A 72,089-nucleotide genomic window follows, 5' to 3' on the forward strand; every position below is an offset into this window, starting at 1 on the left:
TTATAGAATAGACAATGCTTCTAGCAGCTGATCATTACCTTGAAGACAGAATCACACATTTCCTGTGACCAGTGATACAAAAGAGACCTCAAAGTCAAACCTTTGACCTCAAAGGTGCAAACATCCACAGACAAAAGAACAACATCATGTCTGTGGCAAGGTCCACAATAAAGATAAGGTCAAAGTAGAGTTTCCTAAAACAAGTATTGGAAGATCAATCCTATAATACAGTAAATCCTCTTTGTGTGGAAAATGATAAAGAAATGAGGTATTTGGGGTAAAACAAGCTTCAGGACATTATATGTGGTCTGATTTATGCAGATACAGCAGGCATATCACTCCCTTTAGTCTGGACACTGCCGTCTTGTTAATTCAGCCCCAGATCAAATTATCCTTTTGGCAAGCCTCAACATACTGATGACTCATGCTGAGCAGGCAGTCTATTGAAATCGCTAATTCCTCTCACGCATGCAGCTGTTTAGCTACATCTTCCCCCATCCTGGAGTGGCACAGTGCTTCCTAGAGACTGAATGTTGTGTTTTCATAGTTCCTAAAATCATTTCACTTACAAGTATGGGAAATTTCTCATACTGCATAATTATCATGACATAGGGACAAAACAGGCTTCAACTGTTATTAATTTGTCTTAGGGCTAAAGGACTACATAAGCCAGAAAGGGATGCAAAAATTAGGCATAATGTCAGATTTCCCCAATTCTCATATCTAATAAACCATCAGTTTTCTCCTGTCCTCCTCCTGAAGGAAGAGATCATACAAATTCCCAGCATCCCTATTTTCCCTGTAAAGGTCCCAGCTGAGGAACTTGGAGGAATTCTTACACATAAGGCAGAGAGTGATTCCTGGCCCTCTAGGCTGGTCACCTACTCCACCTCAAACTTAATCCCATATATCTCTGTAGTCTACAAGATGACTGGGCCACACCAAGGGGCAGCTAATTCTGAACATCTGTTATATTTATTTGTTAGGCACCTTATGCATGCATGTTTTTTCATTTCAGCATTATGACAACCTTGTAAATTATATGATTCTGTTTTGTAGCAACAGAACAGAGGTAAGACAAAATAAGAATATTATTGCAGTTACACATAAATCAGTGAAAGAGTTAGGATTTTATCCTCAAATTGCCTGGATTTAAAGCTTGCTCTATTCAATAAAGCTGTGCATATCATTTGCCAATGCATAGAAAGCAGCCAACTCTCAGAGAAAAGCTCTAAGGTGCAAAAAGTGAACTGTCCTACACTGAAGGGAAGATAATAAGGCAGTGGATTTACTTTGCTCATATCTTCTAGAAACAATGCCAAACACAAAATAAGTTTTCAGTTAATCATTGCAATTAACACAAAGGAAATGGTCAGATATTTTTGTATATTACCTGCTAAATCTCCAAATTTCAATTCTTACTTTATGCACAATACCACATGGGGTATCATGGGATATGAGAGAAATTAATGCAAACTGACTTGGATAAAACCCAACATACATGACCGATATTCTCCAATTTAATCAAGCACCAAAATGTAGAATACTGATTGCTGATGCTATATATTTAGTGATAAGATGCTCTAAGGATTTTGGAGGGAAAGATATCATGGACAGCATAGTACTCATATGATGTCATCCTTGAAGGATTGATAAATAGTTAGTGTCTTTCTTGGGAGAAAAACATTGTGAGGCAGAAAGGCATAGGTATAAGATGTTTTGAGGAAAATGAGAAACAGAATTGGTAGGAAATGATTATAAGGGTTAAGATAATCTTTGCTGCTCTAACAAACTAACCGAGATGTTTTAACACATGAAAGATCTCAATGGGAAACTCTTTAGAATCAGATCCAAACATGCTATCCCAGACATGTCCATTTACTTTCCATTGGGCAGAACTTGAACAGTGATCACACCTGGTGCAAAGGAAGATGAGAACTGCAGTTCATCTGAGTTCATGGAAATAGAGGAAGTGGATCGGGTAGATATCTAGCCAGTCTCTTGTTCAGAAAGAAATTAATTGTGGCAGGAAAAAACCACATAGAGCTGAAGATTAAGACACTTGCCTTCTTTATATTTCAGTTGTCTTACCTTCTGAATTGTACAATAGAGCTAATAATGAAATTGATAATGTACACATAGGATTGCTCTTAGGAGGATCAAATGAGATCATGAATGTAAAACTGCTTTGAAAACCTAAGTAATTCCTAATCATTTTTTAGATTTTGGGATGACTTTTTAGATGCTAGGAAAATGCAGTATCATAGCATATAGGAAGGATAAAGAATATATAAATCAATTAAAGAATAAATTTTAGTAAGGAGTTGGAATTTGGAAAAATAGGATACTATTCTTATAAGAATACTTCCCATCCCAAAGTTTTTCCAGGCATATGTTAAATGCTGGATGAGTTGATAAAGAGTATAGTATTCTATTAGTGTGCAGAAAGTATACTTTTTTACAGACCATATATAAAAGAGAGAGAGTTATGAAAGCAAATACATAGGAAAAAAAGAAAAAAGAAAGATGGAGCAAAATAAGAAGTGATACAGAAGCAACAGAAAATCTACTTTACCTTAAACTAGTAACCTTGTATATTATGGTATTTAATAACAGTAATAAAATATGAGGTATCATTATATCCATTTTATAGAGAGAACAAAAGTTCGTAGCAAGTACGTCAGTTGGTAAGGATTACATTGCTGGTAATTGGCAGAACCAGAGTTTGAGCCCGAGTCAGTTTCCAAATCCATTCTTTTCCCCTTGCTCCTCATTGCTGCTATTAATTAGCAAAGAAGGAGAAAGTTTGAGGAATTGACCTTTTTATAAGTCTCCTTGGTAAAATCAGATTCAGAATCCAAGAGTTAGCAGGGCCACTGGAAACCAGCTAGTCAAGTGTCTTATTCTGACAGATGAGAAAATTGAGGACCAGAGAGCTGAAGTGCCTTGCCCAGGGTCAGGGGGACTTCTAATGGCAGAACCTGACCCAGAAAAGCCCAGATCTCCAGATTTATGAGCCATTGTAAGAGTGTAGACTAGGGCATTATTTTTTAAAACAGCATGTGGAACTCTAATGTCACATATTGTACACAGAAATGTATGTCCAGAAATTCTTCCATATTCTTGTCTCCCTGTGGGTTGAGTCATGATTATACCCCAAAGTTGAGCTGACTTAGTGAGTGGCTATTGAAATAGGGCTCAGTGAGTGGTGTCATAGGAGCACTGAGTTTGCTAAGATTATAAGTAATCTCAGTTGTATAGCATAGCAAGGATTCTTAAGTGAGTGTTAGAAGTGATCACCTGATGTGTTGAAAGAGATCAACATTGAGAGTTAGAAGACCTCATTTTAGGTTTAAGTCTCATGGACTGCATCTATGCCCTTAGCCCTCACCTCAGTTTTCTGTGCCACAGTTCTCTCTGTCAGTCTTCATTTTGGAAATGAAATAATCCCACACAGTAACTGCATTTTCCTCTAGGCTGTGTTAACTAGAAAATTCATTAGTTCACTTAAGAAAAGAATCTTTCTCTTATAATCACCTAAAATATGTGCACATACACCAAAAATGAAAGATTATTTATCTGCCTCAGGCAGGTACTATTACAATGCAAATCTTGGGTATGAATGTACTAATATTTTTATTAATAGGGACACACTGGCAGTTCTTATATGTGCTAAAAAATTAACAATAACAATAATAGTGTTAAGCTACAAAGTAGTGTGTGTTCTAGGTGCTTATTTCAATTGCAAGCATTATCTCATTTCTTTCACAATAAAACAACAAATTTATAGTTCAGGAAAACAGGGCTCAGAGAATCACATGGCTTGATGAAAATCAGAGTGGTGACATGCTATTTCTTGACTATCAGCCTCATACTTAAAATATGGTTCCAGTGAAACTAAGAGCAGTCTCCATCAGCATCACTCAAGAGCTTGTTAGAAATATACGTCATTAACATGATTGCAACCTTATCCATCGCCTAAAGAGTGATGATGCAGGTATGCTGGTCGGTGATACAGGACAGCAGCACTAGCAAATCAAACTTCCACATTTGGAAGCAGTTGAGATTGAATGCAGCCCAGAGACTCAGATTACTGATAAGAAATGTTCTCAACAGCAAGTACAGTTGAAAGCAGAATGTAACAAGGGGTATGTCAAGGTAAAGGAAGTAGGGGTCAATCCCACCAGCATTGACTCAGTCATCATTGGGAAGAATGAAAGGATGCAGCTGCCAGGTTATCCACATGGTAAATGAGGACAAGGCAAACAGCTCATAAACACAGAGGAAAGAGAGATCAAGCAACAGAGATTCCATTGAAAGGCATGCTGCCCAGAAAGCTGAGCCTGGGACAGGACTTAGACCTGGGGAGCAGTCCTAGCCAAAGCTCTGTGTTCCAAAAGAGTGGACAAGATGCATCTACCAATAAGGAATCACTTGGTCCCAAGAATCAAAGCTGTAAGATTTCGATGCAGGATGCCAAAATACAGGTTTATAAAGATGAACAAGTAGTAGTGATTTAGGATAAATACCCTAAGGCTCATCACCACTGACTAGTCTTACCATGGGATACATGACTAGGGAACACCTTGAATTATTCAAACATTCATGCACCTGGAGGGAAAGGTATTGCAGATTTTGCTGGGTCCAGCAAACTCTGCTTCAAACTGGGCTCCAATGCCATTCCCAGTGACCTTTTGAGATGGGGCATCTGAGCTCTTGAAGATGCTTCTTTGTTGTTATGAGTGCCTGCAGCTGCTGCTTCCCAGTCCCAAGCTGAAACAGCATCTCAGGAAGCACTGGACGAAGTTATTCTGTAGAACCTGAAAGTGTGTCGCAAGTATGGCCAACTGTGTGCAGTGAACTAATGGCACCTGTTCTGGGCTGTTTGTGAGCTTCTATTCGTTTTCATTTCTTGGTTTAAAGAGCTCAAGGAACTCAACAACCACAAAATCAACCATCAAGTTAAGAAATGAGCAAAGGACATGAACAGGCATTTTTCAAAAGATGAAATTCAAGTGGCCAACAGACATATGAAAAAATGTTCAGTATCACTGGCCACCAGGGAAATGAAAATAAAAACCACAATGAGGGGCTGGTGCCGTGGCATAGTAGGTTAATACTCTGCCTGTGGCACCAGTATCCAGTATGGGTGCCGGTTCTAGTCCCGGCTGCCCCTTTTGCAATCCAGCCCTCTGCTGTGACCTGGGAAAGCAGTAGAAGATGGCCCAAGTGCTTGGGCCCCTGAACCCACATGGGAGACCGGGAAGAAGCACCAGGCTCCTGGCTTCAGATGGGCGCAGCTCCGGCAGTTGTGGCCACCTAAGGAGTAAACCAACAGAAGGAAGACCTTTCTCTGTCTCTCCCTCTCGCTGTCTGTAATTCTACCTCTCAAATAAATAAATAAAATCTTTAAAAAAAACATAATGAGGTTTTACCTTAATCCAGTTAGAATGCCTATCAGCTGGGGTGGCATTGTGACAAAGTGGGTAAAGCCACCACCATATGGGCACCAGTTCGAGAACCAGTAGCACCATTTCAGATCCAGCTCTCTTCTATGGCTTGAGAAAGTATTAAAAAGTGGTCCAAGTACTTAAGCCCCTCCGCATGTGTGGGAGACCCAGAAGAAGCTCCTGGCTCCTGGCTTTGGATTGGCTCAGCTATGGCCATTGCAGTCCTTTGGGGGAGGGAACCAATGCATGGAAGATCTCTCTGTGTGTGTGTGTGTGTGTGTGTGTGTGTGTCTTCCTCTGCTTCTGCATGTGCCTCTGCCTCTCTATTGCTCTGCCTTTCAAATAAATAAAAAGCTCTTAAAAAAAAAAAGAATGGCTATCAGCCAAAAATCAAAAAACAATAATGGTGAAGATATAATGGAAAAGGTACACTAATGCAGTGTTGATAACTTGTAAACTAGTACAACCACTATGGAAGAAAGTATGGAGATTCCTCAGAGATCTGAAAATAGATCTACCATATGACCCAGCCATCCCACTCTCGGGAATTTATCCAAAGGAAATTAAATCAGCATATGATGGGGCCAGTCCTGTGGCGCAGTGGGTTAAAGTCCTGGCCTGGGATGCCAGCAACCCATGTGGGCTCCAGTTCTAATCCCGGCTGCTCCTCTTCCAATCCAGCTCTCTGCTATGGCCTGGGAAAGCAGTAGAAGATGGCCCAAGTGCTTGGGCCCCTGCACCCTTGTGGGAGACCAGGAAGAAGTTCCCGGCTCCTGGCTTCGGATTGGCACAGCTCCAGCCATTGCGGCAATCTGAGGAGTGAACTAGTGGATGGAAGACCTCTCTCTCTCTGCCTCCGCCTCTGCCTCTCCTTATCTCTCTGTGTAACTCAGACTTTCAAAATAATAAATTAATAAAGGAATCTTTAAAAAATAAATCATCATATGAGTCATCTGTACCCCCATATTTATTGCAGCTCAATTCATAATAGCTGAGAAATGGAATCAACCCAGATGTCCATTAACTGAGACTGGATAAAGAAAATGTGATATATATATACTCATTATGGAATACAACTCAGCCATAAAGAATGAAATTCTTTCTTTTGCAACAAAATGGTTGCAACTGGAAACCATTAAGCTTAGTGAAATAAACCAGTCCCAAGAAGACAAATATCATGTTTTCCTTGATTTGTAGTGATTAATAGAGTACCAAAATGCATATTTGCAGTGAAATTGACATTTTGAGATTTGATTATTTACAGCGTTGTCTATACTCTTGAGGAACATTGGTTTTTCTGCGTCCAACTTGTTGAACTCTGTATTTATTGAAGGGTCAAGCTTGTGATTATAAAATAAACTAACTGCATGTCATTGTGAAAATGAAAAGGGAAAAAAGGAAAGAGAGAAAGAAGGGAGGAAGGAAGGAAGGAAGGAAGGAAGGAAGGAAGGAAGGAAGGAAGGAAGGAAGGAAGGAGAAAGAAAGGAAGGAAAAAGAAAGGAAGGAGAAAGAAAGAAAGAAAGAAGGAAAGAAAGAAAGAAAGCGAGAGAGAAAGAAAGAGAGAGAGAAACAGGGAGAATGGGAGTAAAGAAGGGAGAGAGAATAGGGTGGAAAGTACAATAATGCTCTTAAGTCTGTAAATATGAAATACCCAAAATTTGTTCACCTTATAAAATTTTAAAAACTTAAAAAAAAGAAATGCACATTATTGGCTTCTCCAACCAGGATCCCTAGAATTGTGACCCAAATTCCGTGTTTTAATGTGTCCTTTAGTGACTCGTAGGAATTCATTATTTAGGAATTTTTTGAGAAAAGCTGTGCCACTGTGATTGTGGCATGAAGATCACCCCTTGTTAAATGCTGTACAGAATATTCCTGAATAAAAACGTAACACTGTAAGAGAATGCTGAGGAACAAAATGTGCTGAATTGAGGAAAACTGTGATTTTGAGAAATGGGATGAGGATACAAGGGGTCCAGAAAATGGCTAGATGCAACTCATTTTCCACAAGATGTATTTATTTGTTTGAAAGACAGTGCTACAGAAAGAGATGGTGGGGCGGGGGGAGAGATATAAATGGTTTACTCTTCAAATGGCTGCAATGACTGAGGCAGGGCCAGATTGAAGACAGGAGTCAAGATCCAGGAGCTTGATCTTGGTCTCCCATGTGAGTCTGGGAACCCAGTACTTTGGCCATCTTCTGCTGCCCTCCCAGGCTTGTAAGCAAGGAGCTAAATCAGAAGCACTGCAGCCATGACTCCAGCCAGCTCTCATATTGGGATACCAGCATCACAGGCAGCCCTTAACCCTCTGAGCCACCAAGCTGGCTCCCACAACCTATTATTTTTGGATTGATTTTAAACTTTTGATTTTGAAAGATGTATGTATTTTTGTAGGAAGTTGCAAAAAGAAGACAAGTTCCATGTATGCTCACCCAGCTTTCTCCACGGTTACATCTTTACATAACTAAGGTGAAATTATAAAATCAGGAAATTGGCACTAGTACAATATGCACAAGTAGTTCTGTGTCACATTTATCACATTTGTATATACACTTAACCATCACTACAATTAGATACTGAACTATTCCCATCCCTGCAAAGATCTCAAGTTACTCTGAGAATTATAAGCATTCCCATTCCCCCAACAGAAAGCATCTCTAACTCCTGGTAACCACTACTCTTTCATCTCTATAAATTTGTAATTTAAAGTATGCTATATAAATGGAATCATATGGTATATGAACTTTTAATAATTAACTTTTTTCTATTCAGAAATTCTCTTGATATTTCTTCCAAGTTGTGTATATTCTTTGTTTATTCATTTTTATTACCGAGAGGTATTCCAGGCTATGGAAGTGCCACACTGTATATTGTCATCTGCACATGTTCTCCCACATCTCTTTTTCGTATAAGAACACTAGTTTTAGGAGAGCAAAAGCCCCATCTGCTTTAGAATAGCTTCATCTTGATTATATCTTCAAAGATCCTATTCTAAATAAGGTACGCATTCTGAGTTCCTGAGGTCTACAATTTCAGCACTTCAATATTTCTTTTTGGAGTTCATGAATCAATCCACAAAGACCTGTGATTCTAAAATTATTTATGCATATATGAAAAATGTGTGCCTTGGGTTTGGATCACTTAGAAATATTGGCAGCTCTACTTCAAAGTGTTTTGTAAACCTCTGTAGAATTACAAAGTTCCTGGGGAATTGTAGAATGCTATGATTTTGAGATGAAATTGATTAGAAATTATGTTTAGTTTCTAAGCTTTGTGATCCATATATTCTTTTAATTCTTCTTATTATTTAAATATAAAAACATACTTTATGACATTACAATGGGCCCATCTTATACTGTGCAAACATAATTTGAAGCTTTGAAGAACAATCTTTTGGTAACAAACTTTTGCATCTGTTTTGTGAGAGAGAACTTATCAATACTAAAAGGTTTCTTGGCAACTGAGCTATTTTTACCTACGGAGAACTGAAGAGTGGCTGAAGGGTATTTAAAACAGAGTTCCAACTGTTTGGAATTAGGAGTCCATGTCCTTTTTTAATGTCTTCCTTGACACCTGCCTCGTACTGGATCAGCTCTGAGTCCTGCTTTCCATTAAGCAGTCACCGCATGGCTTCTCTGCAGGCCTGTGGAAGCTGTCAGCAGCTCCTGCCACTCAGTCTGTGAGATGCTCAACAAGTGCTTGTCGAATGAGATGGTATTGTGAAGAGGCAGCAGAGACTCCCACCTTGGAGACTCTCTGCAGTTTACTTCCATTATTTTCCACAAACAAATCCTTAACAGCAACATACCATAGTGGCATGGTAGCATGCATCTGTAATAAACCCTGGCTCAGTTAACAACTTTGGTGGTGGTACTGCAGTAGTTATCTTAGTCTCTTTAGTGTTCAGTTTCTTAGTTGGCAAAATTATAAAATAATACCCACCCAGCTAGATTTGTGGAAATCCCTTGCTTACAAGACTTGCAGTGTAGGTCAGATTTGGGGAATAAGAGTAGAGGAATTCTCCCTTTGATCTTGCTTTTTTTTTTTCTTTCTTCCCTTCCCTTTCACACCATCACCCAGGAACCACTGATTGTTTTTATAAAGATGTAAGCACCTTGTTCTATTTCTATTTCTCAAAACCATGAAATATCCCAGTGATCTGAATTTCTACCCTCAAGAGGGTGGCACATAATTAAGAAAGATGGATGGAATTTTCTCATACTTCATCATTATTGCCATCATTACGTCATTATGTTCCAACATTATATCGTTACCTAAAAACATGACATCTTCGTAACTGTCACATGGTCATCACTCTAATCAACAATAATTATAGCTTCAATTTGTTAAACATTTTCCATGATCCGGGCACTGTGCTAAAAAATGGTATGGGTTGGAGAACTCGTTTAAGCATTACCATAAACCTTGGATTTATGTACTCTTCTTTCCTGTCAAAGTAGAAGCAAAAATGCAATATTCATGTTGTAGCTAAACCTAAACCATAGAAGTCCATTACAGAAATGAAATTACTGACTCTCAATCCTTATTCTACACTATAATAGTTGTGTCACTGGGGACACGTTATTTCATTGCTGTATTTTATTATTCTCAATGACTATGATAAGATTACATCTTCATAGGAATATTGCAGAGATTAAATGACTTAAAGGAATATAGCACTAGGAATACATTTCATAGAATAAAGATTCCACAAATGTTTGCTGTCTATTCTCCATCTTTTAGATTAGGAAACACATTCAGTGGAGTTAATTGACAAGATTGAGGTTATACAATTTTTAATCAGTGAAGCTGAGATTTAAGCATGAGTAATTTGATCCTACAGCTGCATTCAAAACCTCTACACTACACACGTAAGTAGAATTTAATCACTAAACCCGTCAGCCATCAGAAAGCTGGCACAGTGCCATCTAAATCTAAGAGCTGGAGAGTGACACAAATGGTAGGGTCTCACAGGACATCCCTATGGGCTGGCGTGAAAGTGAAATACAACTCTGTTTGGAGATTTCCATGACACTCTCCAAACAGGGTGGAGACACACTGATTTAAAACCCTTCAAATCCTGGGGATTGAATTGCAAAGAAGGTCAAGAGCAGGGATATATGAATCTCTGGTTTGCCTTTTGAAACCTGGGCTCAGATGAAGTTTTAAAGGACAGAAAAAAATTCTACTTCGCCTTCTCTGTCCTCTTGGGTTTGCTAGACTGGACCTGAGGACAGCCTGTTCTGAGTGCGGGTTGAGAGTGGACACTCGGGATGATATCATTTGCTAAACTGAATGTGGAATCCCATTTCTCTGTTGGATCCAGTCAGTGGTTGAACTGCACAGCCTGGGAACTAACTTGAAAAGCTATATTCAGCAATGAATGGCATACTCCAACTTAGGTACTCATCTCTCAGCTATCTCTCTGCTACATGAGCCACAGCTGTGGCTGAGTTTTGACCCTGTGGTTTGATGAAAAATAAAAGCACTGGCTCAATATTTTGTAAGAATAAGCACACTTTTTTTGTTATTTTTTATTATGTGCATAGGCTTGAGCCAAGGATTTCTGGGCTTCAAGAGTGTTTCTTGTTTTTTTCTGCTGTTTTTTTTTTTTCTCTCTCAAACCTGGCACCCTGAGTATTGCATGATAGAGGTGATTCAGAAGCAATCTCCAAGACTTCTACTTGGGGGGTCTAACTGGACCTAAATGAAAACCATCATGGCAAGCCCTGGGGAAACTTGGAAGTATGAGAACAAGCTTTGCAGTGGGGGCAGGTTGCCAGGAAACCTTCTTTTTGTTATAAGGAAATCAAGGTACTCAATTAGGTATCCCAGAATGCTGTGTTCTCAAAACCTCCAGAAAGGCATAGACCTTAAATATGACTTCAAGATTTCACTCTTATATGAGAATATATTTTTATTCCAGAAATAAGGACAGTTATTTAATTATCTTTGATAAATACCCATCACCTAAGTGCTGAGCTCTGAATAAGTCAAAACCATGTCTGTTGAGTGAGGAAGCATTTTCTCTCCCTCAAATCCTGCCTCAGTCACTTTCACTGGCTCTCTTTTCACAACTCCTAGGCTAAGACTTGCCCATGTGGCAATTTATTCAGAGACCTGACTTGGATTGATTTTTTTACACTGTCCTAGAGGTCTGCTCCTGAAAGGCAACTCAGATTCAAGTTTTACAAACCATGCCTCAGACCTGTAAAATATGCTGGCACAAATAAGAGTTGATTTAAAGAGACTTTCAGGTATGAAGAACAGATTTTATAGGTTACCTTATTCATTTGATCCTTTATTCCCCAAATGCTCTACATAATTGATAGGAGCCCATGATTACAAAATATCCTTTGCAAGTCTTTTTTTTCTCACGTAGGCTTCCCAGCGTTGTGTGTGTATGTTTTCCTCAGATGTGGATGTTAGACTTAATTATGTCCAATGTTTCTTTTGGCATTGAAAATGTGGGTTTTTTTTTTTTTTTTTTTTTTTTGGCTAGGCAGAGTTAGATAGTGAGAGACAGAGAGAGACAGAGAGATAGTTGTAGACAGTGAAAGAGAGACAGAGAGGAAGGTCTTCCTTCCATTGGTTCACTCCCCTAATGGCCACTACGGCAGGCGCTACGATGATCCAAAGCCAGGAGCCGGTACTTCCTCCCGGTCTCCCATGCGGGTGCAGGGACCCAAACACTTGGGCCATCCTCCGCTGCCCTCTGGGCCACAACAGAGAGCTGGACTGAAAGAGGAGCAACTGGGACTAGTACCTGGCACCCCAACTGGGACTAGAACCCGGGGTGCCAGCACCGCAGTCGGAGGATTAGCCAAGTAAGCCACAGTACCAGCCTGAAACTGTGTTCTTATACTTGATATTTTAGGACTTCTGTTCTACAAAAGCGCTTCCTTAACCTCATGGAAGACATATTAAAATTAAAAAACCTAGCATGCAAAGCAAAGCTTTTGCAATTCTCCCTCATTCCCAAGTAATCATCAATTTCATAGGATACTTTTAATTTCTAAACTATCAGTATTATTATTCATAAAAATATGAGAAAAAGAGGCACAATGGTAATGTGTAAGATCAAGAAAGAAGGCTATTTGGAGTTTTATCACAAAATCTTGCTCATTAACAGCAAAAAGCAATATGTGGATTGAAGGTACTCCCCCACACCCACCCTGCATCTTCTCTTACCTGCTCTCAGTTCTCTCCTTTCAATTGTCACCTTCCTTCTGCTTCTATCCCCTTCTCCTTCTAGCCACTCCTTTCTTTCCTACACTTTGATGTCAATTGTAAATAGTACTAATGTCATGTACTTGATACTATGCCTGAATAAATTTATGTGATAGCTAATGATTTATTGTCTAGCATCTCCAAATTCACCCATTTGTTTTATTTTGTGAAAGTGGATCTGGGCCCCTTCATGTTTTTCCTGTGTAGCTGCTGTGAATAAGTTTTGTGGGTAGAGGTCATTTAAGTTTTGTGGATAATAGGGCCATTTCCAGAAGAGGGTATCCTCATGGTTTAACTTCTGCACCTTGGCTGGGACAATAGACATATGCACTTACACAAATGACAAAATTTCATGCAGTTAAATATGCACAGAAACACACATAAAAGTATAAGTAAAATTGAGGAAATCTGAATAAAATTAGTGGATTTAATGTCAGTTTCTTATTTGTGATATTGAGCTATAGTTTTCTAAATTTTTACCAATGGAGGATAAGGAAAACTTTTTAAAAGGTATAATATCTTTCTGCATTTTCCTTACAACAGCAGGAACATTTACATTTATATTAAAATGAAAAATTTAGCTTGTAAAAAATATTGAATTCAAAAAGAAATATTCTGTGGGTGACTGGTTTAAGTCATTCTGTTCTTATTTCTATTCACTCTGGAATTGATTCCTCTTTAGAAAAAGAATTTATTTCACTAGTGTTGTGGCATAGTGTATTAAGCCACCATCTATGACACCATCATTCCATATGGACACCAATTCGTGTCTTGGCTACTCCACTTCTAATCCAGTTCCCTGTTAATGGTTTGGAAAAAGCAACAGAAGATGGTCCAAGTGTTTGGCCCCCGCTACCCATGTGGAGGACCAGGAAGAGACTCTTGGCTCCAATCTGGCCCAGCCATGGCTGTTGCAGCCTTCTGGAGAGTGAGCCAGAGGATGGAAGATTCTCTCTCTCTCTCTCTCTCTCTCTCTCTCCCTCTGTAACTCTTTCAAAATTTTTTTGAAATGTTCTATTTAAAAAGAAAAATGATTTATCTTCTTTGGGGAAAGGAATCTCTTGACTTCTCTTCTGGACTAAGAGAGATGGGAACTGACTAACCTTTGATGCTCCGCAAAGAATTTTCCCACCCTCCAATGCATGAATATGTACAAACTAGATTGTTGCACTGTTGAGTTATCCTTGTTTGTTTCTGCCTAGCTTGGTAAAAAGGACTCTTGAAATTGTATTCAAGAAACTTGTATTCATATGTAGGCCAAGGCACAAACTTACCTGGCATCCTTATTCAAATAAAAAACACTCAGGATCCTTTTATAAACTTATGAAATTCAAGCAGATATGAGGACAAAAATGACAATATTGGTACAATCTTTCTCAGCTCTCCCATGTCTAAAATGTTATGACTCTGGACTTCCCTACTTGGAGATGTTCTTGATGGGAACAAATAACCCTCCACATTTTGGCTTTGAGGAAAATAGCAGGCATCACGCTTTATTTTAGAGTCATGGAGCAGCATATTTTTATAGACCAGAGCTGGGGACATTCTCTCACCCCAAATTTCCATTAAATTATAATGAACAGTTTTTGGTAAAGAACCTCCAAAAGGCCCAGAGCTTTATTCCCAAGAATTGTTACAAAATATCATATTTTATTACAGAATAGGGAGTACTGGGCTCATGGAAAGATTAAAAATTGGTATCATAATATAACCCTCCAAGAAAAGTAGAGAAAATTATGACTGAGAAGAAATTTGGGAAACAATGAGGTGGTTCTTGTGTTTATGAACTTCAAATTATTAATTTTAAATCTACAGAGACAGCCTGGGAAATTCTGTAAGAAGAAGATCTGCTGATGAGCAGGAAATTTCTGACAATGAATAGAAAGAAAATGTTTAAGAGAAGGCCTCTTTCAAGTAAATAATTGAATTCTTTATTTATTGAAGTCATATTCTACTAAAATATAGGTAAGATAAAAATTATGTAAGAACCTCCTGGGCTAATACTGAAGCTGCACAGACTTCTGAGTGTTCTCTGGGATCTATAGACTAAGAAATTCCCAAACATCAAGGAATCTGCACTTGTAATGAGCATGGTGTAGAAGATGCAATGCCTATATCCCTACCATAGGACCAGTACTCCTTCCCCCAACTGCCAAGAATTGACTGTGTTTCAATGACAATTGAGTTACTTTTCACGAATTTTCCCCAGACTGAAGAGAACTATATTGCCCAAGGTTGAGTGTTTTCCCCTATTCTTCACCCTAGAATAGTTTTTATGCAATTACTAATTAATATGAAGGCAGGGTACAATGACATAGCCCTGGTGTCCAGACCTAGGACAACTCTGCAAGGCCATCTAAAACCACCGAGGGCTCAGACCTCCATTGCCAATGCATTTTATCTCAAGTTTTTTCTTTGCATCTCTGCTTCACTCATTGCCTTACAGCTATTTTTCTGAAAAGGACTTTATAGCAAACCACACACAAACACACACACACACATTCCATCTCAAGGTCTGTTTGCTGGAGAAATGAATGTAAAATATACTACCAGTGTTCAGTACTATTGGCAAGTGCTTGTTTCCAAGCTTAAGAAAAAATCAACAATAGCAAGAAGTTTCAGTCCTGGAATATCTTATAAAAGGTAATTTGAATTTTCCTTTACTTCCACCTATATTCTTGGGTTATTAAAAAGGAAGAGTAGAAGATCAATAGAAAGGACAAAAATAAAGAGCATGGTTATTGTGCATCCAGCAGACAAATGGTGATTACAGGAAGCATCAGTGAGAGCAAAGTAAGTAGAAGGAAAGTTAAGATGGCGGTTTCAGTAGAGCAAGAGCACATATGGCACAGGAAACATTCTAAGGAGGTGCCTACATAGGGAATAGCATCCTTCCTTCATAGAAGGAAGGGGTGTGGAAATATCAGGAAGTATGAGTGATGTAAGAATTATAATTACTGAAAGATATTCATGCTCATGTTGCTTCACTGGGAGACTTTTATTTTTATTGAGTTGCAGGTTTACCAAAAGAGTCTTAGAAAAATACACACATGCAATTATCTTCTCTCCTTTTTCACTTTCAGGATTCTGCTCTCTCAGGTCACCCTGGGAAGAAGCTATCCCTTCTGCATATGCTACTTCAACTTAGATGGGGAGGAATATTGAGCTGAGGTCGGCTCATTATACTTTCTTACTCAATGTCTTTAAAATAAATTTCCACCTATATTGCAACTGCTTCTGCCTTGTTTCATATAACTAGAAATCAATGTAAGTTTGATTATAAGTTGTATTAGGAATACCGAACATAATATTCATAGAGCACTACTGTCTGATGAGCATTCAAAATAGACAAAGATTTTTACATCAAGCTAAGAAGCTTCTGCACTGCAAAGAAAACACTCAACAAATTCAAGAGGCAACTGACAAAATGGGAGAAAGTTTTTGCAAAATTTTAGTTAATTATTGTCAAAAATAATAGCAAGATATCTGATACTGAAAATAATCACACTTGGAAAATGTGGTAGACAGATAATATAAAATAACCCCAGCCCAAATTCACTCAACAAGGGAATAAACTTTCCAGACTTGTCATTTTCACTTCAGCAAAGTTCTCTGCAGTTCTTTCATGATCCAAATAAATGATTATAAACACCTGCTCTTAATATTTTTCAGACCCAAAATAACTTTTTAGTTATTTATAAAGTGAAACCTTAAGTTTCAATATAATCACCAGTCAGGTGTTTGAACAGATATAAAGTACATGAAATGGAGAAAACTATTGATCCTACAGTGCAGCTTGCCTCCTTCTGGAAATAAAATTATTGCAGAAATAAGTTTTTTATGAAACTTTGTCTTATCATTTAAATCTCCATATGTATTCTAAACCATATAGATTCTTTCTTTGCCAACAAGGTAGAATATTGTAAGTATGGGCATTCACCAGTAGAACCAAAAGAAATCACTATAATCCATATCTGACTAGAATTTTAATCGAAATATCTAAAAATGACAACTATTCTTTTTTTTGAGCTTCTACAAATTGAAGGTTTGTTATCTATAATTTACTTACCATTGTCTGTGTTTTACATATTTGATTCTGTTTAATGAAAGTAGAAGACTGTGGAACATCCCAATCAATCAACAATATATTATTGTTTATGTAGTCCTTTCACTTTGATTCTGAACTTGGCCATGTGAATTGATTTCACCAGACATTATTAGCAAGCATGGGGAAAGCAGAAATTTTGATAATTGCCAGTGACTAGGGCCTTTTCTCTTAAAATTTTCCATCCCTTTATTTAAGTCCCTGAATGTTTTCATGTAAAGATATTTGGCTCCCCTTCTAGAGAGTATATATGAAGAGGGGAGAGAAAAATAATGATGATGATGATGCCTGGCTAGGAAAACAATGTGATCAAAGACTTGACTAGATTTGTTCCAGATATAACAGCTGTGATAAGGAGTAGAGTGTGTGAGTGAAGAAGATATGCTGAACCATCCAGCTCCAGGAGTTACTATGTTAATCAGAAGTCCCACCCAAGAGAGCCCATCCTTGAATTTATAGTTGTGAGAAGTAATAAACTGTTATTATTATGGGCCACTACTTGTATATGCAATTGAAATAACCTTTATGACACTTGAAATTTGTACTTCCATGATAATTTTATGCAAATGCTGAGAGAGAAGCAAAAATGTGATTTAACTTGCCAGGAATAGGACAGACGATAAGCAAAATAACCCAGTTTCAAATCTTGGCATTGTGCCTTAACTAAGTATCCTAGGTTATTTCTTTAAGAGAAACGTATTTATGTTGATAAAACTAAGAAAGAGTAAGACATTTGAAAATGTTTACTAAAATCCCTGTGCTGTTGTAAAAATTTTGAACACATTTAGCTTTCGTGCTAACCCTGTGACAAACTTCCAGACTATGAGGAACTTCCAGAAATGTTTATTAATTGGAGAACTTCCATTTTTGAAGGTTTTTTTAGGCGACAGGTTAGCTATTATCTTTTGCAGAATTTTATCCTCCTTAGTGTATATAAGATTGATCCCAATGGCCATTGAAGAACTGTGCCCTACCTTATCCAAAGGTTAGGCAAGTGACTTAACCATGGAAATTTGAATATTGAGCACAGAATAGCACAAAAACAGAAGCACGGCTAAGTTCACTCATTGTGAGAAATAGACATAGGGCAGAGTAAACATCAGAGCAACCATTCTCCTTTACCTATAGCTACCGTGTTTCTATTCTATGCCTGGCTCTCTGAGGTTTGCCCATGAGTAACTTAAATACTTTCCTTCTCTATGTTAGTTATCTATGCTTGCTCTGTTGAATTAAAAAATTAAATATGAGTCTCATTAAACCTACAGAACCTATTCAGGGTTGCTCCTCTTATAAATGGCATATTTGGGATTCTAACTTGCATATTAAGCCCCAATTCTATGCTTTTGGCCGCTTTAATATTGTATGTGTCAGTGTGTTAAATTCTCTAGGTTGAATACTGCTGGATTCTATGTTATTCAAAATCAGATAGTATCATAAATAGGCTCCATTCTTTTAACATACTGCAAAAATGTGTTTAAGATATGATTTAATTTAATGCAGCAGCATTTGTAAAGGTGGTTATAGAAGACTGGAAAGAGCATCAGACTTGAAGAGACTACATCTAATTTAAATTCTGCCTTGATATATTAATGAGCTTTGGGGAAATCTCAACTTTTGAGTGTCAATTCCATTATATGACAAACGGGGTTATTAATAATCATAGGCTTGTTTGGAGTTCAGTGGCATCATGCATTCAAAACTGCTTTGTAATTTGGTAAGCATTCAACCAATATTTACCAAATATTGACTTGAGTGAAAGTTATGTATTTTTAATAATAATAAATGACAAGATCACTTATTCACTCACTTGATCAACAAATATGAAGTTTTCACTCAGTCAATTAGCATTTCATATTAGAAAAATATGTTCAAAAAGATTAATAAAACATAGACTTCTGCATGAGCAGATCATACTGTTAGGGAGCAGAAGAAGGAAACTTTTCCATAATTAAATATGTCATTAAATACATTATTACTGGAAAATATATTGTCATTTGGAAGTAAAGGATTGAGCCTTGACTCTTATTTAATAACTTTCATAAATGCTTCCAGAGAAGGTTGATATTTCATGTGGGCCTTGGAGGATAATGAGACAAAGTGAGTGAGTTGAAAGAAATTAATGAACCAAAATCACATGAGTAGGGACTCCTGAATCACAGTAATCATTTATTAACTAACACTTATTTCAAATCTGAGCCTCTTTCTACTTTACCATTCACTCACCTCTTTCAATTCAGTGGTTCCAGGATGAATAAAGAAAAAAAATGACTCATATGTTCTCTCTTACAATGGTAGAAAGAAAGAGGAGTAAGGCTACAGTTGAGTGAAGGCCCATATTTATCTAACTCCAGAAACTCAGCTGGATTAGATTGACTCTGGAGAAACATTTCAACCTTTACACATAGACTTTCACAGTCATAGTTCTGCTGACTTCCCCTTATCTGGTATATGAAGGAAATGACTCAAGTATGGAAAGGATGGAAAATACCTATGGCATCATTGGATTTGTCCCTCGCCAGATAGTATCATTCCCATGGAGATACTTTCTTAAGCAGACATTGTCTAGTCTGGGCTTCTATCCATACAGTGAGTTATCTTCTTTATGCCCAGAAGAAATGCTCTAACCAGCCTGGAAGCTGGCTGTCTAATGGGGTCACAGTACTATGAGCAGACTCAGTTATGGTCCCAGAAGATCAATGGAAGTTCACAGCTCTCTGTATTCCCTAATCTCTAGCAATGTTTCTCCTGCCAATAGCATATTTAGAGAACATTATTGCTGGCCACAAATCACCATCCAATCCCTTGATTCTTAGCTATGGAGGGTGGGATTTTTCCTGGGTGGGGCAAAAAATTGCTCAAGCAATAACTGCAGTTTTCAGTATGTGGGGAATTAGTATATTTTCCTTCCTTACATTATCTTCTCCAGATACTAGGACATGAAAAATATTACCACATACCAAAGAGAGTTAAAAATTTAAAAACCATGATTGTGAGCTTACACACACATTCATACAGTATTGATTAAAACTTGTTTTAAAAGGGAAAAAAGTTCTAGTTCCCCAATCTATAAATAACTAAGCCATACATTTCTAAAGTATTTCCTCGAGTGTATCTTATAGGAATATGTTCTTTTTTTTTTTTTTTTTTTTTTTTTTTTTTGACAGGCAGAGTGGACAGTGAGAGAGAGAGACGGAGAGAAAGGTCTTCCTTTTCCGTTGGTTCACCACCCTCCAATGGCCGCTGCGGCCGGCGCGCTGCGGCCGGCACATCGCGCTGATCTGAAGCCGGGAGCCATGTGCTTATCCTGGTCTCCTATGGGTGCAGGGCCCAAGCACTTGGGCCATCCTCCACTGCACTCCCTGGCCACAGCAGAGAGCTGGCCTGGAAGAGGGGCAACCGGGACAGAATCCGGCGCCCCGACCGGGACTAGAACCCGGTGTGCCGGCGCCACTAGGTGGAGGATTAACCTGTTGAGCCGCAGCGCCAGCCTTGTTACCTTTAATCTTCATAGCATCCCACTAATGTAGCAGGGGAGTTTTTCCACATTTACAGATGAAGATGTGAGATCATCCATGAAGAGTCAACCAGAAAACAGGGACTCAGATCCACCTGACATCAGTGTCATGCTCTTCCTACTGACCCATCCACTGTACTCTAGACATCTCAAAGCATTTGTTTTGTCAGATGCAAAACTGTCTATATTGGGATTGGCATCATAGCATAAGGAGTAAAGCTGCCACCTGTGATGTCTGCATCCTTTATGGATGCTGATTTGTGTCCCGGCTGCTCCATTTCCAATCTGGTTCCCTACTAAGAGCATGGGAAAATCAGTGGAAGATGGCTCAAATGTTTGGGCCCCTGCCACACATGTGGAAGACCTAGCTGAAGTTCATGGTTCCTGTCTTCAGCCTAGTCCTGCCTCAGCTGTTGCAACCACCTGGCAAGTAGACCAGTAGATGGAAGATCTCGCTTTCTCTCTCTCTCTCTCTGACTTTCAACTAAGTAAATAAATCTTTTAAAAAAAATCCACAACTTTATTTTAAAAATTGTCCATACTAAGTCTTCCTCTGGACATTAGCACACATTAAACAATTTAAGAGTTTACCAGCTCTGTATCTGAAGGAGAGCATGATTACTTAGCCTTATAGAAAACCTTACAGCTGTAGAAAAGGCAACAAATGGATAACTCAAGATATATTTTGAAAGGTGAAATTCCTTGGTGTTTGAGTTACAAATGCCAGCACTTGGTTCAATGTTTAGCTAAGAACAGATATTACAGGAAGGAAAGAACATTAACAAAGTTACTTGTTTATATGCGAGGAAGGATGAAAGAAAAATTTTATTAAACTTCTATTATGTGACAAGTTTTTGTCCCTAGGTAGTTTTCATAAAAGAACTTAATTGCATAATAACTCTAAGAGATACACAGTTTTACCTCTATTATTTAGATGAAGAAAATAGAGCTAGAAGAACTGGTGAAATTTTCTAACCTGTTCAGCTGATATATAGAAAAGAAGGAGTTTAAATGCAAGTCAATCAGAGGCAAAACCCTTGTACATAACAACTCAGCTCTCCAAGCTTGTCTGGCCTTATGCACATCCAAAATGGGAAATATGGTGACAATTTGGTTTGGAGCAAGACCATTTTTATCTCCATTTTTGATATGTTATGATAATTCTTAATGGAGCTGGAATTCCCAGGTTCTGTGCTAGATAACCCCAGAGTGATTTTGTATTTAAAATCTAAATATCAAAGACTTATAAACCTGAAAGCCTATAATTTACAATCCCATTCAAGTGGGTGAATTTAAACATAATCTCAATATATCAGGTTTAAAAGAAGAGAAGCTGCCCAGAAATTGCAAATTTGAGGTTTTCTGCACTATAAAATAAACCCAAGATACTTATCTGAACAAAAGAGACCCAGATGCTAACCCAGGGACTTGTAACCAGCTTTAAAGCCTTGAGCTAGGAGCTAAAATCAACTAAGTCACAGTTTAATCATTTCAGATAAGAAATATGGAGTTCAGGTAAGAAATACTGTTCTTCCCTGTCTTTCTGTCTTCCCTCATCTCTACAAAGATTTGAGGCATTTGAGTTGGACTAAGTAACCTTTAAGTTGCCTTAGAATAATTCTACTAATGACTTTATGGGATGGCCACATTCAGCTTTGGTTGTCAAAGATTGTTCTTCCAAGATACTTACTTCTTTAACACTTTCATTTTTCTTTTTAATTGAACAGAGACACATTCTGTGTTGGCTGGAGAGGCGTATGTTGATTTTTGAAATGTAGCAATGCTTCTGTTCCTTCTGACAGTGTGTGACCTGTGATTCTATCCTGCCCTGATTAAAACGAGATTGTGTTTGACTCTGACTCAGCAATTAATTCAATCCAAGAGAGAAAAGGCAAACTTTCCCTTAGTTTATAAAGCAACTGTGTTTCTTTTCAATCAGTAGTCTCGTACATCACCAAAATCATGTCAAATAAAACCTAAACCACTAATTGTATGTCTTCCTAGAATCAGTCTTATATTGTTGCCCAGAACAGCAGAGCTGAAACAAGTCACTTAGGTTTGCCTAAGTTACAATGTGGAGGGCTTTATGACACCAGATGTGTAGACTGAAATCTTGAGAAGAACCTGCTTTATGTAGGTCATAGGCTAAGCCAAATGAACCTGAAGGCTTCTCCCTCTTACTCCTGTGGTCTTCACACCTGGAACTGATTACTCAAGTAATAAGGAAGTTAAGCTCTGAGTGGTGTTTCCAGATCTTGAGTAAAAACAAATCCAACTTATGATGTCAAGAACTATATACCAGTGGTACCTAAACTGTGTTCTGCAGAAAAATTATGTTAATCCAGATGTTAACAAACATCCCCATGGAAATGGTATCACAGTCATTTAAGTGCAGGGGATTTCTACATGTGGCAGGTCTCAAGGATTCGTAAATCTCATCAGCACATTAAAGGTTTCAGAGAATTTCTACAGGGCAGAAATCTGACACACTCAGGGTTTCCTAACATGCCTGAGCTTACAAATAGAACCCCCTTTTTTTCACTGGATGATCATTTAACATCTCAGAGCACTTTTTGTATCAGTAGGAATTCCTTTATGGATGCAAAGCATGGAATACAGTAGACAATTAATAGATATTTGTTGAAGGGCACAGAGAATTAAGCCACCACTTAGAATGCCAGCATCCCATATCAGGGTGCTAGTTCAAGTCCTGGATACTCCACTTCCCATCCAGCTTACTGCTAATGTGCCTAAGAAGGCAGCAGAAAATGACCAAAGCAGTTGGACCCTGGCGACCCCTGTGGGAGGAGTTCATTACTTCTGGCTTTAGCCTAGCCACTATAGCCATTTGAGGAGTTAACCAGTGGACCGAAGATCTCTCTCTCTCTCTCTCTCTGTCAGTTGACTTTTAAAATAAATAAACTTTTAAAAATATGTTGCAAACTAAGTGAATATATGAATGAATATGGTCATATAAAGTAAGCATATATATTTATATGCGTAGACCTATACTGTTAATAGGTTTTTTCTTCAATACAACCTTTGACATCCCCTGCCCACATTTATCAATGTCCTGCTCTTTGAGAGACCCTATGACAGGTGTTGGGAAGCTCAGAATTCAGAACAAGATGATGGAACCAAAATGTCAGGTGTGGAAAAAAAGATGGTTAACGGTAGTAGAACACACTATGTAAGACATGTGTGGCAAGGGAATTATGATTCCTAGAGAAGATACAGAGCTGAGCCGTAAATGATGTGTTTATATGAGGGACTTCCAAAAGTTCGTGTAAATGTGCATTATAAAAAAATGCATGCATTTCAAATGTTTGGCTCCAAAAACCAACACCTTTTAATCCCATCTTTCCGTGCACTTTTTGAATCCCTCTCATATAGGAAAGGTTCAAATGTCCAGCAATATAATTAGTAAGCATGTATAAATGCAAATGTTCTATGTTTGAAATGAAACACACATTAAGGGTGGCCATTTGGCCTTGCTGTTGAGACATCAGTTAGGATGCCCATGTTCCATGCAGGAGTACCTGGGTTCAGTACTGATTCTCGTTCCCTGTCAATGTGCACCCTAGGAATCAGCAGTGATGACTCTAGTGTGGGTTCCTGCCACTCACATGGGAATTCTGGATGGACTTCCCAGCTCTGCTTTTGAGCCTGGCCCCAATCCCTATCATTACAGGCATTTTACGAAGAACCAGTGGATAGGTTCATTCTCTCTGTCTCTCTCTCTCTCTCTCTGTCTCTCTCTCTCTCTCTCTCTCTCTCTCTGTGTCTCTCCGGCATCTGTATCTAGCTCTATGCCTCTTATGTAAGTGAAATAAAAATTTAAAAAAAAGAAAAATTTGTATGAGAAATGTCTGTTTAATGAGTGGAGAAACATGTGTCAACAATATTCACTCAAAATTACATTATTGAAAAACATAAACTGTGAGCCAAAATAAGAAATGTGACATTTAGCATTGAAGTTGCTTCAATAAAAATATGATTTGGAGAGACATCTCTTTCATATTGTGCATCCTCCATATAGGAATTCTAGTGAGTTCTATAATTCCACATTTCTCACATTAAAGAACAGTCTCTTGCCCATAGATCTTCCTTTTCCTACATTGCTAAGTCCTTCACTGACTCTCTTTTCTTTATATCATAAATTACATAAATTCATTTAAAGTCATGTCTATTTAGGATGAATAAGGTTTTATAAATAAAAGGCTTGGGATTTAGCATAATTCTGACCCTGTGTCTGTTTCCCTCACCTGTTTATTCAGTCCATAGATTTATATTGAGTTCGTAACCCATGACAAACTATGTACTAAGATCAGCTGATGCAATGGTGATATAATCTCACACGGTTCTTCCCACCATAAAACTTATCCTGTACTAAAGGACACACATTAAAGGAGACATATTTTTAATAAAAATGTCCAGAATCCAGTGGCTAAAACAGAAATGAGAGAAGAAAGAACATCTTAACAAGGATGAGGTGACTTTGAGCACCAGGGCAAAGGCGGGACCAAATGATTATAATGACCATTGGGTTACAGGTTTCTTATAAAAATGTAGCTGAAGAAAGTGCTTAGGTAGCTAGCAGGAAGTGGTGCTTTTATTGAATAGAGGAAACAATGGGCAGATTGGGAGGAATATGATGAATATAATTAAGTGCCTGGGAGAAGAGAGTCAGTTTATTAAAAACATGCTCAGATCAATATCAATATTTCTGCTGTTTCCTATGACAGTAATGCTCAGTGGCTATTATTTAATAATGTAACTGTATTAAAATAATGAAGATTCTTACAAACTTAATGAAAAAAGGATTTGGGAAATAAAATGAATTTGAAAGGTAAGCAGTAAAATGGGATAATTACTATCAAAGATCCTCAAATCAGAAAATGCTATTAGATGTCCCAACCCACTTTAAAAAAATAGTTATTGTCCTTTTTCTTATGATAAAAACAATACACATTTATGGTATTTGGAAGATAGAAAAACATATATAGAATATAAATTGGTCATATTCCTAGTATTAGAGATAACCATGTTTAAGTGTTGTTTTTACAAAATTGGGAATTTTACTATACAAAATGTGAAATTTCTTCAACATCTTCATAGAATCTCTGAGAACACTGTAATTAATGGCAGATTATACCATTATCTGGATATGGCATAATTTATTTAGTTACTGCTCTCAGCATTTGATATGAGCTTATCTTAATGTTTGGTTATTATTGATAAACAATGCTATAATAAATGTGCTTAAAATTTTCCTACATATCTGTGATTTTCTTCATACTATGATAAAATCTATGATAATAAAACTTTCATTTAAATTTGGGATGCTTTGAAGGGAAAAGGAAGAAAGAGTATTAGAGAAAAAGATCACGTTGAACAGACCTCTCTCCCTCCCTTCCTTCTTTCCTCTCTAACTTCCCAGATTTCCATATCACACCAATTTTGGAGATTTCTACATAAGGTAACATTAGATGACTCCTCATCTTTAACCAACCATGAAGCTTTTCCCCTATATTACCCATTATAGTCAGTAAAACAAAGTTCCCCCTTCCCTTAGAAAAAAAGGCAATAATTTTATCAAAAATATTTTATTTACAAAAAAATCAATTATACTATACATCCTATACTGGAAGTACATTGAATAATTGCTAAAATAAATACAGGCAATTAATTCAACTTTTTATAAGAATGAGAGAATTTGACATTTGAATGTTATCAAAGCTTAACTTAGAACATAAATAGTTAAAAAGTCAAAGTCAAGTTTTAGTCTCATTTATTGGCATGGTATGTTTGTTTCCCACAAGCTCTCTGATCCGTGAGAGTCTGAGTTTAAGAATCTTATGTACCTTTTGTAATTTGAAGGTAGAATGTGCAGCTTTTTCTTAGGCAGGATAGATATAACATAGATGTCTACATGGAAAGGAAGCAGAAGGGCAGGAAGCCCACATTTTAACATTTCTCTACACGTCTCTGCTTCAGAACAAGGCTTTGAAATTATTCATGCATTCTGATGATGCTTTGTAACACAGGTCTACACAGCACCAGCTATAAGGCAAGATTGAATGTTTACAAAGTCAAATTGGATAATTGAGGTCCCATAGTAAGTAAAGTTCAGAGCACCTGGTTCATCCAGTTTTCTATGTGCCAATTCTTGACATACTTACTTAACCTTGATATCATTTCCACTGTGTAGACATCTTTGTGGAGGCCAAGAATAAGAGAGATAAAGCAATTATCTGTATAATTCAGGATTTTAAAAAATCCCTAGAAAGTAAAGGAGAACACTTAGAGCTTAAAACTGTCAATTTTGACTCTTTATCTTTATTATAATTTAACCAACTCACCCATGTAAACAACATATTAATAGGTAAAGTAAACTATCAAGCTAAACAAAATGACTGGTGAAAACAGGTGAAATGTGTTCAACATAGAGATAGATGGGCTTCAGTGAATTCTTGCCACAGAACAAAACTTAAGATGAACTGCATTGTATTTATCCGAATTATACAGATAATTTTTCTATTTCCCACTTTACTCGGTCTGGGAAAACACTACCAGAATCTCCAAAGATCATCCATGTTTTTTCCAGTGCTGGGTGCCCAGTGTTTTCTTTTCAGGACTAGCATTCTCTTTTTTCCAACTTATGAAAAAATTGCACTTTTCTACCACTTTGGCCTTGATTTTCCTTTTGCACATACATAAGTATGTATTTTTAGTCCCAAATTGTGACAGGTACATTGGTTTTTTCAAAAAGAAATGAAAATTAAAAATTAAAACACTGAAAGTTTAAATATTTTTTCACAGAAATACACTATTCCATTTTAAAAGGTAGAGAGAGAGAGAGAAACAATTTATTCTTTCTATTATGAAAATCAGTCAACCAAGCTTCACATTTTGGGCAGGATTTTTAAGTATGATTTTTTCAGAATCTTTTTTATTTAAAAAAAAAAGGAAGAACAGGTGTATTTTCGCAGAGAAGTAAAATATAGAGTATGCAAAATTTGTTTTAAAAATTGACATACAAAATTTTAAAACACAGTACAATTATATCAAAATACAGCACAGCCAACGGCCTTTATAATTTCCTTTGGCATTTCATTTGGTAGAGTTATAGAGAAAAATCCCTCCTTAAAAACTAGCTATCATAACCGTTCATAAGTTAGGCTGTATAGGTTGAAAGAACTTTTCCTTGAGTTTCCAAAATCCTTTTCTTCATTGATAACCCACATAAAGCATGGCTAGTGAGGTATTTAGGGCAAAATACTGTCAGGCGGATGCACAGTAGGGAAAAAGTGCATAAACAAAGAATTCCTCCCATTTTCATAGAAATAACAGATTAAATCTGAGTTTCTTCTTGTTGATGTATTGTTTTACTTTGGCAAAATCAAAATAAACCCATAGAAATGTCTTTGTTCAAGTCCCAGCAGCAGTGATATGTCTCCTGTGGTGGCATTATCTGATGCCACAATACTGTACAGCCCCTCGAGGAACTAAGGTGTTGTGTGTGACTGCAAACGCCAATCAATGTTAGATCATACATCAAGCACCATGTCATACTGTTGTCCCTTCTTCCGCCGGCCACACTTATTGATGAGGACCACATACAGCGTCAAAAGCATGACCCAGTAGCATGCATAGAGCAACGTTCCAACAATTAGAACTGTCTGTTTGGATTCTGAAAATGGCTTTTTAGATTCCTTATAAATGGTGAAAATGACACCACCCAGCAGAATTGTAAACCAAACTGATACTGGAATGAGTCCTATGAAATTAACAACAATGGTTTTCCTTCCAGAAGTGCCCCACCCAGCTTTGTTTATTGTTGCAATTGCAAACATCTTGGCCGGAAGTAAACTTGACATGTACAGCACTGAGTAGAGAGACATAAAGACCATGACGATATTTCCTCTAAGGCAACTGGCAAAAGATGATTTTATGAGACCTACTAGCTGGACAGTTAACAAGAAGAGGAGGATGTTCCAGATTTTACCCCGGTAGAAGAGCTGGATTACTGTGGCAATGAGAAAGAAGGGGAAGAATCCAGTGATAACCGCTTCATAGGTCATCCACAAGTGATGTTTATGAAACCACATTGCATTGTACAGCCACTCTCGGAAGTAGGACTTGCTCCAACGGGTCTGCTGGTTTAACCACCGGAGATATTCTATAGGGGTTTCAGTAAGGCACTTGGATCGAGCTGTGTATTTTGTTGCGTAGCCCAGACTCAGCACTCGGTTTGTCAGATGCCTATCATCACCAAAACTACACTGGTTGCCCATAAATTCCTGATTGTACCAGTCTTCCACAAACTCATGCAGCAAGGAGTTCCTGTACATTCCAAGAGGTCCACTAATGCACTGGACACACCCAAAATAAGACTGGCAGGCCCTTTCTATATTAAAAGCCATCCAGTATCTCACACTGCTGAGGAAGGAGATCCAGGAGTCGTACTTGTTTAAAATCTGCAAGAAGGGGGGAAAAAAAGGTAAGCTTTACCTGAAAATACCAGCAAAACCTACATCATCCTCACATTCCTAGCTGTAGTGAGATTTGTTATTTTATCTCCATATTTTGAATTGCTTTATCTTTCTGTCATCATATTTTGTTTCTTTTCTCTGGTCCTGTATTACTAGATGTATTTGATAAGTCTGATGTGTGTTTTAGTGTGTGTGTGTGTGATTGGAATTCTACAATGGTATGTATTTTTTCCTAGTTCATCATTCTCTCTCCATTTTTTTGCTGTGTTTTTTATACTTAGTCTTGCTTTTGTGCTATAATGTCGAGATTGTTTAGGCTTTAGTTCTTAGTCCATGAATTCTTTCCCATGCACTTTTTCCTTTCATCTAAGATTTGAAGATTTTTAAGTCCAAGTCCCTTCAGCTCAGTTGAGTATCAACTTGTCCATTCCCTAGTTGTTAAATTTCCTTCTCCTCTCTTTGTACTTGTTTTGGCAATGCCAGTGACAAAAGAGCTTGCTCTGGCTTCCCTGCAAAATTAAAATCCTGTAATGATGCTTTACATAAAGATCATTGAAAATTGTGAACTTCTTCTTGGAGATATTTCTAAATGATCTCCTCTATCTAGACTTTGTTGAGTTATCTTCTGGATTTTGCATGCTACCTTTTTATTGCCAGACTATTTCTCTGTCTTTCTAATGCAATTTATTTGCCCTCACTACCAACATGTGTACACAAAATGGGCTGTACAGCAATACAATAACTAAACTTTGAAGCTAACTTCCTATATCTTCTCACTTTTTGTGAAAATCTAAACTCATGTTTCATGGGACTCTTATGTTAATCTTTACATATTTTCACATACTCATTCTTCCATCCTATATACTTCAAATTACTTTTGTTAATATTTGTTTCATTAACTATTTCTCCATTGATTAAAAAAATGGGATTATCCATATTTGAAAGCCGACTTACTGTTCTTTTGCTTTCCTTACCAGTATAAATTTGAGTTGTCATTTCTCTTTTCTTCCTTTGTTTTCTATTTTGGATTCTTCGGTCAATCACATATTGAGCAGATTTTAAATATATAGTAAAAGGTACATCACCTATTCTCTACCATACTTTCATTTCTTTACTCTTATAACTAAATTCCAACATCATAGTTTAGTACACTGAATACCGTTATATGTTTCATCTAACTAATCATCTATTATAAACATGGATTATACCTCAGAACAAAGCAAAGAAATACTGAATTATCCCAATAGAGGTGGGAAATGAGATATATTCTAATATACCTCTACTACCAACAAAAATACTTGGCACAGAGTTGGTGTGTAATCAGTAGTCAACGAATCAATGAGTAAAAGTACTATGCAATGTGTTAGGCAACAACTAAAAAAAATGAAGCCATATGTACCTGGACATCTCCCCCCACACCTCCCACCATGGGATCTTCTTCTAAAACTTTCACCATCTCCACAGATGAAGCAGGATCAAGCATGGTATCTGAATCACAAACCTGAAAGTAAAAAAGAAGAAAATTATTTAAAGAAAAGGAAGAACCATGAGCACAATCCTTACACTCAATTGTACATACATTCTGTGATATCCTTCTGTCATTGTCATAGGGCATCAGGAAGCAAGAATACATAGATATCAGAGGACAGGGAGATCATGGCAGATTACCAACAGCAAGCTGCTTATTTAAGTTAATGACATTGCTGGATAGAACAGCTAAAAGGATGTGCTAGGTGTGTCTTGTAGGATGATGAGTTTTGGCAATGGAAATCTCATGATTTAGGTAACACCTGAATCCTGGAAGAATGACATATTTGTCTTTTCCTTTGCTTTGGATAAGGCTTTTAAGAGCAATTCTCCTATAGATGATTGGTGGTTCTGAAACAAGACATAATTTGGGGAATATTAAGTGTTCATCTAGCCCTTTGGATTTAAAAGCAGTTGTAAGTCACCTTAAGCTATTCCGGAAATACCAATTGCTGTTCCTAAAAACAACCTTTTTTGGGTGCCAACAAAAGCAATTCTGAAGCCAAACCAACTACAACTTACTTCAAGAAAATTATCTGGATTGGTGCTATGATGTAGTTAAGTTAAACCTCCACCTGTGGTGCCAGCATCTCATGTAGGTGGCAGTTTGTGTACCCGCTGCTCCTCTTCTGATTCAGCTCCCTGCTGATGGCCTGGAAAGGCAGTGGTAGATGGCCCAAGTGCTTGGGCCCCTGCACCCATGTGGGAAACCCAGAGGAGGCTCCTGGCCCCTGGCTTTGTATCCACCCAGCTCTGGCCATTGCAGCCATATGGAGAGTGGACCAACAAATGGAGGACCCTTCTCTCTGTCTTTCCCTTTGTCTGTAGCTCTGTATCTCAAATAAATAAATAAATCTTTTAAAATTATTGAAATTAGTCTATACCCTGTGTATTCCTGATAGATATTTCTATGGGAGATCAAATGGAGCAGAGTTATAAATATAGTTACTTTTCATTCTAGCCCCTGATTTTTGATCCATGGAATTATTAAACAAAAGACTAAAGCAGATGATAAAAACCAAATATCATATGTATAATCATGAAGTTGTTACGGAGAATAAGACTTATATCTGCGGAGAAGCAGACTTCTTTTGTTCGCAGGTATTAGAATTGTTCAATTCCAGACAACATCTAAATGGGCCCATCCTTTCTCTGCAAAGTCTATGCCACTTCAGAAGGTATGGCGAATGCCTACTCTTTAAGAAAAGCCCACCCTCAGATGAAAAAGGCAACTGCTACCTACTGCACCTTCAATGCTGAGTCAGATTAAATCAATCCTCTTCCCTCAGTAAGGAAAAGAGTGAGACAGCTCGTAGATGCCAGGTAAGTAATACCTTTGGGTGGAACTCCCATCCCATGATAAGGAAAAAAATGTCCCCATACTACTTCTGATGAATGCAGCAAGACCAGAGCAGATATAACTGTACCAGAATTAACACATAATTAACTAGTTTGACAAATCCATCTAGTTAGTGAATGCTAGAACTAGCAGAGACTGGGTATTACCTGCAGTTTCCACTATTCTGCCATCAAGCCCAGCTATATTGGTTGAACTGAATCAAGAAATAGCCTATTTATTTATATCAAAAGTAACTACCTCAACAGTTCTCCAAAACACTATGTAAAAATAGTTAGAACTTGACTTACCAGTTTTTAACGCAAAGCAAACAAAAACTAATCAATTTGTAGAAGCATAAATCTCAGAGTTGAAGTGCACTTTAGATACACATAGAATGAATACTTTGCACCATTAGCTAAGGAATCTCAATATTTTTCAAAAGATATTTGTCTCAATTTCAGTAATAGCCTTTTATTTCTGAGAAATTTCTATTTTAAGAATGCTGGTGAAAATAGCAATTTTAATGCACTGGTGGAACTTATAACTTAAAGAGACTATGGAGCACCCAGTCATAAAAAGTAAATTTATCAACTACCACCACTCCCCACCTTCAGTTCTCTAATTTAATGAATTATAACAATTTGGGGATTAGTTTCTGAATTTTTGATTCTATTGTTTATTTAGAAGTATCCATTTTCTAAATTAAAAAAAATCCATTTTTTTTTTTACTTTCTATTGAGTTCAACATAGCTTCTTCTATTTAAGGAAAAAAGAATATAGACAGAAGCTGGACGTTATTATTTCACTGCAGAAAATGGGATTTTACTAATGCTCGTATTTGAATCCAAATATCTCTTGCCTTGGGAGCCTATAAAAATTTATCTAAAAGCAATGTTTTGTGTCTCTCATTCTTTGTCTATCACTGGTTTGTACCTGGTTACAAGTTGGGCAGGAGGCCTGTCATGAGGGTAGAGAAAGGTGAAGGCAAAGTCCAACCCACCTTTAGAATCCAGCATCTTTGGTTCATGGTCACACCCACCTCTATTGACTCAAGCTGGGAAAGGTAAAACCAGAAAGCTAAAAAAAGACTTTTAAAAACAACAGGAAGGGAGCAATCCAGAATTAATGTTCAAATAACTCCCGCCTGCTTGTGAGCACAAGAAAACCAGGGGAACTGCCTCTTTGAAATGACTAAACTTGAACCAGACTTCTGAGGTTGTGCATATTTAAATTGGTCCCTGCCCCTCCCTGTTTCCAACAGCTAACTGCCAGAAATTCTCTGAGAGAGACTGTTTGCATGGGGAGTCTAATTGTGTCACAGGGGAAACTTCTCTGAAATCTCTTGGGAAGAAGTTTGTTGTAGCGGAATTTAAGAGTTTTAAAGCAATTTCTGGATGCTGTTTGGTGGTAGAATGGTATAAGTAGAAAGCTGTGGTCTTTGACAGTGTATGAAAGGTTGTGCACTTCCAGACACAATGACTTTCATTTCTTAAGGTATAAAGGTCAGACCTTTAGCCCTTCTTAAACTCTATACAGTAGGACCAGATTTCTAGTTGTCTCCTCACCAAATAATAACAAATATGTCATTTCATGAATGTTGGCTACTTAGTACTGTGCTAGAATCTGTGAGACATTCACCACTACATGCAGAGCTTAACCCCACATAAGGAAAAACTACCAGATGTGATTTCCATACAGGAAACAAAACAGATCAAAATGGGTTTTTGGCCATAATGAGTCTATCACTGTAATTTGTTGAAGCCATATGACTACTAATTATAAAAATTCTCACCGGGAGATATTGAAATGAAGCAAGGTTATCAACTTTTGAGGAAATGAGTGGAAATGTCAAGACACAGTGACACGGTTAGGAGAGATCAGCCACCTCAGCCTTAACCACAAAATCATCTACTAACAGGCAGAAGACACGCTTCCCTCTTCCAGCCAAGAGTTAACACTCATGTTTTCCTTCTCATCTAAAACAAAGTTTAGTAAATCAAGGCCTACAGGTCATGCCCAGCCTGCCACTTGTCTTGATTTGGACAACAGGCTAAGAATGGTTTTATATGTTTAAATCACTGAAAAAAATCAAAAGAAACATTACATAATGCATGAAAATTATAGGAAATTCAAATTTCATTTTTAATTTTATTTTTATTGACATATTATATATGCATATTTCCGAGGCACAGCGTGATACTTTGACTCATGTATATATTGGGTAACCATCAGCTCAGGGTAGTTACCATTTCAGTGTCCATAAATAAAGTTTTACTGGAATGTGGCCATCCTGGAATGTGGAATGTGTTCATTTACAAATTATCTATGGCTGCTTCCCCACTCCAACAGCAGAGTCCATTAGTTTCAGCAGGAAACTGTGTGGTCCACAAAGCTGAATAGTTACCATCTATCCCATTACAAGAAAAATTTGCCAACTCTGGATTCAAAATAATTCGTTATGGAAAAGGGTTCTGATTTCATAAAATAACAGCAAAATTAAGGCTAAGTATGTTTTAAGCCTCCAATTTTAATTCTGTTAGTTTTTTAGCTGCCCCATTTCCACAGAGTAACTGTATAAAGTACAGAATATTACTAAATTAGATTTTCTTTGGTCGATATTTTGCCTGTTCTAAGAACAAATGTCCACAGGGTCAACAAAGCTAAATTAAAGTTTTCGGATCTATTACTTATAATTTGTTCAACCTTGAACAAGACTTTTAACACCATCACGACACATTAGGTAGACTTCCTATAGAAGCAAAGAAGTTTGTCATTAGTGCACTGTAATAATCCTTAATTTTTTATGCTCTTTCAGTAAATCCATTCCGGCAGGATCATGGCAAACACAATCACAAATAGATGGCTCAACAGATAAACATTGACAGCATTCATCTCCATTCCAGATTAACTCACTGAGGTCAAACAATCCACTTCACAACAATCCAAATAAAAATATCCTTTAGAAATATTGTTTGTTCTACCAAATGCCTTTCAAATTCTAAGCCCCATGTCTAAAATGCCAGATCTCCATCTTTTACTTTTTTATGCTCTTTCCCTTCAGATTGACTAAAGAACATCCCTCTGGCCTCCTGTACCACTTCAAAGGGAACTGAGAACTAATACAGTAAGAAGAACTCTAATTGCTCCAGAGCCTTCAGTGAGGAAACCGGTTGATAATAAATCACAACTCTTTCTGTTGCTGTTATCTTTACCCTCAATCCTTTCTTAACCTTGACCCTTTACCTTAACCCTGACCTTTCATTTTAACCTGGAATCAGGGACATTATTTTACTAGGAAACACAAGATGGGGCCATTCTCCCTGAACCTCTAACAGCACAGAACCAGAGAAAACATGCTTCTGAAAGAAAAGGAGTGAGTTATACGTGACTTTGAAAACAAATCCATCTGGATCTCAGCCCACCATTTACCACTTACATAAACTTGGACTAACTCCTTCGCTTGGAGTCTTTACTTCATCTCCTTAAGCTCCCGTCCCTCTGGTGAAAATTCTGGACAATCATATCTGTCACAGAAGTCTGTTGTAATGGTTAATGAGATAATGCATTCATAGCACTTAACAATGGCTAGGTCATAGTATATGCTCAGTAAATGAAATTCATATATATTAAGAAATGATAAATTAAAACCAGAGGCATAAAGTTAGGATGCAAGTCCCAAGATAGAAATGATCCTTCTTATAATTACTTTAAATAAGGTATGACTCATTCAGAGAGAGGGAAACCAATGCCTCATCCAATACTGAACAAATTTAAGTTAAACAAGTTTAATACTTGAGCCGACAATGCAAAATTCTCAAGAGTAGTGTTTTCTTAAGTAAGGAAAGGAAAAGAAATAATTAGATAGAGAGAATTTTGCAGCTGACTATGATTCATTCGTGACCTGGAATGTACCCTTGTGGTACAATGTGTAAAATCTCATCATGTAGCAAAGGGTGGACCCTGGACCCACTGAAATTACAGAAGTGTTTGTTGCGTCTTGACTTGGCACATCTTCATTAGCACAGAAGTTGCTGCATGTGCTACTACTTAAAACAGGAACATAATATTTGGCTTTTGCAAAGTATATAAATGTAAATAGCAAACTTTTTTTTTTCTCTAGACCCTGAGAATTGCATTGTCCAGTGAAAAGGAGTACAAATGACTGGTAATTTTTATGGAACTAGACTCATGTAGAAAATACAAGAAATCAAAGAATGAGAGCAGACAATAACTTCTTCACAAATAGGATGCTGCAAATAATTTAAAATTTCTCATAGAACCAAAAAATAATAAAAAGCATATAGTGTACAGTCACTAATTATATTACAAGTGATTTCTAGGAATTTATCAATACAGCATGATATTTTATTTTTAAGAAATCTTGATTTTCTGCCTATATGGATTCATGGATAAATGTAATTTCTGTGTAAGCATACATTTCAGTTCATTAGCTCCAGATTAAGAAGCATCTACAAAATGATAAAAACTAAGGATTGTAGAGTTGGACTTTGAAATTAGTGAGGAAAAGCACTCCAGAAGAAAACAAATTCCTCAAAGAAAAGATCAACTTTCTTTTGGGAAAGGTGTTAGGGGGTGGGGAGGGTGCCAGCTTACAGCAATTAGCTTTAAGGCACTGGATCTCAAACCAGCGAAAACCAGCCAAAAGCCTCTACCTTAGAGGTTATCTATGCAGATGGGCTCTCCTTTGTTGCCTTTCTTAAAAGGGATTAGGAAGATATAAGCCTTTCTTTGTAGAATTAATTATCCAAGCAGCTATAAAATAATTTCTATCTCTGTCAACTTATACTCTCTTCCAAACAGTAAAATGAGAAAATGGAGTCATTTGCTTATTCTCCTTTCCTTTTAGGAAACAGTGGAAATGGATAAAAGTCATAAAAGATGCATAGCAAAATTGATCATCCAGCTCAAGAAGTGGCAAACCAAATTTTACCTTTGGTGCCTAAGCCACCCAGGCTTGGAATTCTCATTCTAAAAGAGGAGATCATAAAAGTGCACAATGTCGGCTTTAAGCCAGGGTTTATAATCAAGGACCAGTATTTGAGGAAAGGGCAGTTTAAAAGTGATCATGAGAAACATAATTGCAATGACAAATGAAAAGAAAATTCTGATATTTGTTTTATTTTGATCTCACTCCAGTATGTTGCTAGAAAGAACTAAGATGTCAGAGGGATTAAAACAGTACTGGGTTGTGCATCTTGAGCTGGGAGGGATCTTAGAGATCCTGTTTTATCAGTTTCATCACAGAACCAATTGGGGCCAGCCCACGGCCAGTAGACAGGGTCCAGAATTCAGACTGCCTCATTTCTGTTTCAGTGTGTGCTTAACCTTATCCTACAAAATGAACTATACAAAGAAGCATGCTATTCTCAACACTGGTCTCCAGAAGACTTCAGTTGCTTAGGCTTCCTGTATGTGTACAACAAGAATTAGTCCAACTCCACATACACTCATGGTATGGATTATGACCTATAAAATTTCCATGAATACTGGATTAGTGAACATTGAAAAATGCAATTTCTAATACAAACAGAAGTTTCTCAGGTCTCTGGTCCCCACATTGTCATCTACTAATCAATGCAGAATCCTGTTTCACTTGTGCTTCTGTTTCAATATACCTTATTTAACACATATTGTTGACTCATTTACACTGAACTCATGCCCAACAGGTTGATAGCTTACACCTCAGGCAGACTCACCTCACGAGTCAGAGCACAGCCTTCTCGTGCAGAGGAATGCTAGTGCAACTGCAGCACCACGCTTGGCGGCCTGTAAACAGCTACATCACCAGCAAAGGGCATGAAAGTGTGAAAAACAGAGCACTAACTAGACCATGAGAGGAAAACTGTTTACAGGATAAAAACTGAAGGAAGAAAGCAAAACATCACCTTGTTTGACCTCAGCTGGAACATGAGTATTGGATGACTCAATTCTTTTTGCCATATGCATGTAAATGACCACCGATGTACAGCAAGTATTGATTTGGGGGTGACAGGCAAATTTTACTAGTTAGATAAGTTACATAGAATCATTAAGTAATGAGAGGCAACTGTGCTATTATGAATGCTATATCCTTATTTTTCTCCACTCATGAAAAAACCGGTATACCTAGGATACTGCTAGATTGCACTAAAAATCAAATTACCTCCAATAATCTTCTCTTTTAGAAAAAATGTTCATATTTAGGAGCCGGCATTGAGGCACAGCACTAAAGTTGTGAGGGCAACATCCCATATGGGTGACAGTTTGAATCCTGGCTGTTCCACTTACAATCCAGCTCTCTGCTAATGCACTGGAAAAATCAGTGGAAGATGACCCAAGCACTTGGGCCTCTACCACCTTGAGGGATGTGTGAATGATGCTGCTGGCCCCTTGCTTTGGCCTGGCCCAGCCCCAGCCATTGTAGCCATCTGGGGAGTAAATCAGTGGATGAAAGATCTCTTCTTTCTATCTCTGTCCCTCTGTAACTCTGACTTTCAAATAAATAAATATTAAAAACAAATAAAAATGTTCATATTTATTGTATATTTTCTATCTGGATAATGCATATATCAGTGGTATTTTTTCCCTTTGTTACATAGATTGATCCCACTTAAGTTGTAACACGCATGTTCAATGACAAGAAATATGGGTAAATCAAGTATATAACCTGGATATCAAAAAAGTATTTTGTCTCTTGACAATGCCATATAAAAACAAAATAACATTATACAAAAAATAAATACAATGCAAGACTTTAAAAATGAGAAAAAGATAAAAAGGTACATTGGAAGGTACTCAACTCTTTGTCATGCACTTGTTTTAGGTCATTTTAATTTTGCTTATTGTACCTTTTATATTTTTAAACATGCATATCTTTAGTAAATAAAATGCAAATATAAAAATCATTTTGAAAAAAAGTGAGCAAAATTTGTTGCCCTATGTTAAGATAGACCCATACAGCTGAGAATCTTGTCCTTCTGTGAAAAACAAAATTTCTCTAGAAAACAAACTGATTCTGAATCTTAAAAATCTGCCTTATTCTCCATTTTTTTAATTTTTCACTCCCTTCATCCTCTTTGCTCACTTTCTTACTTTTCTTATGCTGCTTTTCTATCTTCTCTCTCTCTAAAAGCAGCCACCAACATGGTCAGACACATGTACTCCCACACTAGCTTTCCACCAGACTGGAGCTTCACTCAGTGTTCCATATCAGCACTGGCTATTCGAATGGTTACCAGGTCAAGGTCATAGTTGGTAGGGAAAACTAGAGATGAAAGCTAAAAGAGACAGAAGGAGAGGTGGTAACTGATACAGCCTGTTCCACAGGACAGCAGAGGGGCAGACCCAGTGGTGCCCAGGAGCATAGGTAGGAAAAATAACCCTGAGACAGAAAACGAGTTTAGGTATCTTTCAAACAGTGCAAGCAAAAGAGAGTAAAGATGATTTTAAGAGCACTCAGAACCAGTATTTCGATTTTGTCTTCAGCAGGAGGCAAGGTCATCTGTTAGTAGTTAAGCAGGGAGGAGTTTGGATAGGTTGCTGGGAGGGTGGTGAAGATATGAAATAATAGGTCATGAGAGCAACAAGCAAGACATTCAAGATCAAGGGGGAAGAAAGTGCTGATGAGGATTGAGAACCCAGCTGCAATTGGGAATCAGTATTTTTGGCCATCTCTCACCACAGTTAAGCAGTATTCTCCAGTAAGTATGAGAAAAAATCATCAATTTCTTCTACAGCCTCTATTTTCTCTTGAGTATAACCACCTGAATTTTGCTTCTTCCTTCCCCATCCAGCCTGCAAATCAAGTCGGATCACTTGGAATGCTTAGTAGTCAACACCCTTGACTTTCTATGCCTTCTGCTTTGTAGCTCTTGAATCCTTGGTCAGCCAGAATAGAAGATGAGAGTGTGGAGTGGAAAGTTGGAACTTAATGCAATTGCCATTTTGATATGTTAAACATGGATGAACAATGGCAAGATGGAATTACCAGTTCCAAAATGCTAAGAGTTTTTCTCCCTTGTTTGAATGCTTGGAACTGACTGAAAGTCCCAGGAGGCATTAGGACCTAGTTAACAGCAGCTACTCAGGTCAGTCTATCTGCAAGCTTCCACCTGGAGGAAGTTAAGTTTTTAAGCCTGATCAGGGCTCCAGCAAGCCCACTCTAGTTTGTACTATTTTTCCTGGATAGGAACTGTGTAGTTGTCAAGGATACAAACAAAATTCAAAATGAGAATGATGTGAAAAAGGAGTTTGAGAGGAGCAAGTTAAAAAGAAAAAGAAGAAAAAAGAAAAACCCACTCAGTGATACATTGATTAGAAATTACAAAGGTAACCATTGTTTTAACCAGATATAAAGGCAAAATATCAAAATAGATATTTTCTCATTTTAGGCCCAAGACTTCATTATTCATATCTTCTATAAATTCCCCAGACATCCCTTTCTTTAAAAATGTCCTATCATCCTCTCATCCAGGCCCAGTTTGTACCACGTAAATACACCCAGTCCTCAGATTACTGAAAGAATCTTAACTGTGAAAGTTCTACCATTCAAAAATTAGGAGGAAGTTAAAAGAGAAACTCTGTCAGCTTCCTAGATGTGAAGTTAATATGTAGATTGGTATCAATGAAGAAATGTCTCAAAATTCTTCAGAGTAATTTAAATTAATACTATGGTGGCAATTGAAGATGCTATAAATTTTGAGTAAGGATGAGATGACCATGCAATAAACAATATTAATAGCAAAAGCTTTCATTATCTCAACAATACTGTAACTTTTGCTAAGCATTTTAGATATATTATTTGAAATAATTATCTCAAACCACTTATAAAAAAGGTTTATTATACTCAGAAAACTAAAACTCAGGGAGCTGCTCTTGCTCCAGACCAACAAGCAATTAATTTCTGTGATTAGAACCTTAATCAAAGAGCCAGCACTGTGATGCAGTGAGTTAAAGCCCCAGCCTGTAGTGCCAGCATCCCATATGGGCGCTGGTTCGACTCTTGGCTGCTCCACTTCCGATCCAGCTCTCTGCCATGGCCTGGGAAAACAGTAGATCATGGTCCAAGCCCTTGAGGCCTTGCACCCATGTGGGAGACCCAGAAGAAGCTCCAGCCTCCTGGCTTCGGATCGAATGGCTCCAGCCATTGGGACCATCTGGGGAATGAACCAGTGGATGGAAGACCTCTCTCTCTCTTTTTCTCCCTCTCTATATAACTCTGTCTTTCAAATAATCAAAATAAATGTTTATTTAAAAAAATAGAACTTCAGTCAATTGACTCAAAAGCCAATGTCCATTCCCATCTACTAACATTGACACCCACTAGACATGACTTTATGACAATAATGACCCCTGGAGAACAGAATGGGTCTTCTGAAAACTAGGATTTCACTTTTAAGAGGAAATAATGAGTTTTTCCCTGGATTTCTTAAACCAGAATGTTCTCCTTTCTTGATACCATTATGGCAAAAATCTAAAGTATCTGTAGAAAATTAAAACTAGAAAACTCACATGGTCCCTCTTGATGTTCTAAAGAAGAAAACTTCAATGAGTAGTAAGAAAGGAAAAACCCCATGGTGAGCTGTCAGTGAACTAATGAGAGACACAGCCTGTCTAATTTTCATGCAAGCAAACACCATCACAAATGCTTTCAAAGGTCAAGTTGCAATGAGTGAGGTAATGCTGTTTGGAGAGTGAAATAAACATTACTTTGGTTTTGTTCAATTTTTTTCTTTTTCATTTTCCTTTTCTTTTTCTCTCTGAATGTTTAATTCCTTGCTCTTTTAAGTCAAAAATGTTCTCACCACTTCCATTTTGCCCAGTCTCTGTGGAAAACATTTTATAGTCCTCCCTTCAGTCTGCAGATTTTCTCAAGACCCTTCAGCTCAAGCAGACACTATTTTCTTACAAAGCTGGAGATTCTGAGTGTGGAAAATGACGTTGGATTTGACTTGGCAAAACCATGAGGGCAGAGAAGGTAAAGGAGGGGGAGGGAAGGGAAGGCAGGGTCTCCTGTCAAAATAATCTTGATCTCTAACCAATAACACAACACGAGTTAAGCATTTTCATAGATAGTCTTAACAGTTTTACAAGATTTTTTTCTCTCTCTCTTCCAAAATATGCTTTCAACAGTCATGCTGTTTTCAGATGAACTGAAAGAAGTACTGTGTTCAGTAGGGACAAGGATGGGCTATAGCATATGACTGGAGAGATACAAAAGCTGCTTTATTTAAATGTATGTTTGCCCTGGCAGGAATTTGGAGACCTACCTGTACATAATCCACGCTTCGTCCCAGTGCTCTGAAGGCTGTGTACATGACTTCTCTCTTTCCACCCCATTTCTGCATGATGCAAACACTTTTGTTCGACAAGACCAGTTGGGTTACATGTTGTGAGCTTTCTTTATGTGACTCATCAGTCTCCCCAGGCCCCTTTTCATGAAAGTTGTTCTTCCAGATGTAAGTGGCTGATGTTTCCCTGCCCATGACTTCACTGAAGATGTCCATCATGTAAACATCATCTTCTGAGTTCCCATCAATGACCATGACAACTTTAATCCCAGGGTAGGTCAGCCTTTTCACAGATTGTAAACATTTCCTTAAGTAGTCTGGGTCTTCTTGATAGGCAGCGATGCAAAGAGCAACTGTTTTGTTCAACTTAATGGGGGTTTCTAGGGATTTTTTCATTTTTCGGTGCTCCAAAAAGGCAAACAGGCTTTGGATGATGAGGTGTGATGCTAAAAAGGCACCATACAGTCCAAAAGAGAAATAGTAATTATCCGTTTGGATAAACTGGTATCCAACAATATAAGCAGCTGTGATTCCCAGAAGGAGAGAGACTCCAAACAGTGTGGTTCCAATTATTCTCAGGATACATATAAACCTCTCACAATGCATCTGTAACAGAATCAAATGATATTCCTGGTTAACCACTCTTGTGCCACACTTGTTATATAAATGGCATCCTGGGCAGAGCTTTGGGCTAGAAACTTCGGGGAAGCATTTAGGAGTGATAATATTAAGTTTCTCACATCACTTACCACTTACCATGTGCTGTCTACATTAATTTCTTCATCTGCAAAGTAGGGATAAGCACAGCCTTCCAGCACAGTTCAGAGGGCTATTTCAAGGATCATGATATGTCAGTAGAGGGTACTATTGAACCCTATAATGTATTTTTTAAAAAACCTGGATGCTTTGTTGTTAGTACGTTAGAGCATTTGTCTAAGGCTGCATTCTCTGTATGTGATCACAGCTAGGCATAGAACCTACATTTCCTAAATCCCAGAGTAATCTTTCTTCTATGGTGTTTTACCTTCCTTCCTCAATACTGACCAGAGAAAAATCCACAGGAGATTCTACTAAATCTCTTACACTTAATTTCATCTCATCTCTATTGCAAATCTCTCCATTTATGTTCCTTCCATGTGCCGGCTGAAGTTGAATTGCAGGATATTGGGTTCCAGGACTAACTCAGCAATTAACTGTACGATGATAAGTGAGTGACTTTACCTTTCTGAGCTTTAAGTTTTTTAACTGGTTAGGTGAAAGAACTTGAGTACTGATTACTTCCAAAGTCCTCACTGATATTAAAAATTTTCTATGCATAGGTATACTATACAGGTATCTGTCCAAGCCCCTGTCATTCTTAATTGTAGTCCTGTGTTCAGACATCTGTCTCTTCTATCCTCCATCACTGGATGTTTAGATCTTGGGGACCAGGAACTTTTTTGGAACATAATAATCACATAAGAATTTCTTTGGAAATAATTAATAAGTTAGAAATGACAATATGTTAAAATTTGACAGGTGAGTTTCCATGCTATTAAAAGCATTAGACCTGAAACAACTTGCAACTCTTAACAACCAGTTTTGCCCTCATACTCGAATGTCTGTCTCTGGAATAAAAGTTTAAATAAATCAAAAATAGAAGAACTATTTTTCTGTTTTTCTTAAATTATTTTCAATGCTGAATATTGAAAGATCACTTGGTAGACCTTTTTTAATTTTATTTTTTTCCCTTGAAATTTTATTTTTCTCCTCTTCCAAGAATAATATCATCAGGGACATAACTGGTAAAAACACAATATTCCCACATACGGTCATTCATATCAACTTGGGAATTTTGTTTTATTTACATATAATTGATACTAAATCTTTTTCTTAATTCAACTAATTTTGAAAGCTGAATAACTTTAACCTAAATGGAAACTTAGGCCAAGCAATCATCTCTGCAAACCATCTTACTTGATACTCTGTTTATATTTTCCTAATCCACATCAAAACTTAAAACTGAATGTCCACATAAAACCTATGATTGGTGGTGGTGGTGGTGAATGGCCATATGGCCCCACTTGCTCAGCTCCAGGGGGTATTGTTCACACATTCACATTCACATTCTGTGCCCTGTAACCACCGACTGAGGTGGTCCTGAGGGAATGTGCACTGTACTTCTGAGTCACTTTAATGTGGCTGCTCCTTTCTGAGCACAGACTACATGGTACAGCCATGGCATTTCAGCCTTGGGAAACCTGCACAGCCCTACTTTCAGTAGAGTCTTTGAAGAGAGAGAGGATAACTTGCCAATTTCTCTTTTCCTTCCACAGGTTTGACCCACATGTTAACAAGTTTCTAGCGCATTGTAGAGTCCCAAGATAGAGGGAAGTTGACCCCTTAATTACCCCATGGAAAGAAACAACCACACAATCAGGAATATTTGCCTTGGACTCTTATGTTAGCTAGAAATAATTTTGGGATTTTTGCTTGTTTGTTTACTCTAGTTTTCATTTTAGTTCATACTAATTAAAACAACCTTGATGATGCAAAGCAGTCTGGAGACCAGGATTCTAGCACTTGGATGTCATTTTTCTTTGCTGAATGGAGATGACCATAGCTATTAAAGACCCTTCAGATGGCTATGGTGAGGAGAATAATGTACTAGCACTGTGTAAGTGTTTTTAAAAACTAGAAATGCAATGCTGTTTAAGACATCAGTTAATTAGGGAGCTAAAAAAAAGACAAACGAAAGATTTGTGCTCTGCTTTTAGCAGCCATGTGGGACCCCATAGAGGGTAACACGGAGCTTGATAAAAGTAACCATAACACACATGGAAAACTCAGACTGCTGTGGAATGGTGAAACGCTGAGTTTTCAGCGAAAGGCAAGCAAGCACATCATCCCTCATTAATTAACACAGCTGACGGGATGCTAAAAACTCCCAAAGGGTAAGTTAACCAATGCCTAAAGGTGCTTGGAGCACCAGACTTGGAACTCCTCATTTCCAAGATGTGAGTCATTCTCACAAGAGTGAAAAATTTCAAGGGGACTAAAACACTTTGCCAGGGAGAAGCTTAACTGTGTGTTTAGCCTGTATTTAAAATCACAAAAGCCAGCAAAAGAACTGCCTGCCATACTTTTCCATTATTCACATTTTCCTTGCTTTTATCAGCACACGTGGACATAGAGTGTTCACATAGCATCTGCTGGCCACAGCTGAAGAGGGAACACCCTCTTACATCATAGGAGTCTACAAAATGTCTTTTTGAAGCCTGGGAAAAGTCATTAGTAAACTGCAGCAACGAGGCTAGAACTAAACCTTTATGTTCTGCAAGATATGTTCTCTAGAATGACACATGCAGTGTCTCAGCACAGGCTAAAGGGCAAAAGGCACATTTTGGAGCCATCTTTGCTGAGGGAATACATTGATCTCAGGGAGTGACACACAGGATGTGTTCTTTATAATTTCCCCTGGGCAATTTCATAGATATGGGCACCATATGTGTTAGACTTTCAGAAACAATCCCCAAATCGAAAACTGTTTCATAAGCATACTCTCCTTGTCAGACACATGGCTTTATGGAGAAATTGGAAAATAGGGTTAGTTCAAGCTTAGATCACAAGAGCTTACTGCTATATAGAAGAACAACCTAGAAACTTACACTCTATAAATATTTTAAAATATAAAACTTGTATTTATTTTGCCCATGTCAGGCGTTAGTCCAGTAATTGACTTTTAAATTGCTATTGGGCTTGATATCAAGTATTTACTACTATTTGCCACAGCATTCTAAGCCAAACCAAGTGTTAAGGAATGGCTTAATAGACTGTAATGTAAGCTCCACAAATTCAATAGATATCTATATATACTATATAAATATATATACACACACATATAAAATGTATGTTTACTCTGTTCGCACCAGTGTCACCCAGGACATAAAGCATTGCCTGGTTTATAGCTATTATTCAGTAAATATTTGTTGAACAAATGAATGAATGTAGCTTTAGTCATCATTTTCATTGTTACAATGAAAGCTCATATTCATGCATTATTTATGAGGTCTCAGGCAGTGAGGTAAGTTTTTTTTTTGTTGTTTAATAGCATGGTCTTATTTAATCTTAATGACTTTAGTTGGCAAATATATTATTAATCTCATAATATGCATATGCCAAGAATTTAAGCATTTGGGGGCTGGTGCTGTGGTGTAATAGGCTAAGCCTCCACTTGCAGCATTGGTATCTCATATGGGCACTGGTTCATGTCTCAGCTGCTCATCTTCCAATCCAGCTCTCTGCTATGGCATGGGAAATCAGTAGAAGATGGCCCAAGTTCTTGGGCCCCTGCACCCACATGGGAGACCCAGAAGAAGCTCCTTGCTCCTGGCTTTGGATCGGCTCAGCTCTGGCTTTTCTGACCATTTGGGGAGTGAACCTGCAGATGGAAGACCTTTCTCTGTCTCTATTCTCTGTCTATAACTCTGCCTCTGAAATAAATAAAATCTTTTAAAAAAAGGAATTTAAGCCTTTGGAATTTGAATATTTAGGTAACTCACTGAAAGTCATAAAACCAGGAGTATGAGCCATATAATAGCCTAATACCAGATAATTATTATTGATAAATGTTTGTTTTTCATCTACTTGAAAGTCAGAGAAAGAGAATTGTTGTATAGACTTCAATCCTTATGATGAAATGGGAAGCATCCTTTTGTTTCTGGATAATAGAACTATAGTGTATAATATAAGATTTGGAAAAACTTTGAAATTGTGTCCTTGCTAATATGGAAAATGGCACTCACTCAGGTATAGAGAAAAAGGCAGCCAATTTTCGGAGATTACTGGCTCATATACTGTTCCATATGGGTACAGCCTATAGGAATATCTACAGAGTTTTGTCAAAAGAAGCTGTTGATTTTACCTTTGCAATGGCAACTCTGCTCCTAAGGACAACCAAAATCAAGTTTCACCATAAGAAATGATCCATTGTTTCAACTGCATTGTGGGGCAGAAATTAAGTCTTGCTGTCAGCTCATATACTACATGGGATTCTTTAGTTCATTGTGCAAGAAAGTCTTTTCCTCCCCCTTGACCTTATATTAAACAGAGAGCAAAATGTTGAATGAAGAGAGAATAATAGCTGCTCTCGCTGCCATATTGCAGAGGCAAGAACTGAGTTCCCATTGTTTTCATAAAGTGGTTCTTCCATTTTGGATCTTGGAGAAGCTAATGGAGATTCAAACTCAGTGAGTCAGCATCCGGGAAAGGCTAGAGATAAGGTCAGAAGACCTCTTCTGAGAGGGGTCTGAGCACCCATTCCTTTCTAAAGTAACATCTCCCTTCTGTCCTCTCTTCATCCCATCATACTTCCTCCCTGTGCCTTGCTTGCTTTTCTAAGTAGCACTTAAGTATTCTACATGACTACTGGACCTTGTGTGTCTCAATGACTTGATGTGCTCTGTACCAACAACAGGGCTTGGCACATAACAGATATTCAATAAATATATTTTGAGGGGCTGGTGCTGTGGTATGGCAGGTGAAACTGCTTCCTGCAGTGCCAGCATCCCATATGGGCACCAGTTCAAGTCTGGGCTGCTCCAATTCTGATCCAGCTCTCTGCTATGGCCTGGAAAAGCAGTAGAAGATGGCCCAAGTCCTTGGGCCCCTGCACTGGCATGGGAGACCCGGAGGAAGCTCCTGGCTCCTGGCTTCAGATTGGCTCAGCTCCAGCTATTGTGGTCATCTGGGGAGTGACCCAGTGGATGGAAGACCTCTCTCTCTCTCTCTCTCTCTCTCTCGCTCTCGCTCTCTCTCTCCTTCTCTCTGTGTAACTCTGACTTTCAAGTAAATAAATAAATCTTTTAAAAATGCATATATATATATATTGAATAAATTAAGAAATCCACTTGGACTCAGGCAGTCAGGCTGATTGATAGGCACAGGCTCCTCCCCTCTCTTGGAACGGGGCAGTGAATGGATGCTGAGAGCTAAGCAAGCAACCACCAATCCAACAGCTTCTCCTTTGTGATTTTTTTTCTGGCTCCCTAATTTCTTGCCCAGATGTCTAAAACTAATCACTATGAGGAGTTCCAGACCAGCTCTAGAAGACCATTGGATAACAAAGAGAAAAGGCAAGTTATTCCTAAGAGCATTTTCAGCAATTGTGAATTATAATATGAGCAATTTTATGAGTTCAAGGGTCATGTTTGGGGCAAGAGGGATAAAGAGATTTTTATCAATCAAAACTATAGTATTCTTGGAGTATATGGTCTATTAATCCATACAGTATTTTGTATGTTGGTTCTAATGATTTGTGTGTGTGTGTGTCTGTGTGCTGTCTCTTCAATGGGAGAGACTGTGATGTCAACCAATTTGCAAAATTCAGACACACCAGCATTCAAATCATAGCTCTGCCATTTACTATCTACTTCAGAGAATCTGGCCCCCAGAACAAGCCCAGGTTGGAGTAGAATTCTGACCCTTCCTTTAGTGGTTGGATGATCTCAAACAGCTCACATAATACTTACCATCATCAGTTTGGAGCTAATCATATTGATTAATTAAAAAAATAATATTATAAGAAGGAATTCACTTAAGTATCTAAAAAGAAATGATCAGTTACTAGATTTCATTGATGTTAGTTTTCTGCCAGTAACTACCTAATTAGCCTGACTCCTTCCCTTAAACCCATTGTCCTAAGTTAGCACGTAGTAACTATGGTGAGGTGAAAACAAGAGGACTGGGAATCAGAGAAATGGATTCAAGTCTAAACTCTGCTTCCTATTGGCTATCTGATCTCAGACAACCACTTGAGGGTGGTCCAAATAAATCATTTGTCCTTAGATATGTAATTAATTAATATCTTTGAACTTCAGATTTTTAGGAACAGGATTGTGATTTTTTAACTTTAATATTCATAGCACTCACATAGTTGCATATCTATGAGATGGATGAATGTGGGTTACATGAAGTGTCCCAGCACCATGCTCTTTATCACAGTCACTGATGAGAACAGAAGAGAGCAAGTACTCATTTCCGAAGGGTGGTATACGTGAATATATGGCACAGTACACGACATACTGCATGTGTGTAATCAGTGGTTGTTGTTATCATTATTGTCACAAGCCATTGTTTTAACTCAAAGGAACAATAACAAGTGATAAAAGTGCACTTGCCTCTTTTCTTCATTATCTTCTTTTTAACTTGTAGGCAATATTTAAACATGGAACAAAGGATGATTAGACATTTAAAGAATGTTTCCTTAAAGAAGGCACTGCTCAGAATCAAATATAATAAACAGCAATAATAAATAGCAGACCTACTTCTGGAACCTAGAAATTTTTTCCCATAATTTATATTGTAATATGTAGAACAAAACTGGTAATATTAATACGGGCTGGTGATACTCTCCAGGAGTTTGGATACCTGTTTGTTTCTGGTAAGACATACTCATATAGTAATCATCCGATTACTAACAGTGAACTAGAAAGGTATTTTGAGCAAAAAGTTGTGATTCCCAAAATTTGCTGTATATCCAAACTACCAGAGAATCTGAAAACCACTGCTATGTGGCTCCAGTAACATTCTGAGTTACCAGATAGGGAGTGTGGCCAAGGCATGACAAGTTGTAAAATCTCCTCAGGAGATTCTAACATGCAACAAAGATTGGCAGTTGCCAGTTTAAGGCTCAGTAACTGGGGCTGGCATTGTGCTGTAGCCAGTAAAGCCACTCTCTGCAATGCAGGCATTCTACATGGACATCTGTTCTGGTTCCAACTGCTCCATTTCCAATATAGCCCCCTACTAATGCACCTGGGAAAGGCCCAAGTCCTTGGGGCCCTGTACTCCATTCGGGGACCCAGAAGCTCCTGGCTCCTGGCTTCTTCCTGGCCCAGCCCCAGCCATTGCAAACATTTGGGGAGTGAACCAGAGGATTGAAGATGTCTCTTTCTCTCTGTAAGTGTGCCTTTCAAATAAATAAAATAAATCTTAAAAAAAAGACTCTATGACCTCAATTGGATCGTTATGTATTTCCTCTGCTACTGTCCTCAATTAGAAACCTGATATAGACGACTACTTTAAATCCCCCAATAATCTTCACATTAGCACACATAACCCTCCAAAACACTGAGCAGGAACCCCCTGACCTCTTTTCCCTTGCCAGCTTTGAAGTTTGCCTTTTTTCCCCCAGTCCCATGGCACTTATCCTAGTAGAGACCCTGGAGCCAAGCCGGCAAGGTTAGGATACAGGTCTTTTAAAAGCTTTCCACCCCAGTGGTGTCTGGAGTTTCAGGTTTCAAATTTCTCTTCCTTTGCACATCAGTATTAACCAGTTACTGCCAGGGCATCAATTCTCCCAGTTGCTCTATTAGTTCCTGAACTTCATCTCAAACCTAGTTTGCAGGGAAGGATAAAATTAAAAAAAAAAAAAATAAGAAAGAAAGACTTGCCATGGGATCCCAATTCTGGGAATACCTGCCTTGGCTCTTGGGAACTGTTTACAGAGGTCAAAAATAAGTCAAAATCCTAGGTAGCCAAAAGTAGCAAAAATGCCAAGTCTCTTCATGAAATCTCTCTTGATCTTTCCCAAGGGCATAATATTCACAAATTATTTGATTACATTCCATCTACAATTTTACTAATACTTATGGAGTTCTTAATTTTTGTGAGACAAATTTTTTGTAAAGCTTTCTTTGCAGGTGAGGATATAGATGCAGTGTATGTAATGCTTCTAAACCGGTGCCTGAAACAAACTAGACATGTTAGAAATGATAGGTATCATTTCTCAGAGGCCACATCATATTTTGCCTCATATTATCATTGTTTAGAGACTCCTTAAATAGATTTTTAATTCATTTCATTAGTTTTATGCAGTATATATTCAATTAATAGGTATTCATTAATAAACCTTAATTTAAATAAAATATTTAGCAGTGTGACCTTAGTACACTTATTAGTAACATTTCCCTAGATTGTGGACAAGGCAGTATATAAGTAAGCTTCATATAGATAACACAAAATAAAATAATTTAAAACTATACATAGTGGGATGATACTTATTCTGTATCAAATACTGCTGGAGGAGGAGGGATTAAAAACCAACTTGGCAGGGGCATAAATATTTTTTCTACAGAGGGAGCAGTGCCCTACTCAGCTGACATTCCCGCTGCCACCAGGGCTGTCCTTGTAACCTGGTAGAGGGATATAGCCTGGTTATATAGAGGGATATAGCACAGGTGAAAAGAATCCAGGTGAAAACAAGGGGTTTATGCTCAGTCCTCCTATTGTGTGAAGTCATCACTTGCACTTCATGCCAGAGTCAGGAAGCTAACAATGTAACAAGCCACGTGTTCTTAGATTTAAAATGTTAGCTCTCAGGAAAGTCTGCCAGCTGGGAACTCCACTTGGATTCAGGGACAAAGGGCTTTCTTCCACAGTGCAAGTAATAGAAAATAATTGCATCAGTGAAAGATATATGTTTAAAAATTCAAGAAAATATTTTAAAATAAATCCTTTCCATCAGGTGTGGAAAAATATTTATGGTATTCAATTTAGTGGTGCTATATTCTGTAGACCTAGCCAAAATTATTAACTTCAAGCTAACTTACTTTCTAGTAACAGCTTCTTACTCATTTGCTACACAATTCCTATTTTCCAGGAAGCTCCTTATCATCCTTTCTTTCTGGAGAGTGACATTCAAATTTTCTTCAAGTCATCAATGTATTTTTATAGGCTGTATAATTTCTTTGGTAATGTAAGGATTCAATTCTACACACAATACATGCAACTCAGGAAATAAACATCTTTCAAAACATCTATAATACATTTTTTTATTCATCTGATTCTGGAAAAACCTAAGAAAAAGAGAATAGGAGGAATGATATTCTAGTTTCGATGTTTTAATGTAGAAATGTCCACCCGGAATTCAGAATTACATGGAAACTTCAAAAAGCTTGCAGAAAATGCAATTAAAGGTAAGCATTTGGCCTACTGGTGAAGACACTATTTAAGTCACCTCTGTCCCATTTCAGAATACCTCGGAGACAGTGGTAGTGGTGGCTCAAGCGACTGAGTTCTTGCCACCCACATGGGACACATGGATTGAGTTCCCGGCTCCCAGCACAGGCTGAAATTGCCTCACTCCAGCCCCAGCCACAGGGGGCATTTCAAGCAGCAGGGGTGAATGACAGCTAGTGTGTTTTCTCTTTCCCTTTCTCTCTCATAAATAAATAAATAAGTTTAAAACGATACGTTCACTTGGGTGAAATTTTCTTTAAACGCCATGCATTATTTTTACATGTAGTTTTCAGGAATGTCTGTCCGACAGCTGCAAACGCATACACACCTTTATACACATTCCACAGGAGGTACGTTAAAGCATTCAGCTTTCACAGAAAATGTAGAGGAATGTCCAAACTACCAGGAAAACCTTTGGTAGAGTACCATAGATATTCAGAAAAGGACACCTCAGCTGTGTGTGTAAACTTATTAGTGAATGAATCAACCTTCACGTACTAGAATGGAAAGAAGAAATAGTTTTAAGTTTAAGTTATTTTCAGCCCAATTCTTCAGCACAATTAAAATTTCATCTACAAATAGGTTGTTTTAGCTCTAAAGTTACAGAAATTATGTATGTTCATTTTAAATCTGCTACCATCCACTTGAAAATGTTAACCGTTACTAACTTATTAAAATGATCTTAAAATCAGAGCCCGACTTAACACCTCCAAAGTTCCAAGATCACCTGGCCTTCGGCGCAGCGGGAAATCGCAGCCCGCTTCGCGGAGTCATCCCGCCTCTGCCCAGCGCCTCCCTGCTCTGGCAAAGCGCCTCTGCTAGACACTGAGCTCACAGTCTGTATATCCTCAGGCCTCCAATTCGGGGAAGCCCTGCGCGGCCAATGGGGGCTCCCCAACCTATGGCGTCACGCCCCCTCGGGTGTGACGTCAAAGGCAAGCCCAGCCCAGGCACGTGGTGAGCGGGAGCGCAGCCTTTCTGGGCAGCCGTTCTGGAGATCCGCTCGGCAGCAACGGTCCTAAAGGGTGGGGACTGCGCTAGGGAGGAGCCGCCAGGGCTTCTCCAGGTCCCTGTGGGAGCGCGGCTGGCTTGCTGGCCCGCCCCGGAGGCGCGCCGGTCCGCAGTCCAGGTACTCAGCGCGGGTGGAGGCACAGGCGCTGGTGGAAACTGGCACCCGAGGCTGTGTAACCGGACCCTCCTCCGCAGACACCGCCTCTCCGCGCCCAGCCCCTCTTTCCAGCCTTAATTATCCTTTCAGCACCGCTTCCCCTCGGCTGCATTTCCTTAGCCAGAGAAAAAGCCTCTCGGGCCTCCTGGCTCTCACCCTCACACAGACCCTCCTTTCAGACCCGCCCGCCTGGTCGCAGGGACCCAGGTCTGAGCCCCGGCGCGCGCGCTGGGCGGGAACCAGCGGGACGCAATCCGCCCGAGGTGTGGACGGTCCGGCCCGCCTCAGACCCCGGCCTCCCTCCCACCTCCGCCCCCAGCCCAGGCTGCGCGCTCGGGACGCAGCCCCCCACTCATCCGCGGGACCGTGGGCCCGGCGCCGCGGAAGGAGCCGCGCCAGCGTGCGCCGTGCCACGTTGGAACTGGCTCCCGGGCAGCTCGGCCGCCGGAGCGCGCCGCGCGGTCCCCACGCACACCCAAGCCCCCGGGCGCGCCGGAGCGGAACCCGGGGATGTGCGCCCTCCTCCCTCTCGGCCCGCCAGCTGCACCGCGGGCGTCGGGGACCCCTGGCCGGAGAGAGGCTTGCGGAGCCGAGCTTAGCCCAGACAGAGCCAGCCTGACACTTTAATGGGGTGCGGGAAGTGCAAAGGAGGGGAGGCCCGGGGAAGGGGGAGTGGCCGAGCGAGACCGGTAGCTGCTCGGAGGTGGCGGAGGACCTCTCCTTCCCCCGGGGTCCGGGTTTTTCGGAGCTTGAGGACCGGGTCGCTTAACCCTTTGCAGACCAAGCAAGAGAAGCGAACAGTGAAACGCTCCAGGTTATCCTGGGGTTCGCCTCCCCACCCAGCGTGTGGGAAAAAGGAGAAGAGAGGAAAGGGGGCAACTGTGCAGAACGGAGTCTCTTTGCACTGGAGCAAGCCTTGTTGTCCAACCCAGGAGCCCCCCTGCCGCCCGGGAGGATGCGGGATGGAAAAGTACACCTCGGGTGTGCAGCCTTCCCAGCAGAGCGAGCACCTGGTCCCCGGGAAGGCAGCGGATTTCGGGCGAGAGGCGCGGGGATGGGCAAAGCCCGCGATGCGTGGCTAAGCCTCCGAGGGGTCTGAAAGAGTCCCTGGCTCCCAGTCTCCTGGAAAATCCTCAGCTCTCACACTCCCCTGTCGAAGGTGGCCTCATTTTGTTAACTCTTGGGCGAATGATTCCCCGGCTCTCCCTGTCCCGTTTGAGGACCTTCCCCGCTCGGTACACCGCGCCGCCGGGGGGAAACCTACCTTGTACAGCTCTCGGTCATAAATTCGGCCTCAGCCTGTCTGTGTGGTCCCGGAGGGTCGGTGGCAGGCAGTTTCCAAAACTGAGGTAATAAGAGGTCAGATGAATTTGAGACGCCCGGCCAAAAAAAATAAGAAAGTTAAAAACAACATTTAAAAAAGGATGGGGGAAGACTTAAAGGTTTGGTTCTCCCCCGCTGTGAAAAGGAATTTTCACTAATATTTTTCTTTATTATCTCCGTTTCACTTCAGTCTTCTAATTCTTAAAAAGAAAATGACCTCTACTTTAAAAAAAATAAATTAACTTTTTGTTGTTACTCCAGTCCCTTTCCCTCTGATAACGGAAAATTTCCTTTTTTTGTATTAAAAAAAAAAAAAAAAAAAAAAGCCGGGTGCAGGCTCCGCAGAAACGAGGAAGCGTAGAATCGGGAGAGGAGTCTGGCTGGGGCTGGTTTGGGTCCCTGGCTCAATGGGGCTGCTCGAAGCCAGGACGGGGTAATTCTTTCCAGACGTCTTGACTTCTCCTTCCCCGCTGTTGTTGCCTTGCTGCCTCCTCCAACTCACGGGGGTCTTAACAAGTGAGCTGGTGGGTGTTTTAATAGGACGGCGAAGGCAGCGGGGGCCGAGGGGTGGAGGAGGGAGGTGTGGACTGGGGAGCCGCGAGGGGAGGGAAATGGGAGGGCGGGCGCGCGGCCGGCGGGAGGGCGCGAGGGAGGGAGAAATTGGCCATTCAAAGCCCGCTCTGAGCTGGAGGCCGGTTCTAAACGCCAATGAATTCAATTAACTTGATTGTTAACGTGTGCAGAGCAACGCCGCGCGCTCCGGCTGGCCGCCACCTGATTCCCCGCTCGCCTCCTGCCGCGGAGCCGGGGGACAGCGCTTTGTAGCCCTCCATCGCCTCCTGCGAGGCTCCCTGGGCTGCCCTCTAGGCCGGCGGCTCCCCGGTGTGTTTGAGTAATTTGTTTTAGGGCCAAATGGTGCCCCTGGCTAATGGCAGTGGGGAGGGAGGGGAGGTACAGCTGGGGTTCTGTGTGTGTGTGTGTGTGTGTGTACCTGGAGTGTACACGTGGGTATACTTGGAACTTGTCTGTGTGTGTACCTGAAGCCTATGTGGAGTGTGTGTATGTGTGTGTGGGTACCTGAGCCCGTGTGTGTGTGTGTGTACCTGAAGCTTGTGGTGTGTGTGTGTGTGCGTGCTTGTGTGTACCTAGAGTGCACACGTGGGTATACTTGGAACTTGTCTGTGTGTATGTACCTGAAGCCTATGTAGTGTGTGTGCATGTGCGTGTGTATGTAGGTACCTGGAGCCCGTGTGTGTGTGGTTGTATCTGGAGTTTGTGTAGTGTGTGTGTGACTGTATCTGGAGCTTGTGTAGTGTGTGTGTGTACCTGTGTGTGTGTACCTGAAGCTTGTGTGGTGTGTTGTGTATATCTTGAGCTAATGTGAACTGTGTGTTTATATCTGGAGTCTTTGTGTATATAGGTACCTGGAGCTCATGTGTGTGTGACTGTGTGTCTGGAGCTTGGGTGGTGTGTGTGTGAGTACCTGAAGCTTGTGTGGGGTGTGTGTGTGTATGTACCTGAAGCATGTGTGTGTATATTTTTATCTGTGTGGGATGTGTGTATGTACGTACCCAGAAGACGTGTGTGCCTGTGTGGAGTGTGTGTGTCTACCTGGAGTGTGCATGTGTATGGATGTGTGTATATGTACATATGTACCTGAAACCCATGTATGTGTTCCTGGAGGTTGTGTGTGTATGTATACCTGAAGTTTGTGTGTGTGTATTTGTACCTGGAGCTTGTGTGGGATGTGTGTGTAGTATACTTGTACCTGGAGCCCATGTGTGTGTGTGTGTGTGTGTGTGTGTGAGTGTCTACCTGGAGTGTGCATGTGTGTGTACCTGGAGCTTGTGTGGGATGTGTGTGTGTATTTGTACCTGGAGCTGTGTGTGTGTGTGTGTGTATGTGTAGAACCTGTGTGTGTGCACCCAGAATCACAGGTGTGTGCATGTGCCTGTACACCTGTAGCCCACTGACGACGACACCTGGCACTCTAACCCCTTGGTGTCTGGTGTCAACCGAGTTTTAATCCTTTCTCCAGCCAACTCCACAGTTTGAAGCTGAGGGCAAGTACTGAAGCTCTCCAGGTACAGAAGTGTCTGCCGTGAAAGACAAATAAAGAAAAGTATCATTGTGCGGCCTTTTTATTTTTCCTCAACCTGCTCCCCTAATGTGAAAACTTGGGCAAACAGGGCACATTAAAAATAGAAGATGATAATATACTTCTGAAAGACCTTAAGTTTAAAAAAAGCTATCTCCAAAGAAATGGTGTAAGGGCCTTCTGCTTCCCACAGCTCTTCTACAAAGATAACGAGCGAAAAGACTTGTTCTTGCTTCTGGATCATCTTTTCCCGCTGTTCTTCCAATACCACAGAGCTGGGGAGCGGTCCTTCTCTCTCTCTGCCCCGCCCCCATTCTTTCTGATCCTGGCCCTCAGGCTTGCTAATGACTTAAAATGGACAGTAGGTGGCACTGTTTAGGAAAAAATGAGAGTGGGGTTACAAGTAGAATTTTGGAGATCGTGATGAAATAGTTAGAGAAACAGATTACCTTTCCCTTCCCTTCCCTTCCCAGAGTCCTTTGAGGTGTGGACTCGTTTCTCTCTTGACCTTTCATCCCTGTACCTGGATTAGCGGCCCTTGCCTTATTTGAGCAACAATGAGGAAAGTCCAGTAAGCCTGGAGTGATGCTTCGGACAGGTCGCTCAGGGTGCAGTGGAGCGGGAGGCGGGAGGAGATGCAGTAGCCCCGGGTCCTGAGCCCACCGCGACCGCAGGGGCTGACCAGCGAAGCCCTCTGGTTCCGCTGCTCCGTCCCGTCCCGCCCGCACTAGGCGGTTACACCTTGGCCGGACGACTTCACGCGGCTGGGCAGAGACCCACTTACTCATTTCCCCCACCAAACCTTCCTGGCTTCCGCCTTTGAACTCTGCTTCGGTGGTTCAGCTCTGCAGAGACGGGGCTTAAATCTGAGAGTACAATTTCAACTCAATCACAATCGTCGTTCCAGATTTTTAGGCTTTTTTTTTTTTTTTTTTTTTTTGCTGGTTTTCAAAGACTGAACTATAATTTAGCATACATTGTCTAACTTCTGTACCCTGACATATCATGTGGAATAAGCTGATTTAGGAGCAGAGTGGAAGTTGTGAATGCCAAGTGCCTAACTGTGAGACCTCAGGAGGACCATTAATCTCCCAGCTCCAAACTTGGGTGAATATTACGTTTTTCAGGACCGCTATCAATACTTAGCACTTAAATCTTACAGTTCAAGCAGTGAGAACATTTGATAATACTGGGTTCTTTGTGAAGGAAAAAAAGGTCACAGTTCTCCCCTTGTGTGTATAAATAAAATGTTCTCTGAGGATGGATGCATATGAGTTAAGAGTTGATTATACATCCATTCAGTTCTTTTTAAAAAAATTTTTTTGAAAGGGAGTGAGAGAGACAGAGGGAGAAGGGGAGGAAGGAGAAAGAGAGAGAGAAAGAGAGAGAGAGATTCCATCCTTCCATCCACTGGTTCACTCTCCAAATGCTTGCAATCGCTTTGTGATCAGCCAAGCCAAAGCTGGAAACCAGGAGCCCCATCCAGGTCTTCTATGTGGGTAGCAGGGTTCTAACTACTTGATCCACCACCTCTGCTTTCTAGGGTGCACAATAGCAGAAACCTGGAATCAGGAGCCAGAACCCATATCAAATCCAGGTACTACAATATGGGACACAGGTGTCTTAACCATTTGTCATGACAGCTAGGTTAAATGCTGGCCCCAAGGCTAGCACAACTAAAGCCAGAGGTGGAAGTTCCTGAAAGAGAAAGAGAATCCTGAGTAAGAGAGACATTAAGTTCAAACGTCATGTTTGACATTTGATGTTTGTGAATCCTGGAAACTCACATTTCTGGGCCTTCATTACTTGGTTAATAAGTGGACAAAATATCTACTTCACATAGTTGCTATGATGCTGTAATGTGTTCAGGTATGTTAAGAGCTTAGCATAATGCTTGCAACATTGTGGAAATTCAAGGGCACGCCTTACATTGTTCATGGTAAGTAAGCATTAACCAGTTTTCTTCTATGCTCTCTTATTTGACCTACCTTAGTTTTCTGCTGTCCCCTCATTGACCCTCTCAAATCAAATTATTCTGTGTGCACCTGTATCAAATCTTTACATTTAACCCAATGTCTTTTCTGAATTGCAGCAAAGTCAGAATTGCAGCTGTACCAGCCACCTAGCACTGATTCCTTAGCAGCAAATCAGATTTGAAATCCAGATTCACAGACAACCTGTAGCCCAATCCTTACTGAATAACATTAGATAATTAATTTAAATTTTAACTTTTTCCGCATGAGCTGTTTGGAACAGAAGATGATCCGTCTGTTACAGGTTTGACATCTGAAGGTGTACCTTATCTAGCCCATGTCTGTTATTTTTCAGGTTTACGAGACAACAGCACAAACAACTTCAGACGAGTTTTCTGTTGAGTTCACGCATGTTAGCATGATGTGATTGCTGATCTCCTGCCCTACACAACACAGATGTTCATCTGTGTGAGAAACAAAATATTGAAATTTGGATTTAGTGCCTTCATAATGCTGTGCAATAATGATTATGAAATTTTTAGTAAGGACTTCTGTATATTCTTAAAAATTATTGAAGACTTCAAAAATGTTTTTATATGGATTCCACCTAGCAATATTTTATCAGATTAGAAGTTAAAGCTGGGGCTGTTGCTGTGGCGTAGCAGGTAAAGCTGCCGCCTGTAGTGCTGGCATCCTATGTGGGCACTGGTTCAAGTCCTGGCTGCTCCACTTCTCTGCTGCGGCCTGGGAAGGCAGTGGGGGATGGTCCTGGGCCTTGGGTCTCTGCCCTCCTTGGGAGACCCAGAGGAAGCTCCTGGCTCCTGGCTTCAGATCAGTGCAGCTCTGGCTGTTGCAGCTGTCTGGGGAGTGAACCGGTAGATGGAAGACCTCTCTCTCTCTCTGTCTCTGCCTCTGCCTCTCTGCCTTTCAAATAAATAAACAAATCTTTTTTAAAAAAATTAAAGCTGATTTTATTAATTTCTAAGTTTCTTAATTCATTTAAAATAATAAACCCAGTTGTAAACATTTTTGTAAATATATCTTTGTCAAAACAAAAAAAAATAAAGGGAAAAGTAGCATTGTTTTCCGTTTTTGAAAATTTACTATTTGGCTTGTAGAATACAGCTGGATTCTTGTAGTCGCCTCTGCATCCAATTGTTGTTATGACTGAAGTATATGGAAAAAAAAAAAAAAACCTGGCCTCATGCAAATAAGTCATAGTCTTTTTAGAGATTCTTTGATACTACATCAGAATCTGGCAATTTGCAGTTGAATCTGAAACAATATGAGTGGACTTTTTGTAATATAATGCTGAAATCTTTTGGCCTATCTTTTAAGATATTTTAAGTGCATCTTTTATAACTATTCATGAGTTTGAAATGTTATATATTGACTATTTTTAAAATAACCAGTTCGCTGAATTTTATGGACTTTCCAAATAAAACTGCCTTTCTAATGCCAAAGTCTGAATGACAGTAGTCTGCCTGTTAGTTGTTCTTTCCAGTAGCAGTGATGTGCCATGAAAGCAGTGAGCACTCACAATTCAATCACAGGGAAACTTCTCCAGACAACAATGCTAACTGATGGGCTGGCATTGTGGTGTAGTGGGGTAAAGCTGCCACCTGCAGTGCTGGCATCCCATATGGGCACCAGTTCGAGTCTCAGCTGCTTCATTCCTGATCCAGCTCTCTGCTATGGCCTAGGAAGGCAGTGGAAGATGGCCCAAGTCCCTGGGCCCCTGCATCCGCATGGGAGTCCCAGAAGAAGAAGTCCCTGGCTCCTGGCTTTGAATCAGCACGGCTCCAACCATTGAGGCCATTTGGGGAGTGAACCAGTGGATGGAAGATTCTCTCTCTGCCTCTCTCTCTTTCTCTTTTTCTCTCTCTCTCTGCCTCTCTGTAACCCTGCCTTTTAAATAAATAAATCTGAAAAAAAATGCAAACTGGGTGAGCAGCAGAATTCTTTAGTTTGTATTTTCTGTTTCTTCGTGCAGAATATTTAAAATCCATATACTCAACAGTTGAGATGCAATGAAATTAATATTTTTTCTGTTTTATCAAACCTGTTCTATCAATGAAACTTGTTTTTTCTTTCCCCATGAATAGTTGGTGCCATCAACTTTCAAGCTTAGGCACGAGCAACTTTTCCACTATCACACTATCAATATAAATGTCAACAAAATTAAAGATGAATGTCTAATGTCTTAATATGATTAGAAAAATAGTTTTGATCACCTGAAAAGTTCCTGGGAACCACAAACATCAAAAACCACAGTTTGGGAAATGCTGGCATTACAGAACCAAGACTTCATTTGTCCATGCACATTATGCCAAACACTGAAGCCATGGTGATTTTGGAGAAAAAGCATATTACAAAACAGCCATAGCAAGTAGTCAGAAGCAGTACTTGAATCTGACCCCCTAAAAGGGGGTGGGAGGCAAGGAAAGTTTTAGGATATCAGGAAAGAGATGTCCGGATATGGACACACTGGGGCTGGCACTGTGTCGTAGCAGGTAAAGCCACCACCTACGGTGCTAGCATCCCATATAGGCACCAGTTCTAGTCCCAGATGCTCCACTGCCAATCTAGCTCTCTGCTATGGCCTGGGAAAGCAGGAGAAGATGATCCAAGTCCCTGGGCCCCTGCACCCATGTGGGAGACCCAGAAGAAACTCCTCATATTGACTCAGCTCCAGCCATTGCATCCATCTGGGTAATGAATGAGCAGATGGAAGACCTCTCTCTGTCTCTCTTTCCTTTCTCTCTCTTCTTCTCCCTCTCCCTCTCCCTCTGCCTCTCTGTAACTCTGCCTTTCAAATAAATAAATAAATCTTTAAAAAGTATATATGAGCACATCAATAGGGCAACTGCTGGTTGATGGGGTCTATACCTAGACCATATATTGGTATGAGGATTAAATCAGTTAGGAGACATTGTACTCTGGACTCCTTTCTTCTTAAAGCTATCCCACTCTTCTGTTTCCACAAATTCTCCAATTTTTTGTTTCATAGGAGCAGGAGGACACAGTTTTGGTTCCTGATATCAGCTGTGGATCCTAGTTCTTAAGCCCAAGTCTGGGTTAGCTGGTCAGTCTCTAGTTGAAACTGATTTAGGCCAACTTGATGGTGAAAACTGTAAAAACAACTTAAGAAGCAGTGAGTTAGGTGGCAGGTATTCTGGGTAGTGATTAAAATGCTCCTGGGATGCCCTCATCCCATAATGCCTGGGATCCAGTCCTGTCTCTACTCCTGATTCCAGCTTCTTGCTAATGCACACCCTTGGAGACAGCAGGTGATGATCCAAGTAGTTGGGTCCCTGCTGCCCATGTGGGAGACCTGGATTGAGTTCCCAGCTCCTGACTTAAGCTTGGTCCAGCTGGGGCTATTGTGGGCCTTTGGCAAGAGAACCAGTAGATAGGAGAAATATTTCTCTCTCTCTCTCTCTCTCTCTCTCTCTCCTTTTCAAATAAGTAAATAACTTTTAGAAAATAGAAAAAGAAATAATGACTTAGTAAGCTAATTTTATGGACCTGTTACATAAAAATATATCTAGGAGGATTTGAGAGGAAAAAGGAGAAAACACAGCATGGGACTTTTGAGTCTTAAAAATGTGAAGAGACCCCATTAAGGAAATGACATTCCTATTTCCCTGGTTCATATTAAGCATACCACAAGCAGCACTGCACAGTTCTGGTTGTTTTACTTTAATAAAAATATAGACAAACTATTGCACATCAAGAAGAGAGCTAATAATATGAAGAGGAACATGAATGGCAACTGTCAACCTGGATGGCAAACTGAGGATTGAATGTGCGAAGAAAGAGGATGATTCAAGGCACACGAGGATGGCCACCAGGAAATGGGCATCACAGTTCCCAGAACAGGTGCTCCAGAATGGCATTGAGCAGTTTGAATATCCAGACTAAAAGAGAGGAACAAAGGCAGAATCACAAACTTGTTCCGATTACATTAACCAGCATAGCACACGCTGAAGATTGGTGGTTGCTTACTTCATGCTATACATGTACATAACAAGTTATTTTGGATAATGTACAGTTTACTTTTATAACTTAATGCACACATATCGAGCAGTTAGCAGGAATTAACTAGTCCTTTAGAGTATTTTGTGAGGAGGGTTCCATAAAAGTTCTCTTACTCTGGGCTAATGATTTCTAGTGAGCCTACGTCTTCTCTGGTTTTAACTCCTTTCTCACAGATGTCTTGTATGAAGCATGGCTGTAGGAAATACGATGCTTAATATAACACATAAGATTCAGAGGATATGACAGACATTGGCAAACTTTGGTAAGTATTGACTATACATATGAAATTTCTCTTATTCTCTATGATCCTGAGATCCACAAATGATGGAGTTTCTTAGGTGTCTAGGCCCTGCAAAGATGGAAAAGAATTGAACAAGAATTTTATTTTCTAGTTCTCAATTTGGATGATACAAAATAATTTCACCATCACATAGAAATTGAACAACTTGACTGTTAGCATCAATTCCAATCCTGTGCTGCTCTATGGAGTTAGAATCAACTCAGAGAAAATTTTGAAGAGGCTATGACTATGTTAATGATAGTGACTAGATTTGAAGATAGAACAGCGCCTTCAACGATAGAAAGAGATCAAAATGCTAACTGATTCACTGATCTAAGTACAGGTGGATAATTTTATCTCTCATCATAATTTTTAAGGATTTTATTATGTCAGAGTAGTAATTTATCAATCTAAGCATTTCAAATTAGACAAAATATCATTTAAGCTTTTTTATTTCTTTTTTTGAGCTTTGTTAAAAAATGAAAGGAAAGAGGACAAAAATTTAAAATCCATTAGATAGTTTTTATAAACATCTCTCAGTAGCCTTTTTCACAGTTGAGGAGATTAGCTTAAAATATTATATGACTTAGGCTAAAACCTAAAAGATAGTTATTAAAAAGTATCTGAAGGATAGGTGTTTGGCACAGGTTAACACTTTTAATACCACATCTCATATTTGAGTGCCTGATTAAATTCCCAGCTACTGCACTTCTGATCCAGCTTCCTGCTAATGCACACCCTGGGTGGGAACAGATGATTTCCAAGATATTTGAATCCCTGTCAACCAATAGGGAAAGGGAATTGTTGTACATAGTCTAAATGACATGTTCATCACATATTTTTGGATGTAGATTATGGAAAAGGTAAAAAGTTTTCTTGATTTTATGCCTTCAATCTTTGTCAACAGAAATTTGTACCTAATTATCTGATAAATCACAAAAGCAGAAAGTGATACTAAGAGGAAGATCTGTAATTGTTCTTTGATATTTTAATGCTCTTAATTGTAAAGAAAAGGGATTATTCTGAAATGCCTGTGTTTGTCCACAAGAAAGTGCTAATAATCTTGCTTGTGGAAACAGAGCAAGTATCTACAGAATGCCCTCTTGCTAGTAGAGTACTAGATGTACTACTGTACATCTCAATGTCACCAGTAGGATGGGTCTCTCACATTCTCCTAAGGGAAGGAGTCAAGTGTTTGAGTTGATAGGTGGTTAGGCTAGTTGGATTTGGTAATACTACACTGTTTAAAAAAATATAACATCACTTTGTAACTCATAAATATGCACAGCTATGTTTGTCAATATGTAATAATAAAACAAGTAAAAATTTTTGTGTTGCATTCTATCTTATTCCTGAAAAGCTTAACAAAATTTCTGGCTTTCTAAAACCTTAAAAAGGCATGTGCTTGGGCCAGCGCCACAGCTCAATAGGCTAATCCTCCACCTGCGGTGCCAGCACCCTGGGTACTAGTACCGGTTGGGGCACCAGATTCTGTCCCTGTTGCTCCTCTTCCAGTCCAGCTCTCTGCTGTGGCCAGGGAGTGCAGTGGAGGATGGCCCAAGTGCTTGGGCCCTGCACCCCATGGGAGACCAGGAGGAAGCACCTGGCTCCTGGCTTCAGATCAGCGCGGTGCCCTGGCTGCAGCGCTGGCCGCAGCAGCCATTGAGGGGTGAACCAACGGAAAAGGAAGACCTTTCTCTCTGTCTCTCTCTCTCTCTCTCACTGTCCACTCTGCCTGTCAAAAAAAAAAAAAAAAAAGGCATGTGCTTAATTTCTGGAAAGTGGGTTTATTTCTTATTACAGTGTTGAGTTGTCAAACTTCTCTAGGTAAAGGAGTTTTTGATAAACTTGGGCTGGGCCTGGCTCTGTTTCAGGAATAATGAATATGCTCTCAAAAAGTTTCATCTGTTACCAGACTTCTTTCTCCTAAACTTGTTTATGAGCAGATTAAAAATTATTTCAGAAAAAGAATATTATGGGATTTTTGGAAAGTGTGAGATTAGAAAATTTCTTACTTAAGAAGACCGAAGGAGCAAAATGGAGGAACTTTATGCTTTCTCATGATTTATAATCATTTTCTTTTAATGCATAAACTTCAGAATCAGAAAATAAGTTAAAAGAATATCAGGTATTTTGGAGAAAGCTAAGAAACTGAGAATATAAGATTTTTTTCCCCAAAGAACTCACTACATTTTCCTTCTCCAAGTAGTAACACCTGATTCTATGTTTTTAGGAGAGCAAGAAAAATCCAAGTTATGTTCCAAACTTTCAAGTTAAAAAGTCTGCCTTTAAATACTGGTTGTAGAAATCCTTAGATGGTAGGAGACTGGGAACCTGGGCCAGCTCAGGAAACTGAAACTCCCTACCTTTATTCAAGAGAGGTGTTAGCTGCAAGACCTAATTAGTAGAATTACCATTTTCAATGGCACCTGTGCGCTAGGGCCACAGTTATCTGTCCTAAAATCACCATTTAGTGGCACTTCAGGCATTAGTCACATCCTGCCTGCCCTTAAAGCCTCAGCCTGATAACTTGAGAATGGAAGTGAGCAATTGTGACACTTACCACATAAATTACAATCCCTGAATAATAGAAATGTTCTTTTCCATGCGTTTTCTTTCTAGCATTTAAAGTTTCAAAGTTCACCAGACCAGTGTGTCAGAGATCGGCATGCAATTGTCCCATCCAAAGGTTACACTTTAGCAGAGAAGCAGGTCCTGTTTGATTCTGTTCCTGTCTCCAGTCTTGCAGACATCGCCTGCTGTTTGTTCACACCAAATCTGTCAGCCTCCTAATTAAGTAGCTTCATCGTTTGTATTGAAAAGCTAGGTGTCTTTAAGAATCAGAGGTGAAAAAAAAGTAAAGTCGTTTTTCCAGAGTGTGAGGGAAAAATAAAGATTCCTGGGTAGGCATTGCAAAGGGTTCCATATTGCGTGAGCCCTAGCTCTGCTCACAATTCTAGCTTCCTGTTAATGCAGACTGTGGGAGGCAGTAGGTGATAGCTGAAGTACTGGAGTCCCTGTCACCCAAGGAAGGCACCTGGATTGAGTTCCTGCACCCTGGCTTCACTGTGGGCCTTTGGGACGTGAACTAGTAGATAGGGGCTCTCTCTCTTTACTTCCTCAAATAAAGAAGAAAAAGAAAATAGATTCCATGTCCAACCCCAGACCTATTACATGAGAAGTTGTAGTTGTGGGTCCCAGGAATATGCCTACCTGGATGTGGTTCTTATGTTGACTGATTAACTTCTACTGGAGACTTTGTAGCTGAAAAAAATGTTTTTGAACTTTTTATACTGCCTGTTTAAAAATTGCATTCTTGTCTTACTTTGATAACAAAAGAATAGCAATACTTTTTTTTTTTACAAAATATGATTATGAGTTCCAAAGAATGTCTTTCTTTAATGACCGTATGACATGAGGCTTATATAATCTACTGGGACATTAATTGAGTGATTTCTGTCACAGGTAAAGAAATACTAAGTATAAAAATGAAAGGTCTCAACTGGAACTTTCTATTTGGGCACCTTCCTTCTTTCTCCCTCATTCCCCACACACACTCACACACTGCAGGTTCTTGGGGAAATTGCCTTATCTCCCTAAGCCTTGTTTCTCTCTATGGAAATTGGATGTGGTAGTAAAATCTTCCTTTGGAAGTTCCTGTGGTGAGTAAATAGAAGCTCCGTGTTTGAAAAAGCTTAAAATCTGCATTTGAAATACTCCTGAGGTGGGAGTTTGGCCTTACAATGAAGACACTGGTCAAGACACCTGCATCCACCTCAGAGTGCCTAACCTGATTCCCAGCTCCAGTTAACTGACTGGCTTCCTGCTAATGCAGACTGTGGGAGGCAGTGGCTATGGCTTAAATAGATGAGTCCTGGCACCCATGTGAGAGATCTGAGCTGAGTTCCTGGCTCTCTGTCAGCCTGGCTTAGTCCTGGCCATTTGGACTTTTTGGGGAGTGAATCAGTTGGAAGTGATATCTCTTTGTCTCTCTCTCTCTGCCTCTGTCTCTCTCTTACAAGCACACACACACACACTCCCCTCAAATAGCAAATACTACTTGAAAGATTTTACTAAGTTTTGAATGTCTTCTACACAACTAATGTTAAAAGTTAATTACCATTGTTAACAGTATTAACATATGCAAATTTATCTGTTTAAAATTTTTTTTGTTTATTTATTTTAGAGAGAGACAGAAATTTCCCATCCACTGCTTCACTCCCCAAATACATGCAACAGCCAAGGGTAGGCCGAGATGAAGTCAGGAGCTGGGAGCTCAACCAGCGCCTCCCACATGTGTGGCAGGGACTGAGTTAGTTAAGCTATTACCCTGCATCCTTCTGGAAAACACATTAGCAGAAAGCTGGAAGCAGAAGCAGAGCCAAGACTGAAACCCAGGCATTGCAATATGGGATGCGGACATCCTAGGCAGTGTCTTAACAGCTGTGCCAAATGTCTGCCCCAAGAGGTAGGACCTGTAAGAGATGATTTGGTCATGAGGGCTCCTGAATGGATTACAGCAGTTGTCATGGGGATGAATGAGTTTCCAAGGAAGTGGCTACCTAATAAAAAAGATGGATTTTGCTCCATTTTTCTCTGTCTCATGCATGCTGGTCTGCCTTTCCACCATGGGATAAGGACCATCCCAGAACTCTGGTCTCATGCTCCTGAGCCTCTCACCTCCTGGGCCTGTGATCCACACAAACGCCTATTATTACATACTGCCCAGTGTGTGGTATTCTGTGATAGCTGCAGAAAGTGCACTGACAGTGCATCGAGTGCTTTTTTCTCTTCTGTAATGTATTCTCCATGGAAGCTTACTTAGATTAAGCGGGTTTTCAGCACACTCCTACTTTACCCTGTTTCCAGCTGAGTGAGCCGAAGGGCAGAAAAGTCAAATGTCTTGCCCAGGTCACAAACAATGAGTCAGTGATTCGGGCCAGCTTGGTTCAAGGTTTTTGGTGTCAGGGCTTCTGGCAAGTTTCTAAGACTGTCCAAGAATAAATGGTGGTTAACTGAAAATAAATCTTTACACCTCTGCTTTTAGAGCAAAGAAAAAGGATACTTCTGTTACTATGGAGGCCTTTATTCAATTTAAATTTCTAAATACACTGAAAGGTATTTATAAGTATAACTCAAATGTTGTTTCCAAACTCTCTTTCAAATAACTGAGTTTATGCTGTTGTTAAATTGGAATCATAGCAGAAGATTTTACCTCCTGGAAATTCTGCCCAGTTTGGTCTACTTTCTGTAACCTTACCTCATTTTGAGCCGTCATGTTTTCTGTTGCCACATGTTAATTCACAAAAGCTTATTGAACATCTACAGGGGTCAGGCACAAGTCTTGCCATTAATATTTGCAGGGCTCCACACCACAAGAGTAGCTCTCATGCTATATATCGAAATACTACTTTTATAAGTCAAGTTACAAAGCATTTTAAAGACTTAATTATTTATTATTTGAAAAGCCAAGTGACACACAGAGAGACGGACAGAGAGAGAAAGAATCTTCCATCCACTGGCTCACTCCCCAAATGCCCATAAAAGCCAGGGCTGGGTCTGGCAAAAGCCAGGAGCCAGGATCTCTATGTGACTCTTCCTCCAAATATTTGGGCCATCATCCACTGACTTCTAGGTGCACCGTCAGGAAACTGGATCAGAAGCACAGAGAGACCAGGACTCAAACTAGCAATCTGATAAGGGACACAGATGTCCCAAGCAGCAGTTTAGCCATCTCACAAGTGTCGCCCTTTGTATTGGTAAAACCAGTGCTTCCTACCTTGAAGAAAACTCACAAGACCAGCTTCAAATTTAGAATCTCTCAAACTCCTCACCATTGTTCACCAGAACATCAGTGCAAAGAAAACATCCTACCAGCTGTCATCCCCTGGTATCAGTCTCTTTCCTGTGGTCCTCAACCCTTCCTTCTCGTCTCCCCTGCCCTTGGCTGCATCCCATAATGTGAGGAGCCTTGCACAGTTGTACTGAATACCCAGGCTTGCTCACTGAAGCTCGCACACTGTTCTCACCGTCAGGTATCATGCCCCTTTTTTTTTTGATCCCTTCCCTTCAGACCTGGGTTAGAAACTCATGCTGGTCCTGGAAATGTGCTCAGTCTGGGGTCTTCAGGCCTGAGCCTAAGAGAGGCACAGCCACACAACACATGAGGGCACCTATGTAAGGCAAAATCATTCCACTGTGCTGTCAGTGTGTCATTCTCCCTTTCCAAAAATCACACCATTTCCCACTGTCAGTTCAGAAAATGCCCAACTTCTTAATCTGATCAGGCCTTGAACTGTCACATTTGGTTGCAGTCTTTCCAGTTTATGGCACACTAAACAAGTTAGAGCACCTTTCCTTCATAGATCCCCATTCTATTTGATCTTTCTCCCAAAAATGTCCTTTCTCCATCTCTGCCTACCCCAGTGTTCTTACTCATCTCTTTCTCCCTTAGCTCCAATGTACTCCATGCCTACCTGCTTTATACATTATACTCACCCTTTAGTAACTTTTGTAATTAATTTGTTTTTGAAAGCTTTTATTTAGTAGATATGAATTTCATAGGTACAGCTTTTTGGAATATAGTGGTTCTTCCCCTCATACCCGCCCTCCCACCCCCACTCCCATCCCACCTTCTACTCCTTCTCCCATTTCATTGTAACTATATTTGATACATGCCATTTCTTCTAGTTTTGATTATGAAATCTTTGAAGACTGAGCCTGTTCCATTCATTTCAATTCAATTCTTTGAGAGTTGCCCTATTCTTTTTTGTGGAGACCATGCTTATTTATTGTAAATGAGTGATACCATAAATGAACATAAAAACAAAGTAAAAATTAAAAAAGTTTCCAATTTTTTCATATAGACACATAAATTGATGCATACAAATTTAACAGAGCACGTTATCTTTGTATTTTTTTCTTCATTTAACTACCTTGTGTACTACTATATAGCACTTTTTTATGAGTGCATATTGTTTTTAGCTAGAAGTATGTTAGAATTTACTTAGCCAATCTCTCTTGATTGATAGTTTATTTTTCTGCTTGTTACTTGTTATAAAACTACCATGAGTTTCCCTTAAATCTCCTCAGTAATGTAAAATTATCACCTTTGGATGAATTATTAAAACTAGACTTTCTCTAATGTCAAGGTGAATTGTGCCATTCACTTTTGTAACTCTTAGATCACCAGATACAAAGCCTCAAAAATACAATTGTCCCCAGTTATCTAGGGGATTGGTTCAAGACCTCCTGTGGATACCAAAGTCTGCAAATGCTCAAATCCCTTGTATATAACTACACAGTATTAACATATAATCTATGCACAACATCCCATATACTTTAAGTCATCTCTGTATTATTTACAGGACCCAATACAATCTAAGTACTATGTAAATAGTTGTTATACTGTGTTGTTTAAAGAATAATGACCAGTACAATTCTTTTGTCAACTATTTTTGACCCATGGTTGATTAAATCTGCTGACATGGAGCTCATGGATACAGAGGATGGACTGCAAGGGATATTTAATAAATACTTGCAGAATGGATAAATTAATGAGTAACTTAGTGATTGGTGTCACTTAATATCTATTTATATAACTTAGTGGAATCTTACATTTGTTAATATAATGATATCACTTAATATCTATTTATATAACTGACCTAATGCTGTGGTGTGATTGAGTGCTCTGGGAGGAGGCAGACTGGATTTATGCTTCTTTTCATAGAGCAACACTTGCAAGAAATAAAAATAAAAGGAAATAACAGGGTTTCAAGTAGGGTAAGAGGTATTTGCAGTAAGGATGCTTGAATTTATTTGATTCTCCTATTAATGCTATGAGAAGATGAAGCCAGTATCTTTGTATCCACTTTGCACAATCAGAGCCTTAAGCTGAGATAGAACAAATTTCTTGCCCAAGGCTATTTGACTTCCACTGAGACCCTCATACTGTATTTCCACAAGCCCAGTGTTTTCTCGAACATACCACTCTGCCTCTCAGCTGAATAATGGCTTATTGTTATTATTATAATTATTGTTAACAGGCCTCTTACACTACTGCACATCAAGGAGATCTTTCCTTTTACCAGAGGTACACATACATTGGAGAATAACACAAACAACCTTCCCTTTCTTAGTGGTATCTCACAGACTAGCAACACTTGAGGGTAGACATTATTTAGTAACCTGCTTTGTTTTTCTCCAATTAGTGAAGATTGACATTTACTGAAAATTTTGTGACTTGTTTAGGTGAGAAAGGAATGTGTCCTACTTACTAAGCACATTGTAATTCACTAGTAACAGGGACAGATTCTTTCCGATTCTCTGATTAATCCCTGGCTCCTAGCACACTGCCTGCTATAAGTAGAATCACACATGTTTGAATATAAATATATGTATATAAAGGAGAGAAGGAGGAAGGGAGAAGGGAAGTTTAACATGCATGCCTACTTTAAAATATTATTCTTTAATAATCAGTGTCATGGGCTTATTTTTATTTTAATAAATAGAATGTTAATTTTTGAAAATCTCCACAATGTTTGACCTAATTAAGATTGGATCAGTTAGAGTAGGCTCTGTGGCAGGAGGGTAAACCACATGTGACACCTGCATCCCTTATAGGTGCCAGTTCATGTCCCAGTTGCTCCATTTCCCATCCAGCTCCTTGCTAAGGGGCTGGGGAAAGCACCAAAAGATGGCCCAAGGGTTTGATCACCTGCCACCCACATAGGGGACCCAGAAGAAGCTCCTGGCTCCTGGCTCCTGGCTTCAGCCTGGCCCAGCCAGCCCTGCCTGTTGTGGCCAACTGGGGAATGAATCAGTAGATGGAAGAGCGTTTCTCTCTCTCTCTCTCTCTCTCTCTCTCTCTCTCTCTCTCTCTCCTGCTCTATCTCTGTAACCCTGACTTCCAAAATTTTTTAAAAAAACATTAAATCAGTCTTTTGGATAAGCATTGTTTTGCAATGGGTTAAACTGCAGCTCTGGGAGCTGCATCCCATATGAGTGAGCTGGTTCCAGTACCAGCTACTCTGCTTCCAATCCAGCTCCCTGTTAATGTGCCTAGGAAGCAGCAGATCATAGCCCAAGTACAAGAATCCCTGACACTTGGCTACTGACTTTGTCCTAGTCCAGTACTAGCTATTGTGGCTATTTGGAACTGAACAAGCAGATCAAAGATCTCCTCTCTCTATGTGTCTGTGTGCCCTCTTTCTGTCACTCTGCTTTTCAAATAAAGAGATGAATCTTAATAAATAAT

General features: G+C 39.4%; 1 protein-coding gene and 1 pseudogene across 3 annotated transcripts; one reads left to right on the forward strand and one right to left on the reverse strand.

Moving 5' to 3' along the window:
* The first annotated feature begins 3,988 nt into the window (after positions 1 to 3,988).
* Positions 3,989 to 4,824, forward strand: LOC100349137 (aprataxin-like; annotated as a pseudogene).
* A 21,067-nt stretch (positions 4,825 to 25,891) lies between these two features.
* HAS2 (hyaluronan synthase 2) lies at positions 25,892 to 55,082 on the reverse strand. 3 transcript variants are annotated; one of them, XM_070074963.1, is made up of 5 exons: positions 54,383 to 54,767; positions 52,279 to 52,447; positions 41,931 to 42,557; positions 30,196 to 30,297; positions 25,892 to 28,781 (listed from the first exon to the last, which is right to left on the reverse strand). In XM_070074963.1, exons 2-5 carry the CDS (start codon positions 52,288 to 52,290, stop codon positions 27,852 to 27,854), a joined length of 1,671 nt encoding a protein of 556 aa, XP_069931064.1. In that variant the 5' UTR covers positions 52,291 to 52,447; positions 54,383 to 54,767; the 3' UTR covers positions 25,892 to 27,851. The 3 variants fall into 3 exon arrangements, with proteins under 3 accessions (XP_069931064.1, XP_008253862.1, NP_001075479.1); XM_008255640.4 differs by lacking the exon at positions 52,279 to 52,447 and having other exon boundaries at positions 54,383 to 55,082; NM_001082010.1 differs by lacking the exons at positions 52,279 to 52,447; positions 54,383 to 54,767 and having other exon boundaries at positions 27,852 to 28,781.
* Between the last annotated feature and the right edge of the window lie 17,007 nt (positions 55,083 to 72,089).

The sequence above is a fragment of the Oryctolagus cuniculus genome, chromosome 6 (genome assembly GCF_964237555.1).
Source record: "Oryctolagus cuniculus chromosome 6, mOryCun1.1, whole genome shotgun sequence".
Classification (NCBI taxonomy): Eukaryota; Metazoa; Chordata; class Mammalia; order Lagomorpha; family Leporidae; genus Oryctolagus; species Oryctolagus cuniculus.

Bases quoted from the DNA above. Each gene is read 5' to 3' on its own strand.
- HAS2 (XM_070074963.1), bottom strand. The intron at 30,298-41,930 runs GTAGGTCTCCAA...TTTTACTTTCAG, and splicing joins GAAGCGTGGATTATGTACAG to GTTTGTGATTCAGATACCAT. The intron at 28,782-30,195 runs GTACATATGGCT...CCCTTCTTGCAG, and splicing joins GTGTGGGGGGAGATGTCCAG to ATTTTAAACAAGTACGACTC.